The sequence below is a fragment of the Zea mays genome, chromosome 2 (genome assembly GCF_902167145.1).
Source record: "Zea mays cultivar B73 chromosome 2, Zm-B73-REFERENCE-NAM-5.0, whole genome shotgun sequence".
Taxonomy (NCBI): domain Eukaryota; kingdom Viridiplantae; phylum Streptophyta; class Magnoliopsida; order Poales; family Poaceae; genus Zea; species Zea mays.
In genome coordinates, this window is record NC_050097.1 from 156,621,292 (window position 1) to 156,692,202 (window position 70,911).

General features: G+C 49.4%; 3 protein-coding genes across 4 annotated transcripts; all 3 read left to right on the plus strand.

Annotated features, from left to right (window-relative positions):
* Positions 1-19,286: 19,286 nt before the first annotated feature.
* LOC100193091 (uncharacterized) lies at positions 19,287-52,743 on the plus strand. 2 transcript variants are annotated; one of them, NM_001358633.1, is made up of 23 exons: positions 19,333-19,787; positions 26,893-26,995; positions 27,765-27,847; positions 27,936-28,094; positions 28,189-28,305; positions 28,415-28,572; positions 28,671-28,825; positions 28,944-29,088; positions 29,161-29,239; positions 29,335-29,436; positions 30,045-30,128; positions 30,236-30,346; positions 30,435-30,785; positions 30,862-31,033; positions 31,151-31,738; positions 31,851-32,171; positions 32,277-32,397; positions 32,486-32,610; positions 32,686-32,825; positions 32,916-33,017; positions 50,896-50,981; positions 51,350-51,434; positions 51,745-52,743. In NM_001358633.1, the coding sequence occupies exons 1-23, from the start codon at positions 19,470-19,472 to the stop codon at positions 52,078-52,080; spliced, it is 4,041 nt and encodes a 1,346-aa protein (NP_001345562.1). In that variant the 5' UTR covers positions 19,333-19,469; the 3' UTR covers positions 52,081-52,743. The 2 variants fall into 2 exon arrangements, with proteins under 2 accessions (XP_035820398.1, NP_001345562.1); XM_035964505.1 differs by lacking the exons at positions 51,350-51,434; positions 51,745-52,743 and having other exon boundaries at positions 19,287-19,787; positions 50,831-50,912.
* On the plus strand, positions 39,071-40,324 carry LOC109944031 (adagio-like protein 1). Its single transcript, XM_020548426.2, has one exon. The coding sequence runs from the start codon at positions 39,770-39,772 to the stop codon at positions 40,130-40,132; it is 363 nt and encodes a 120-aa protein (XP_020404015.1). The 5' UTR covers positions 39,071-39,769; the 3' UTR covers positions 40,133-40,324.
* A 1,777-nt stretch (positions 52,744-54,520) lies between the features above and the next one.
* Positions 54,521-57,220, plus strand: LOC100284085 (uncharacterized). The gene is made up of 4 exons (NM_001156983.2): positions 54,521-54,651; positions 54,877-55,142; positions 55,881-56,094; positions 56,208-57,220. Exons 1-4 carry the CDS (start codon positions 54,561-54,563, stop codon positions 56,939-56,941), a joined length of 1,305 nt encoding a protein of 434 aa, NP_001150455.2. The 5' UTR covers positions 54,521-54,560; the 3' UTR covers positions 56,942-57,220.
* Positions 57,221-70,911: the final 13,691 nt, after the last annotated feature.

The following is a 70,911-nucleotide window of genomic DNA, read 5'->3' on the forward strand; positions in this document are numbered from 1 at the left end:
CGGGAATTCCTGGGACCTCCGAAGCTGCCGGCAACAGCCGGGAGAGTCTCTCCGGGACTACATCCGGTGATTCTTGAAGCAGCGCACCGAGCTGCCCAACATCACCGACTCGGATGTCATCGGCGCGTTCCTTGCCGGCACCACCTGCCGCGACCTGGTGAGTAAGTTGGGTCGCAAGACCCCCACCAGGGCGAGCGAGCTGATGGACATCGCCACCAAGTTCGCCTCTGGCCAGGAGGCGGTCGAGGCTATCTTCCGAAAGGATAAGCAGTCCCAGGGCCGCCCATCGGAAGATGCTCCCGAGGCGTCAACTCTGCGCGGCGCCAAGAAGAAAGGCAGGAAGAAGTCGCAAGCGAAACGTGACGCCGCCGACGCGGACCTTGTCGCCGCCGCCGAGTACAAGAACCCTCGGAAGCCCCCGGAGGTGCTAACCTCTTCGACAAGATGCTTAAGGACCTGTGCCCCTATCATCAGGGGCCCGTCAAGCACACCCTCGAGGAGTGCGTCATGCTTCAGCGCCACTTCCACAGGGCCGGGCCACCCGCAGAGGGTGGCAGGGCCCGCGACGACGACAAGAAGGAAGATCACCAAGCAGGAGAGTTCCCCGAGGTCCGCGACTGCTTCATGATCTACGGTGGGCATGTGGCGAATGCCTCGGCTCGGCATCGCAAGCAAGAGCGTCGGGAGGTCTGCTCGGTGAAGGTGGCGGCGCCAGTCTACCTAGACTGGTCCGACAAGCCCATCACCTTCGACCAAGCCGACCACCCCGACCACGTGCCAAGCCCGGGGAAATACCCGCTCGTCGTCGACCCCATCGTCGGCGACGTCAGGCTCACCAAGGTCCTGATGGACGGGGGCAGCTGCCTCAACATCATCTACGCCGAGACCCTCAGGCTCCTGCGCGTTGATCTGTCCTCCGTCCGAGCAGGCGCTGCGCCCTTCCACAGGATCATCCCTGGGAAGCGCGTCCAGCCCCTCGGACGACTCGACCTTCCCGTCTGCTTCGGAACACCCTCCAACTTCCGAAGGGAGACCTTGACGTTCGAGGTGGTCGGGTTCCGAGGAACCTACCACGCGGTACTGGGGAGGCCATGCTACGCGAAGTTCATGGCCGTCCCCAACTACACCTACCTGAAGCTCAAGATGCCGGGCCCCAACGGGGTCATCACCGTCGGCCCCACGTACAAACACGCGTTCGAATGTGACGTGGAGTGCGTGGAGTACGCCGAGGCCCTCATCGCCGACCTGGAGAGCCTCTCCAAAGAGGTGCCAGATGTGAAACGTCATGCCGGCAACTTCGAGCCAGCGGAGACGGTTAAGGCCGTCCCTCTCGACCCCAGTGGCGACACCTCCAAGCAGATCCGGATCGGTTCCGGGCTCGACCCCAAATAGGAAGCAGTGCTCGTCGACTTTCTCCGCGCAAACGCCGACGTCTTTGCGTGGAGTCCCTCGGACATGCCCGGCATACCGAGGGATGTCGCCGAGCACTCGCTGGATATTCGGGCCGGAGCCCGACCTGTCAGGCAGCCTCTGCGCCGATTCGACGAGGAGAAGCGCAGAGTGATAGGCGAGGAGATCCACAAGCTAATGGCAGCAGGGTTCATCAAAGAGGTATTCCATCCCGAATGGCTTGCCAACCCTGTGCTTGTGAGAAAGAAAGGGGGAAATGGCGGATGTGTGTGGACTACACTGGTCTCAACAAAGCATGTCCGAAGGTTCCCTACCCTCTGCCTCGCATCGATCAAATCGTGGATTCCACTACTGGGTGCGAAACCCTGTCCTTCCTCGATGCCTACTCAGGGTATCACCAAATCCGGATGAAAGAGTCCGACCAGCTCGCGACTTCTTTCATCACGCCCTTCGGCATGCACTGCTATGTCACCATGTCGTTCGGTTTGAGGAATGCGGGCGCGACGTACCAGCGGTGCATGAACCATGTGTTCGGCGAACACATCGGTCGCACAGTCGAGGCTTACGTCGATGACATCGTAGTCAAGACAAGGAAGGCTTCCGACCTCCTCTCCGACCTTGAAGTGACATTCCGATGTCTCAAAGCGAAAGGCGTCAAGCTCAATCCCGAGAAGTGTGTCTTCGGGGTGCCCCGGGGCATGCTCTTGGGGTTCATCGTCTCCGAGCGAGGCATCGAAGCCAACCCGGAGAAGATCGCAGCTATCACCAGCATGGGGCCCATCAAGGACTTAAAAGGCGTACAGAGGGTCATGGGATGTCTCGCGGCCCTGAGCCGTTTCATCTCACGCCTCGGCGAAAGAGGTCTGCCTCTGTACCGCCTCTTGAGGAAGGCCGAGTGTTTCGCTTGGACCCCAGAGACCGAGGAAGCTCTCGGGAACCTGAAGGCGTTCCTCACAAAGGCGCCTATCTTGGTGCCCCCAGCTGATGGAGAAGCCCTCTTGGTCTACGTCGTCGCGACCACTCAGGTGGTTAGCGCCGCGATTGTGGTCGAGAGGCAAGAAGAGGGGCATGCATTGCCCGTTTAGAGGCCAGTTTACTTCGTCAGCGAGGTACTGTCCGAGACCAAGATCCGCTACCCACAAGTTTAGAAGCTGTTGTATGCAGTGATCCTGACGAGGCGAAAGTTGCGACATTACTTCGAGTCTCATCCGGTAACTGTGGTGTCATCCTTCCCCCTGGGGGAGATCATCCAGTGCCGAGAGGCCTCGGGCAGGATCGCAAAGTGGGCGGTGGAAATCATGGGCGAGACAATCTCGTTCGCCCCTCGGAAGGCCATCAAGTCCCAGGTATTGGCGGACTTCGTAGCCGAATGGGTCGACACCCAGCTGCCGACGGCTCCGATCCAACCGGAGCTCTGGACCATGTTTTTCGACGGGTCGCTGATGAAGACGGGAGCCGGCGCGGGCCTGCTCTTCATCTCGCCCCTCGGGAAACACCTACGCTACGTGCTACGCCTCCATTTCCCGGCGTCCAACAATGTGGCTGAGTACGAGGCTCTGGTCAACGGGTTGCGGATCGCCATCGAGCTAGGGGTCAGACGCCTCGACGCCCGCGGTGACTCGCAGCTCGTCATCGACCAAGTCATGAAGAACTCCCACTACCGCGACCCGAAGATGGAGGCCTACTGCGATGAGGTTCGGCGCCTGGAAAACAAGTTCTACGGGCTCGAGCTTAACCACATCGCTCGGCGCTACAACGAGACTGCGGACGAGCTGGCAAAAATAGCCTTGGGGCGAACGACGGTTCCCCGGGACGTCTTCTCCCAGGATCTGCATCAACCCTCCGTCAAGATCGACGACACGCCCGAGCCCGAGGCACCCTCGGTCCAGGCCGAGGTACCCTCGGCCCAGCCCGAGGCACCCTCAGTTCGGCCCGAGGCGCCCTCGGTTCAGCCCGAGGTACCCTCGGCCCCCGAGGGCGAGACACTGCACGTCGAGGAGGAGCAGAGCGGGGCCACGCCTGATCGAAATTGGCAGACCCCGTACCTGCAATATCTCCGCCAAGGAGAGCTACCCCTCGACCAAGCCGAGGCTCGGCGGGTAGCGCGACGCGCCAAGTCGTTCGTCTTGCTGGGCGATGAGAAGGAGCTCTACCACCGCAGCCCCTCGGGCATCCTCCAGCGATGCATCTCCATCGCCGAAGGTTAGGAACTCCTGCAAGAGATACACTCGGGGGCTTGCGGCCATCATGCAGCGCCTCGAGCCCTTGTCGGGAATGCTTTCCGGCAAGGCTTCTACTGGCCAACGGCGGTGGCTGACGCCACTAGAATTGTCCGCACCTGCGAAGGGTGCCAATTCTATGCGAAGCAGACCCACCTGCCCGCCCAGGCTCTGCAGACGATGCCCATCACCTGGCCCTTTGCTGTGTGGGGTCTGGACCTCGTCGGTCCCTTGCAGAAGGCGCCCGGGGGCTACACGCACCTGCTGGTCGCCATCGACAAATTCTCCAAGTGGATCGAGGTCCGACCTCTGAACAGCATCAGGTCCGAGCAGGCGGTGGCGTTCTTCACCAACGTCATCCATCGCTTCAGGGTCCCAAACTCCATCATCACCGACAACGGCACCCAGTTCACTGGCAGAAAATTCTTGGACTTCTGCGAGGATCACCACATTTGGGTGGACTGGGCCGCCGTGGCTCATCCCATGTCGAATGGGCAAGTAGAGCGTGCCAACGACATGATTCTACAAGGGCTCAAGCCTCGGATTTACAACGACCTCAGCAAGTTCGGCAAGCGATGAATGAAGGAACTCCCCTCGGTGGTCTGGAACCTGAGGACAACGCCGAGCCGAGCCACGGGTTTCACGCCGTTCTTCCTGGTCTATGGGGCCGAGGCCGTCTTGCCCACTGACCTGGAATACGGCTCCCCGAGGACGAGGGCCTACAGCGATCAAAGCAACCAAGTTAGCCGAGAAGACTCGCTGGACCAGCTGGAAGAGGCTCGGGACAAGGCCTTACTACACTCGGCGCGGTACCAGCAGTCCCTGCGACGCTACCACGCCCGAGGGGTCCGGTCCCGAGACCTCCAGGTGGGCGACCTGGTGCTTCGGCTACGGCAAGACGCCCGAGGGAGGCACAAGCTCACGCCTCCCTGGGAGGGGCCATTCGTCATCGCCAAAGTTCTGAAGCCCGGAACGTACAAGCTGGCCAACAGTCAAGGCGAGGTCTACGGCAACGCTTGGAACATCCAACAGCTACGTCGCTTCTACCCTTAAGATGTTTTCAAGTTGTTCATATACCTCGCACCCATGCAAAGTTTAGTCATCAAGGAAGGGTCGGCCTCGCCTCGGCAAAGCCCGACCCTCCCTCGGGGGCTAAAAGGGGGGGACCCCCTCTGCGTCGAAATTTTCCTCGAAAAAAGATCTCTTTTAGCAGAATATCTTTCGTGCTTTTTGACTACTTCGAAAAGCGGATCCTGAAAACGACGGAGTACACGTAAGCAGCCAAGGCTGACCAAGCCGAGGGACTCCTACGCCTCCGGGATACGGATACCTCACTCATCACCTTCTGCGATAAGTAACTCGCGTTCGGATAAAGTGATCCCGCGGACTGAACAAGTCTTTACGTTCGGAAGCTCTTCTGCCGAAGCGATCCTTCGAGCCTTCTCGACTGAGTCGGTGACAGGGCCTCATGGACGGGTGAAAGTACGCGTAAGCGGCAAGGCCGACCGAGCCGAGGGACTCCCACGCCTCCGGGATACGGATACCTCACTCATCACCTTCCGCGAGAAGCAACTCTCGCTCGCACAAACATCCCTGTTACCGACAAAAAAGTCTAGATACTCGAAATAAGAGGAAAAGAGACACAGCTTTACAACGCAGCGAGGGTGTGTGTTCTGGCCTCAGCAGCCGCAGAAGGCACACGCTACAAGACAATCTGATCCTGCAGGCTCGGGTCTTCACGCTGGAAGGGGGCTGTAGCACCCTCGGCATCGACGACACCTTCAGCGAGGTCCGACCCAGCCTCGGACGGCGACGCGGTCCAGGGACTTCTCCGGGAATCTGGCCCGAGCAGGCGGCTCGGCCGGTTACCCCTAGGGCCTCGGCCAACCATCTTCCAAGGGCGCCAGCCCGATCCGAGGCCTCGGCTGATCAACTCCGGCATCGGCCCCGCTGACGGACAACCCGGTTAGGCTTCGGCCAACCAGGTTTTCATTTTCGAGCCAACTCCGCCTCTGTTCGTGCTGATATCGCTACCCCTGGCCTCGGCTCGTCGAAGAGCGGCCAAGGGGTCTCTTTAACTAAGCTAGAGGAGCCTCAGACAACAAGGTCGATCGAGCCGAGGGATTCCTACGCCTCCGGGATACGGATACCTCACTCGTCACCTTGACACGGGGCGACTCATGCTTGGTGAAGCGGTTCAGATAATCGACAGGCGAGTCTTAGTGCTCGAAAATGAGGAAAAAACACGGCTCCGTGCCAAAATTACATACATGTTCAGGCCTCGACAGCCATAATGAACAAAAAACCCTGGCATTCAAAGTGCCATTACAAACGGAACTCCGGTTCCCCCTCCACGGGTACGAACAACCCCACTCCATGAGGGAAGGCCTGCGGAGCAACGGAAGACCGACGAACGGCGCGCCGTCACCTGCTCCAGCAGCGGCGACGACGACGACTTCTGCTCCGGGGGGCCGAACAGCGGCAGCACTGACCTCAGGGCGGATGCTGCTGCCAGGAGGCCCCCGCCCATGCCAAAACTCGTAAGGCAAGGACGGGTAGAAGGCCGTAGAGTTGGAGGTCGGTCCGTGGCCTGCCTTGGCTATCGCGCCGGCGGAAGAACCTCTTCCAGCTGCCGTGGCAGACGCCGGTGCCGCGAGCGGCTCCGAAGCCACTCGCGTCCGAAAGCCGGGCACGCTGCAGCTGCCAGCGCCACGGACGACAACCGCCCCTCCCCCCCATCACTGAGTGAAGGAGCGGGCCACCGCCCACGCAGGGGCCGACCCCAACTCGGCACACTCTCCTCCCCTGCCTTGGTGATGAAAATCCTTGAGGCTGAGGGAGGGGGAGAGGCCGCAGCCCGGCTCGCTTTCCCCCACCATCAAGCTGGAGGTCACCATCTTGGGTGACCGCCGGTGGAGGGGTGCAGCCGGGCTGCATGATGAAAATCCTTGAAGCCGAACGATGGCTGAAAGGTACCAACTCCCACAGAGTTGCGTTCCTCCAACGATGAGGCGAAAAGACGGCGGGTTCCCCCCATCCGGGGGCTTGGAAGGTGAAAAGACGCGATGCATAAGGAAGGGAGAAGACATGGTCGCCTCCCGAAAGGGGTCGCCCTCCTTTTAAAGGCAACTCTCCCTACGTGCGCCCCCAAACGTCACAGGCTGAGTCTTCTCCAACACGCTCCAAGGCCCTCCCCTGCGGCGCGGGGGCTGGGTCCCGCATGTCATGCAAACCGACTTAGAGCAGAAGAAGCCAAACCGTCGCTCGTGGTGCACACAACTGCCCAGCGGTTACAAGAGACCCCCCACTTCTGCCCAGACCAACGGGCGGAAGGGGCGGGCAGCCATGCAGGCGGCATGCAACCGCGCCAGGTGGACGCGCTTCCCCGACTCCCAACACGCCAGCATGGAGGCCCAGGCCCACGCGTCACGCAACCAGCGCGCCGGATGCTGCATGCAAGCAACTGCACCGCCACTTGCGCCACCACCGCGCCTCTTCGGTTGCGGAACCAATACCGCGACTCGAGGCGGCCCAGCGCACGACCCAGCAGCGCCAGCCTGGCGCGACGGTCAATGCAGCCGAAAGTGGGCCGGCAGTAATGACGGTGGCAGGCGGGCGGGAGCAGCGGTCACGTCGTCGGCCAGGCTCACGTCCCATCCGGGGGCGGCAAGAGAACCCCCTCTCACGGCGTGAAGACAGGGCGCCCGTGATCCGTTCCTCGAACGGCTCGCGCACGCGCAACAGCCGCCCTGCCAACCACTCGCCCCATCGCATTAACTCCGCGGCGGGACAGGCGGCGCTTCTGGCAGGAGAAGCGGGCGACGCTTCGCCTTCGCCGTAATAACCGCGCCAAAAAAGGTACGCCACGTCGTTCGATTTCGTATCCTTTTCCTTTTTTCCTCTTTCTCTATCTCCTGCAATAGGGACCGGGAAAGGGGGATACCCCGAAAAGGATCCTTCCCTGTGAAGGAACTGGGCTCCGAGCCCCCCCTACTGATCAGAGGTTCGAAGGCTGGCCCCCCGAGGGGTTCAACAGCCGCCTCAGATCGCGTGGGCCCTACACCCACTACTGGTCAGAGGTTCGAAGGCCGGCCCCCCGAAGGGCTCCACGGCCGCCTCAGGCTACTCGGGCTCCGCGCCCATTACTGATCAGGGGTTCGAAGACTGGCCCCCGAAGGGTTCACAGTCGCCTCAGACGCCGAGCGAGGGATGACCAGGGGTACGTTCGATACATACCCAAGGCTCGGGTTGCGCTCCCGAGGTACCCTAGGACATTTCCGAGACCAGCGGGAGCGATCTTGTAACGTAATCCCATCGGAGGGAGGCATCGAGCCCTCGGACCCCGTCGCCAGGGGACCGGGTCCGGCAGATCACCCGCAGGTACTTTTGGGCGTGCCTCTGGGCCCCTAGCCGACCCCCAACGAATGGGGCACAGACGTCTACTCGGATTACCCGCTTGCAGCTCACCGGAGACACCATGTTCGGTGCCCATCGAGGGTAACATGGCGCTCTCCCCCCTCCTCCTTGCGGAAAGGCGACGTAGGGGCGTATGTAAAAAAGCCGAGTCTGTCCCTGATCGCCCTCTCGCCCTGTGCGGAGGCTCGGGGACTGCTCTCGCAAAACCGGCTCCGGCCGAACCGTTGACAGCGTCAACATACCAGCCCGAGAACTTGGGCCCCGACCGTGCACCCGGGCTACGGCCAGTTCGCATGAGGGAACAACCAGACCAGCCGAAGCATTACACAAGGCATTAAGACCTCGGAGGAGTGAAACCACTCCTCCGAGGCCTCGGGGGCTACACCCGGCGGGTGCGCTCGCGCGCACCCACTGGAACAAAATGCAACCGAGAAAGGCTGGTCCCCTTGCAAAAAAGTGCGACGAAAGCCTCCAAGCGAGTGCTAACACTCCCTTCGAGGCTCGGGGGCTACTGTCGGGGACCATAATTAGGGGTACCCTCAAGACGCCTAATTCTCAGCTGGTAACCCCCATCAGCATAAAGCTGCAGAGGCCTGATGGGTGCGATTAAGTCAGGGATCAGTCCATACGAGCGACTCGATCACGCCTCGCCCGAGCCTAGCCTCGGACAAGGGCAGTCGACACCGAGGGATTTCCGTCTCGCCCGAGGCCCCCCTCCAACGGCGGACACGTCTCCGGCTCGCCCGAGGCCTTGCCTTCGCTAAGAAGCAACCCTGACTAAATCGCCGCGCCGACCGACCGAGTCGCAGGAGCATTTAACACAAAGGTGGCCTGACACCTTTATCCTGACGCGCGCCCCCGGCAGAGCCGAAGTGACCGCCGTCACTTCGTCGCTCCACTGACCGGTCTGACAGAAGGACAGCGCCGCCTGCGCCACTCCGACTGCAGTGCCACTTGACAGAGTGAGACTGACAGGCAGTCAGGCCTTGCCAAAGGCACCATAGGAAACTCCGCTCCGCCCGACCCAGGGCTCGGACTCGGGCTAAGCCCCGGAAGACGGCGAACTCCGCTCCGCCCGACCTAGGGCTCGGACTCGGGCTAAGCCCCGGAAGACGACGAACTCCGCTCCGCCCGACCCAGGGCTCGGACTCGGGCTAAGCCCCGGAAGACGGCGAACTCCGCTCCGCCCGACCCAGGGCTCGGACTAGGGCTAAGCCCCGGAAGACGGTGAACTCCGCTCCGCCCGACCCAGGGCTCGGACTCGGGCTAAGCCCCGGAAGACGGCGAACTCCGCTCCGCCCGACCCAGGGCTCGGACTCGGGCTAGGCCCCGGAAGACGGCGAACTCCGCTCCGCCCGACCTAGGGCTCGGACTCGGGCTAGGCCCCGGAAGACGGCGAACTCCGCTCCGCCCGACCCAGGGCTCGGACTCGGGCTAGGCCCCGGAAGACGGCGAACTCCACTCCACCCGACCCAGGGCTCGGACTCGGGCTCAGCCCCAGAAGACGACGAACTCCGCCTCGCCCGACCCAGGGGCTCGGGCTCGGCCTCGGCCATGGAAGACAGACTCGACCTCGGCTTCGGAGGAGCCTCCACGTCGCCCGACCTAGGGCGCAGGCCAGCCACGTCAACAGGAAGCGCCATCATCACCCTACCCCGAGCCGACTCGGGCCGCAGAGAACAAGACCGGTGTCCCATCTGGCTAGCTCCGCCAGATAGGCAATGATGGCGCCCCGCAAGCCCTGTGACGACGGCGACTCTCAGCTCTCTTATGGAAGCAGGAGGACGTCAGCAGGGACTCAACCGCTCCGATAGCTGTCCCTCCGCCAGGCTCCGTTGCTCCTCCGACAGCCACGACATCACACCAGCTGGGTGCCAAGATCTCTCCGGCTGCCACATTGGCATGTACTTAGGGCGCTAGCTCTCCCCCGCTAGACACGTAGCACTCTGCTACACCCCCATTGTACATCTGGATCCTCTCCTTACGCCTATAAAAGGAAGGACCAGGGCCCTCTTAGAGAGGGTTGGCCGCGCGGGGACGAGGACGAGACAGGCGCTCTCTTGGGGCCGCTCGCTTCCCTCACCCACGTGGACGCTTGTAACCCCCTACTGCAAGCGCACCCGACCTGGGCGCGGGACGAACACAAAGGCCGCGGGATTTCCACCTCTCTCACGCCCGTCTCCGGCCACCTCGCTTCCCCCCTTCGCGCTCGCCCACGCGCTCGACCCATCTGGGCTGGGGCATGCGGCACATTCACTCGTCGGCTTAGGGACCCCCCAGTCTCGAAACGCCGACACTATCTTTTTCTCTAAATTTGGATCCCACTCAAACCCACCAAATGGATTCAACCCTAAGGCTCAATTGTCACCAAGAGAAATGTGGGGAGTGTCTCAAAGATTTTCAAATGTATAAGGGAAACACTAGAACTAGCAACAACCAAAGGTGGAGATTTGGAGGTATAAATATCTCTCTCTTGAACTAGCCATTGGGGCTCAACTGGTACATATCGGGCCAGTTTGGTGTGAACTGCCAACATTGTTCTAATAGAACCACCTCATAATTTTTGGGCACAAGTCCCAAAATTTTAGGCTTAACTAACCAACCCAATAGAGCACCCTTATTCGGAAATTCCCTAGAGAAACCCTAAAAAATTTCAACTAAAACTAAGCTTTGGGATCATACCTAAAAGGACCTAGATGGATAGATGGGGTGATAGCTTATAACTTTTTTCTAACAGCGTAACTAGAGATAATACAAAAAATATGCGGAAGCAATCACTTGCTCTAGTTTTGTTATAGACTATTTTTCTAAATGAGCTAATGGCTTGTTGTATGAACATATCAAGCTATGGGTTAAGCATGAGAAAGATAACCAACAATAGATATACAAAAGGTCGATGAATTAGTAGCAAGTATACATAATTGTTAGGATAGTTCAGAGAGCAAACCATATGGGGCAAGAGATAACATGATATCAATCCTCGAGGTTTAGTTGCTTGCTAGAAACTTACATACTCGTTATGGCGAGTCTGAACTAGGTGATTCACGTGCTAATTAGTATAACAAGCCAAGCCCATGATAATGACATCATAAGAATCACACTAGAGCGACTCTCGAACATGCCACTATCCCAATATAGTTTGTCTTCATGAATCCGTTGTGGGGAAGAGCATAAGAGCCCCTCACAAGAATGACCAGAGCTAGCAACAATCACTAATAGCCGCTAAAAAATCCCAGAATCACCAAACCATCCAGGTGATGACAATCACCAAGAGTAATAGGTGTAGAACCAGTCCAACTCACTCCACTAGTTCCACAAGATGCATGAACACTACACAACACACTAGGAGCTCTCCAATCTCACTCAAGTGACGATCTATGTGTTTGAAGTGAGTGAAGTGTTCACAATCCTCAAGATGTGTATGCAAGTGCTAGTGGTCCTGGGATAGAAGCTAAGGCCGATCGATGGGTGTAGTTATACCCCTTCAATAGAATTTAAGCAGTATAATCCCACTTAAAGATTTTAGGGGCACTAGATATGTCCGGTGCTCAGCCATGTGCTACACCAGACACGTTGATGCCCTTCCAACGACTATAAACCTCTGTTTACAAGTCGTCTGACTAATCACGATTAGTCGGGTTGGTCGCCTAAAAGTGGTCGATTAGCCGGATGACTCGATCAGACTTTCTTGACGTCTAGATCGTCTGATTAAGCGTCCATATCATTGATTAGGCATCCGATTTGAGGGTTTCTAGTCATCTAGTGGCGGCTAGGGTTTACTATTGGGCTTTATTGTTTTTTGGCCCATCTACAGTCACATAAACAGCTTGCCTCCCCTCACCGAAGTCTGCCCACGCCCCTCTCCAACCCGTTGTCTCCAACCTGTGGTGGCTAGGGTCTACTGCAGTCACCTGCAACCGTCCAGTGCAGTAACAGGCGGATGCTGCAGTCCACCCGCGCTGGCTCCGCACACACTTTCGGCTTCTCCAAGTCACCGGTGTTGGCTCCAGACCAGCACCAGTGACAACTTATGACGGACAAGATGAGCTCCTCTCCTCCCCCTTTTATATCTTATTACCATTATGTCTACAGTCTCTAGTTCTTGCCTTCTTGGTTCTTACCATCACATTCACAACACCAATGTTTTGTTCTATGACTTCTATCTGCTCTACAACTCTAGTCAATAGTCACAGGACCGATTAGGCGTCCTAATCATCGCCCTAATCGCGATTAGGCGCCTGGTCGGTCCACTGGATCGACCAGCTAGTCGCCCGACTTGAAAACAATGCTATAAACTAGTCGTTAATCTTGGCAATCTGATGTAAGCATCTGGGAAAGTCACTAGACATGTCTGATGAGTTATATACCCAACCGTGTAAATTTACAAGTTCTTTGAGTTTCCTATTTGGTATGGTATCTGGTGCCATATGGAACATGTCAAGTGAGCTTTAGAGGCAACTAGTTGGTTGCCCGTGTGTTGCGACGGCTTACAACAATACCCACGTAAACTATCCATCAAAAAAATCAAGATTTTTTATTGATTGTCTCCGCTCTCTGTATAATATATTTTTTGATTTGACTAACTGATGTTATTGTTTACTCCATACAAATATGTCTTGGTACAACATGGCCAATGAAGTGAGCGATTAGAAGAGAGTTCACAACGATTGACTGAATGAACAGAGATTATAAAATGACATAATTCCATCATACAGAGACCAAATAAGAGAAAGTTTGTGAGATCAAGTTTCTAAAATAAGTCCCATGAAGTCAAACTTATAAAAAAGATAGATCAAAATATGGAGTGATTGCTAAAGTCAGGCATCAATAAAAACTGGATGCGCTCCATATTAATTATGTTACTTCGTAGCAATTACTAACATTTAAAACCAACAAATAACCTTTCATTTTGCTGTTAGTGTGACAAATCATTGCTGTTCCATCCAATTCAGCAAACTCAAACACCACATAGTCCATTGCCAATGTGGTCTCAGAAACGACCTAATGCTTGCAAAAGCCAAGAACGTCGTGTCGTGCTTGGGCTGTAGCCTCGGCCCGTAGTGCTGGCCCGGCCCGACACGATTTTTTTTTATTTTACAAAAACAACGTATATACCTATATACAATTTATATTCAATATTAAAAAATCTTAGCGTGATGTTATGCTGGTTAGACAATTTCACCCAGTGTCTCTCGCCCTTCTTCCTTCAGAGCATGGGTTCGAACCCCACCTCCTTCACTATTTTTTAACATTTTACGCTGATTTAATTAAATGGCAGTCAGGTCTTGCCAAAGGCACCATAGGAAACTCCGCTCCGCCCGACCCAGGGCTCGGACTCGGGCTAAGCCCCGGAAGACGGCGAACTCCGCTCCGCCCGACCCAGGGCTCGGACTCGGGCTAAGCCCCGGAAGACAGCGAACTCCGCTCCGCCCGACCCAGGGCTCGGACTCGGGCTAGGCCCCGGAAGACGGCGAACTCCGCTCCGCCCGACCCAGGGCTCGGACTCGGGCTAGGCCCCGGAAGACGGCGAACTCCGCTCCGCCCGACCCAGGGCTCGGACTCGGGCTAGGCCCCGGAAGACGGCGAACTCCGCTCTGCCCGACCCAGGGCTCGGACTCGGGCTCAGCCCCAGAAGACGACGAACTCCGCTTCGCCCGACCCCAGGGCTCGGACTCCGCCCTGGCCTCTGCCGAACGACCTCCGCCTCGCCCGACCCAGGGGCTCGGGCTCGGCCTCGGCCATGGAAGACAGACTCGACCTCGGCTTCGGAGGAGCCTCCACGTCGCCCGACCTAGGGCGCAGGCCAGCCACGTCAACAGGAAGCGCCATCATCACCCTACCCCGAGCCGACTCGGGCCGCAGAGAACAAGACCGGTGTCCCATCTGGCTAGCTCCGCCAGATAGGCAATGATGGCGCCCCGCAAGCCCTGTGACGACGGCGACTCTCAGCTCTCTTACGGAAGCAGGAGGACGTCAACAGGGACTCAACCGCTCCGATAGCTGTCCCTCCGCCAGGCTCCGTTGCTCCTCCGACAGCCACGACATCACACCAGCTGGGTGCCAAGATCTCTCCGGCTGCCACATTGGCATGTACTTAGGGCGCTAGCTCTCCCCCGCTAGACACGTAGCACTCTGCTACACCCCCATTGTACACCTGGATCCTCTCCTTACGCCTATAAAAGGAAGGACCAGGGCCCTCTTAGAGAGGGTTGGCCGCGCGGGGACGAGGACGAGACAGGCGCTCTCTTGGGGCCGCTCACTTCCCTCACCCGCGTGGACGCTTGTAACCCCCTACTGCAAGCGCACCCGACCTGGGCGCGGGACGAACACGAAGGCCACGGGATTTCCACCTCTCTCACGCCCGTCTCCGGCCACCTCGCTTCCCCCCTTCGCGCTCGCCCACGCGCTCGACCCATCTGGGCTGGGGCATGCGGCACATTCACTCGTCGGCTTAGGGACCCCCCAGTCTCGAAACGCCGACACTATCTTTTTCTCTAAATTTGGATCCCACTCAAACCCACCAAATGGATTCAACCCTAAGGCTCAATTGTCACCAAGAGAAATGTGGGGAGTGTCTCAAAGATTTTCAAATGTATAAGGGAAACACTAGAACTAGCAACAACCAAAGGTGGAGATTTGGAGGTATAAATATCTCTCTCTTGAACTAGCCATTGGGGCTCAACTGGTACATATCGGGCCAGTTTGGTGTGAACTGCCAACATTGTTCTAATAGAACCACCTCATAATTTTTGGGCACAAGTCCCAAAATTTTAGGCTTAACTAACCAACCCAATAGAGCACCCTTATTCGGAAATTCCCTAGAGAAACCCTAAAAAATTTCAACTAAAACTAAGCTTTGGGATCATACCTAAAAGGACCTAGATGGATAGATGGGGTGATAGCTTATAACTTTTTTCTAACAGCGTAACTAGAGATAATACAAAAAATATGCGGAAGCAATCACTTGCTCTAGTTTTGTTATAGACTATTTTTCTAAATGAGCTAATGGCTTGTTGTATGAACATATCAAGCTATGGGTTAAGCATGAGAAAGATAACCAACAATAGATATACAAAAGGTCGATGAATTAGTAGCAAGTATACATAATTGTTAGGATAGTTCAGAGAGCAAACCATATGGGGCAAGAGATAACATGATATCAATCCTCGAGGTTTAGTTGCTTGCTAGAAACTTACATACTCGTTATGGCGAGTCTGAACTAGGTGATTCACGTGCTAATTAGTATAACAAGCCAAGCCCATGATAATGACATCATAAGAATCACACTAGAGCGACTCTCGAACATGCCACTATCCCAATATAGTTTGTCTTCATGAATCCGTTGTGGGGAAGAGCATAAGAGCCCCTCACAAGAATGACCAGAGCTAGCAACAATCACTAATAGCCGCTAAAAAATCCCAGAATCACCAAACCATCCAGGTGATGACAATCACCAAGAGTAATAGGTGTAGAACCAGTCCAACTCACTCCACTAGTTCCACAAGATGCATGAACACTACACAACACACTAGGAGCTCTCCAATCTCACTCAAGTGACGACCTATGTGTTTGAAGTGAGTGAAGTGTTCACAATCCTCAAGATGTGTATGCAAGTGCTAGTGGTCCTGGGATAGAAGCTAAGGCCGACCGATGGGTGTAGTTATACCCCTTCAATAGAATTTAAGCAGTATAATCCCACTTAAAGATTTTAGGGGCACTAGATATGTCCGGTGCTCAGCCATGTGCTACACCAGACACGTTGATGCCCTTCCAACGACTATAAACCTCTGTTTACAAGTCGTCTGACTAATCACGATTAGTCGGGTTGGTCGCCTAAAAGTGGTCGATTAGCCGGATGACTCGATCAGACTTTCTTGACGTCTAGATCGTCTGATTAAGCGTCCATATCATTGATTAGGCGTCCGATTTGAGGGTTTCTAGTCATCTAGTGGCGGCTAGGGTTTACTATTGGGCTTTATTGTTTTTTGGCCCATCTACAGTCACATAAACAGCTTGCCTCCCCTCACCGAAGTCTGCCCACGCCCCTCTCCAACCCGTTGTCTCCAACCTGTGGTGGCTAGGGTCTACTGCAGTCACCTGCAACCGTCCAGTGCAGTAACAGGCGGATGCTGCAGTCCACCCGCGCTGGCTCCGCACACACTTTCGGCTTCTCCAAGTCACCGGTGTTGGCTCCAGACCAGCACCAGTGACAACTTATGACGGACAAGATGAGCTCCCCTCCTCCCCCTTTTATATCTTATTACCATTATGTCTACAGTCTCTAGTTCTTGCCTTCTTGGTTCTTACCATCACATTCACAACACCAACGTTTTGTTCTATGACTTCTATCTGCTCTACAACTCTAGTCAATAGTCACAAGACCGATTAGGCGTCCTAATCATCGCCCTAATCGCGATTAGGCGCCTGGTCGGTCCACTGGATCGACCAGCTAGTCGCCCGACTTGAAAACAATGCTATAAACTAGTCGTTAATCTTGGCAATCTGATGTAAGCATCTGGGAAAGTCACTAGACATGTCTGATGAGTTATATACCCAACCGTGTAAATTTACAAGTTCTTTGAGTTTCCTATTTGGTATGGTATCTGGTGCCATATGGAACATGTCAAGTGAGCTTTAAAGGCAACTAGTTGGTTGCCCGTGCGTTGCGACGGCTTACAACAATACCCACGTAAACTATCCATCAAAAAAATCAAGATTTTTTATTGATTGTCTCCGCTCTCTGTATAATATATTTTTTGATTTGACTAACTGATGTTATTGTTTACTCCATACAAATATGTCTTGGTACAACATGGCCAATGAAGTAAGCGATTAGAAGAGAGTTCACAACGATTGACTGAATGAACAGAGATTATAAAATGACATAATTCCATCATACAGAGACCAAATAAGAGAAAGTTTGTGAGATCAAGTTTCTAAAATAAGTCCCATGAAGTCAAACTTATAAAAAAGATAGATCAAAATATGGAGTGATTGCTAAAGTCAGGCATCAATAAAAACTGGATGCGCTCCATATTAATTATGTTACTTCGTAGCAATTACTAACATTTAAAACCAACAAATAACCTTTCATTTTGCTGTTAGTGTGACAAATCATTGCTGTTCCATCCAATTCAGCAAACTCAAACACCACATAGTCCATTGCCAATGTGGTCTCAGAAACGACCTAATGCTTGCAAAAGCCAAGAACGTCGTGTCGTGCTTGGGCTGTAGCCTCGGCCCGTAGTGCTGGCCCGGCCCGACACAATTTTTTTTATTTTACAAAAACAACGTATATACCTATATACAATTTATATTCAATATTAAAAACATCTTAGCGTGATGTTATGCTGGTTAGACAGTTTCACCCAGTGTCTCTCGCCCTTCTTCCTTCAGAGCATGGGTTCGAACCCCACCTCCTTCACTATTTTTTAACATTTTACGCTGATTTAATTAAATGGATTGACGGGTTAACGGGCTGGCCCGACACACTTAGCAGACCGGTACGATGTGTCTGTGCCGTAGTTGTGGCCCGCGTGCATCTAGTCCGCGTCGGGCGTCGTTACGCTGATTTAATTAAATGGATCGACGGGCTAACGGGTTGGCTCGACACAGTTAGCAGGCCGACATGACGTGCCTGTGCCATAGTTGTGGCCCACGTGCATATAGCTCATGTCGGACGTCGTTTGACATCTATAGACGTGCATCAGATTAATTTGAAATAGATGCGAGGGGTTATTTGTAAAAAATGACGCATGACGACCGTTGAAACTGGTGCTTTAAGTATAGTATAGATATAGATATAGAAGTGCATAGTTTACATGCTCTGTGGCCCAAGCCCATATCTTGTTTCTTTTGTTGGCCCATGCTAGACCTAACCCTATGCCTATTTCCATCAAGCTCTTGTTGCATAATGCCTCTTATATTGAAATTAGACTTTGTATCATTAGATGGTGCTAACTTTGATGCTGGCCATTATGCACGCGTGTTCCTCTAGGCTCCCAGAAACATCGAAATATACTCTAAAAGTTCGTGTCACACATGACTACTTTTAATGCATATGATGGGTGCATTACTTGTTCTTATGCTCTTAAGTCCATAATTAGCCTTTCTTAATGAATTGAGTTAGTTGCCTTGCTCAACTTTGGTGTCTCGTCATTTCACTTAGCTTCTACTTGGACCTAACTTGCTAGCTCATCTAAAGTATTGTTAGCCCATATTGCATGTAGCAATCATAATTTGAAAAGATTTCTAGTGAAAAGGAGAAAAAATCCCTTAAACCCTAGCTCCTACTCGGTTGCCGGTTAATCAGTCATATACATCGATTTATCGGCTTTGGGGAGCGGTTAATCGGTAATACTAGCAGATATATCAGGTTTTTTCTTTTTTTGTATTTTTCTGAAACTTCTATGATTTTTAGTTTGAAATCCATTACGTATTTTGAAATTTAGTTTCAGTAGTAAGTCTTTAAATAATCCATATTATTTATACAAAAAATGGCATCAAAAGTTTTCAAATTTTGCATTTTTTTTTTCAAAATCAAAATCCATAACCGGGTATCGGCCTTACCTGCCAGCACCGATAACAGACTAACCAACCGGTTAGCATGATTAGTCGAGCAGTTTGTGGACCCTTACGCATGCCTACCAAGTACCAACTCTACCAAGACCAGAGTTGTCCATTTGCATTGGCAAACTAAATAATCAATTTTTCTAACAATTTTTTTTTACTATTTTTCATATTAAGAAAGAAACTTCACATATCGAAAAAGATGAACACGAAGTCCATGAAGATTAAAAATGCTTTTGACATGCTGTTTTTGGATGGTCTTCAAGACCAGACTTTATTTTGGTGCATACAAAAACTCTGTTGATTTATAGACTCAACCACAAACATTGTAATATAATTCCCCAAGTGCTCATGGTACTGCATCTCAAAACTATAAAATCTCATTGCTACAAATATACGTTCCATATATAATATTGTCACAACTATGCGATATGCTTCTATATATATATACAATAATATCTTTTTATTATTGTATACATAGCTCAGCTTAGTTTAAGCTGTTCGTTCCGAATTAAAGTCGGCTGTTTAGATTGCTGTAACTATAATTTATAAATACAAAACTCTATAGAAATAATATCAGTCGATACGGATTAAAATTAAACTAATATGTTGACTGTTTAGGAAAAAAATTCGAATAAGGCGCGAGTAAGCTACTAGTTTTAGTTTTATAGCAGTTTTATTTTACTTTCTCGTCGTCAATCGCTCTCCTTGCTCGGCGTCGCCTGCTTCCTCCCGCACCGAGAGTCCGAGACGCCGCTTCTCCTCCCACCTACCTACACCCCCCCTCTCTCCATCCTCCCAGCCGCATCTAAACCCTAACCCTAAACCCCTCCCCCACCAACCCAGCAAACGTCGATGGCATTGGGAGATCTCATGGCGTCCAGGTTCGGCCACTCCTCGTCCTCGCCGTCGCCGTCATTGGCCCCGGTGCCGCCGCTACCCCATCACCACCACAACCACCACCAGAACCACGTCGCGGATGACCTCCCCGTCGCCAGCGGGCCGGAGCCCAAGAACGGGTTGGAGGTCCCCGAGGTGGAGAAGCCGGCGTCCGAGGCGTACCTGCCCCAGGTGGTCGTGCTGTGCGACTATCGCCACGAGGGGATCGACGAAGCTACCACCGCCGCGCTCTCTACCAGCGGCCTCGTCTCCAACTGGCGACCCAAGGACCGGGTAATGGACGTGATGCAGTTTGCAGATGCTGTACCTAGTGCTTGAACTGATGTTATACTAGACTTCGCTGGATTTGGCGCGTCGTGTAGGAATGGGGTGAGACATTCTTAGGATATCAGTTAGCTGACCGAGCTTAAAAATGTCAAATTGGGTGCAGCTGCTGGTCGTGTGAATTGGGTGGGACATTCTTAGGATATGAGTTAGCTGACCGAGCTTAAAAATGGCAAATTGGGTGCAGCTGCTGGTCGTGTGAATTGGGTGGGACATTCTTAGGATATCAGTTAGCCGACCAAACTAAAAAACGGCAAATTGGGTGCAGCTGCTGGTCGTGTGAATTGATTATGGTACCTGGAAACTGAACACTATCTATCAACTCTTACTGAATACGTTAGCTAGAAGTTAGCTAATAGGCCCCGGAAGTCATGGCACATGTAACGTTCTGCTCGCTACTCTTGCGAGCAGGACAATAATGAAATGATGAAATTAGTTATTGCTTGCCACAACCTAGTATCTTCTCCTGCATAAGTGTTTGGACATGTTGCCAGGGTGTATAAATTGCATGTGGCATTACTCTTTTACTCTATGACACTGATTATTTCTGTATTAATAATAAAATCCATACAAAACGAAAATATTGTACCCAACTGTGTTGCTGTAGGCTGTAGCATTAGTCAAATTCTTAATTTCATTTTCATCAACCACTTAAATGTGGCATGGTGATCACTGGTCTTTCAACTAGTAAGTTTTGATAAAAAGTAAACAATATTATTCTGGATACCTAACTGGTCCTGTAAATATTTCGACGATCATGGTGGCGAATGTATACCTACATATAGAACAAAAAAAAATGCAAACTTCAACATCTGTGATTTTTTTGGTATCGAATAGGTACTATCACATTCATAATGAATGCTACAGTGCTACACCCATCAAAGTTCTTAGTGATACTACTACTACTATCAGTGACTTGTTGGCATCACATCTAGTCTTACCGTGTTGCTATAAGTTACAGGCAGATTTGCCTCAATAGCACTATTCTCTAAGAACCGTTTTGCTAATATTCCATTTTCAATTTTGCCTAAGTTCAAACATAGACAAAGCCTGGATCATGTCAATTAGTAGCCACTGGTCAAGATAAAGTTGACCGACCCCAATCTTTTGATGTCATCGTAGGCTTAAGGCTTTCCAGTAGCAAAGTTGTTTCAGGGTCACCACTCGCCGCATTGTACATGTTGCAATGACATGAAGCGGGTGTTTCAGTTAACGACACCAGACATATGTGGTTGCTAGATAAAGTTGGCTACTGGTCAAGATAAAGTTGGCCGACCCCAATCTTTTGATGTCATTGGAGGCTTAAGGCTTTCCAGTAGCAAAGTTGGCATGGAAGCGCATGGTTGTTTCAGGGTCGCCACTCGCCGCATTGTACATGTTGCAATGACATGAAGCACCAGATGAAATAGGGTGTTTCAGTTAACGGCACCAGACATGTGGTTGCTAGATAGGAGGTTTTGACGATAAAGATGAGGATGAACATTGTGAGGCACTGAGGCTGCCTTGAAGTTCCCCTGTGATAAAACATTAGAGATTATTGGTGCTCTTGGTCCAAAAAAAAGTCTGTCCGTACATACAGATGTTCTGTTTTTCTTAGATCTTTTTTGAAGTTTTGCATTGTTGCTTAGAGTTTCTAAACATTAGATCCTTTTTGGATTTTCTATGCATCATGTAAATTAAGTTGTCCTTTCACCCTTGAGACAAAGTCATTTCGGTTTGCAGCTTATGTTCACTTGTCTGAGACTTTGAACAACCCACATGCAAGCTTATTTCTTCTATTTACTATTCTAATTCCCTGTGTGTTCTTTTTGGTGTCTTGATTTGCACCATACTTTACTGATTTAGTAATTATGGAATTTATAACCTGTTATGTGGTCGGCAGTAGGGGGGAAGTGGCAAGGGCGCAAGCGCCGGCCCCTGACTCCGCAGGTGGCGTGGACGATCGGTTGGGTGCCGATCTATGTTGGGCAACAAGGAGGGAGACCGAATTAGCAGGGACGAAAGACAGTTTGGAGATAATTCATTGCCTGCTTTATTTCATAACTTTCCATTACATATATAGGCCAGCTGCCTGGCCGCAGCCTCCTAACTGCTTGACTCTATCTCCATAAACTTCTCCTAAAAAATCTCAACAACTTCTAATCTGCTATTACCCCTGGATATTCTCAACTAATATCTCTAGATAAACTCAACTAGGCCTCTTATCCTTAGGCCCGCGCCTGTAAGTGGCGCCCCACATAACATCTCTCCCCCCATCGAGTATCAGCTCGTCCTCGAGCTGAAAATGAGGATATTGCCTCCTGAAGTCGTCCAGGTCTTCCCAAGTTGCTGCTGAGCTAGGCAGTGAATCCCACTGAATAAGGATCTGGCGAAGTCCTCTGGCTTGACGAACCTTCAGAGCCTGTGCTGGTTGCAGCCGTGCAACACCGTGATGAATTGGCGGGAGTGGTGGTGGAGAATCTGGAGGAGTGCCCAGAAATTTCTTTAGTAACCCAACGTGGAACACGTTGTGAATCTGAGCCGTGGATGGCAGTTCGAGGCGATAAGCCACCTCATTGATCATGGCTGCCACTTTGTATGGCCCGAAGTAGCGCGGCCTCAGCTTGCCGCGCATCGCCGCTGAGAGCGTTGCTGGAGAGCGATGACGAACTCACAGCCATACCCAATCACCTGGAGAGAAGCTCACTGCTCTGTGACCACGGTCGTAGGCACGTTTGGCTACGACCTCTGCCTGCTCCAGTCGGGCGCGTACATCACTCAAGAATTCTTCTCTTTCTGTCATGGACTGGGTAACTGCTGGTACTCGGCACTCTTCTAGGTCATACTCTCGTAATGCTGGTGGATCCCTACCATATATGATGCGGAAGGGAGTCTCCTTGAGGGCAGTGTGGAAGGAGGTGTTATAGACATACTCTGCCCAAGGGAGCCATCGCAGCCATTGTCGGGGACGGTCACCTGTCAAACACCGGAGGTACATGCCAATGGTCTTGTTGACTGCTTCTGTTTGACCATCCGACTGGGGATGGAATGCGGAACTCATGTGTAGCTTGGTGCCCATCAACTTGAAGAATGTTGTCCAAAATGTGGATGTGAACACTGGATCACGATCTGACACTATGGTTGATGGAAGGCCATGGAGTCTGACTACCTCCGAGAAGAAGACTGATGCTACTGTTTCTGCTGAATATGGATGTCGAAGAGCGATGAAGTGCACGTACTTGGAGAAGCGGTCCACAACTAACAGGATGACAGACTTGCCCCCAACCTTGGGAAGGCCTTCGATGATGTCCATTGATATATCTGACCAGACTGACGTTGGTACTGGTAGAGGGGCGAGGAGGCCTGCTGGATGAAGATGTTCAGTCTTGTTTCGCTGGCAGGTGATGCAGTGCCGAACCAGGTCCTGAATGATAGCCCTTGCCCTTGGAGTGTGAAAATCCCGTCGAAACCGATGCAGTGTCTTCTCCGCGCCTTCATGCCCCACGTCGTGAGTCGACACGAGTATGTCTTGGAGGATGCTGGACTTGGGAGGGAGATAGGCACGACCTTTGAACAGCACGAGTCCATCGACAAACGCCCAAGGTGTTTTGCGTGTGCCGACCAGGATCTTGTCGCGCAATGCGACAAGGGCCGGCTGAGATGCTGCTGCCTGGCGGAGTTGATCAAACACCTGGAATGCTGGTCCTGACAGGGAGAATATTGCAGCGTCGTCCATGTCGCGGCGCGACAGGGCGTCTGCAACAATGTTGTTGCGCCCTGGTCGGTATTCCACCCTGAAATCAAACCCAAGTAGTTTGCTTACCCAGTGGTGCTGGGGGATGGTTGACAATCGCTGATCCAGCAGGTACTTCAAACTGTAGTGGTCCGTTCGGATGGAGAATGGCCGACCCCAAAGGTATGGGCGCCAGTGTCGTACCGCCTGTACCAACCCAATGAGCTCCCGCTCATAGGCAGCGAGGCTGCGGTACTGAGGTGCTAGTGCTCAGCTGAAGAAGGCAACCGGTCCTGCTCCCTGGTGCAGCACAACGCCACATACGGCTCTAGAGGCATCACACTCTGATGAAATCCTGTCCAAAGTCTGGAAGGGTGAGCACAAGAGCTGTGGTGAGTGCCTTCTTCAGGTGGAGGAATGCTGTTGTGGCCTGATCGGTCCAGGAGAAGCCATTCTTCTTGAGTAGCGCGGTGAGGGGTGGTGCTATTTCACCATATGACTTTATTAACTTGCGGTAGTAGCCCGCAAGTCCCAGGTACCCGCGTAGTGCAAGGACCGATCGTGGTGGCGGCCAATCGACCACTACTTGAACTTTGGCAGCGTCCATGGCCACGCCTTCCGTCGAGATGATGTGGCCAAGGTAGGAGACCGACGCTGCGTCGAAGGAGCACTTGGATCTTTTGAGCACCAAGGAGTGGTCCTTGAGCGCGGTGAAGACAACCCTCAGGTGATGCAGTTGTTCGGACCAGGTGCTGCTGTAGATGAGGATGTCGTCGAAGAAGACCAAGACGAAGCGTCGAAGGAACGAATGAAGGACCGTGTTCATGAGCGCCTGGAATGTCGCTGACGCGTTGGAGAGGCCGAACGACATCACCAGGAACTTGTACATGCCTTCGTGTGTTCGGAACGCCGTCTTGTGGATGTCGTTGGTGGCCATGCACACTTGGTGATAGCCGGAGCGGAGGTTGAGCTTGGTGAAGAACAATGCGCCGCGAAGTTCATCAAGCAACTCGTCGACGACTGGAATGGGGAAGGAGTCCTTGATGGTGCGTTCGTTGAGGGCTCTGTAGTCGACGCAGGAACGCCAGGTCCCGTCCGATTTCTTGACCAAGAGAACCAGAGACGAGAAAGCCGAGGTGCTATGGCGGATCTGTCCTTGCTGCTGCATGTCGTGGCACTGGCGCTCCAATTCATCCTTTTGCAGTGCTGGGTACCGGTACGGCCGGACGACAATGGGCGCCGTGTTCGGTAGTAGATGGATCCGGTGGTCGCAGGGTCGCTGCGGCGGTAGGCCACGGGTCTCGCGGAACAGGTCGTCGAAGGAGGTGAGCATATTGTCGAGGACGTCCTGGCCTGTTGTTGCGAGCAGGCGCGGTCGTGGTGTCTCCGCGAATCCTCGCTACTCCATCTGTCGTCCTTCACGCCAGAACGCCATGGACAACTTGGCGAAGTCCTAGAGGATTGGCCCCAGCGTGGCGAGCCACTGGGTACCGAGTACCATGTCGAACCCGGCCAGGGGCAGGACGATGAGATCAGCCGAGAAGGTGGTGTTGTGGATGACGAAGGGCGTTGATATGAAGACTCCCAGGCATGGTAGCTTCTCGCCGTTAGCCACGGTGACGCACATGTTCCCCCGTTGCGCGACCGGGAGACCTGTTCGTCCAGCGGTGGCTTCGGAGATGAAGTTGTGTAGATCCGGAGTCGATGAGGGCGACGATGCTGACTGTGCCCAGGCTGACCGGAACCTGCATGGTCTTGCTGGTCGTGACCCCGGCGATGGCGTGGAGGGAGATGACGCGGTTGTCGGTGGCCGGTTCTTCTGTGTTGCCGTCGTCGCTCTCGCCGTCGTGGAGTTCGAGGAAGAAGAGATGTTTGTAGACGCGGCTGTGGCCTCTGGCAAATTTCTCATCACAGTTAAAGCAAAGTCTCAGACGCCGGTGTTCGTCCATCTCCTCCCGGTGGATGGCCCGCCCACTGCTGCTGGAAGGCCGGGCGCACAATGCTGATGACGAGTCCGAGCCAGCGGGTGGTGTCAGCTGGGGTGTCGACGGCGTTGGAAGCAAACCGCGACTAGATCAGGGCGACCTGCTGGCCGACGCCTATGCTGCTGCAACTGCCTGTTCCCGGCGTTCGTAGGCTTTGGCGACGCTCATGGCCACCTCCAGTGTGACCGGGTGTTGGAGTTGGACGTCGATGGAGAGTGGTTCCTGTAATCCCAGGGTGTACAACTGGATCTTTTGATCCGTGCTCAACGGCCCAGCCCTGGGTAGCAGCTCCAGAAAGCGCTCGGTGTAGGCGTCCACCGTTCCTGTGCGCCGGCAACTCGCTAGTTCGCCGAGGGACAGGCTCGGATGGGGGCCCCGAACCTGAGGTTCAGCAGCTCGACAAAGCGTCGCCAAGGGGGCGTCCCTTCTTCCTGGTGCAATTGCATGTACCACTGTTGTGCAGCGTTTTCCAGGTGGTATGATGCCATCCATACCTGTTCCTCTGGAACGATTCGCTGCTGGAAGAAGGACTCGCATTTGTTGGTGAAGAGTAGCGGATCCGTCTTCCCGTCGTATCGTGGGAAATTCAGATGATGGAATCTGGTTGGGTGGTCTTCATGGTTGGCATTGGGCCCGCCTCATGGACGCTGGTTCCCGTGAGGGATGATCTCCTGCTGGCGCTGATCAAGGCGATCAATGGCAGCATGGCTTTCCTGCTGCTGCCGTTCTAGGCGCTGTATAGTGGTGTCCAGGGTGTCCAGGGTTGCCAGCCTTTGGTTGATGGCGTCCAAGGCCTGAGTCACTGGATCACTTGGATGGAGGACATGGTGGTGGGTGGGATGCGTGGCTGGTCTCCTGATACCAAGATGTTATGCGGCCGGCTGTAGGGGGGAAGTGGCAAGGGCGCAGGCGTCGGCCCCTGACTCCGCAGGTGGCGTGGGCGATCGGCTGGGTGCCGATCTATGTTGGGCAGCAAGGAGGGAGACCGGATTAGCAGGGAAGAAAGACAATTTGGAGATAATTCATTGCCTGCTTTGTTTCATAACTTTCCATTACATATATAGGCCAGCTGCCTGGCCGCAGCCTCCTAACTGCTTGACTCTATCTCCTTAAACTTCTCCTAAAAAATCTCAACAACTTCTAATCTGCTATTACCCCTAGATATTCTCAACTAATATCTCTAGATAAACTCAACTAGGCCTCTTATCCTTAGGCCTGCGCCTGTAAGTGGCGCCCCACATAACATAACCATTCTATTGTTTTCTTTTGTTTGGCCATGGGATGGTTTGCCAGTTCTTTTTATAAGTTTTCCTCATCTTTTACATGATATTTACTAATGATGGATTTTGTAGTGCAGACGAAGACTGGATGTGGTGCACTTGTATTATGTTTGAACATAAGTGTTGATCCACCTGATGTAATTAAAATTTCCCCTTGTGCAAGAATGGAGTGCTGGATAGGTAAACTTTTAATTGACTATATATTTCCAAATTTCAAATTAGTTGAAAATACAGTAAAATAACTGTTTTTAACCATTTGAGTGAAATTGTGTCTTTCTTTTTTATGAATTGCATTTCTGAATGCCAGATGAGAGCATATTGTTAATTAGAAGTACATAACGAAGTTTTTTAGTCCCAAGTATGTTGGTGGTAGGCTGGAGATGGAACCCAACATGAACACTATCAAGAAGGGAAAAACTTATACAAATGTATAATTTAATAATTATATACACAAGACATCAACAGTATAGTAATATTATTAAAGGATCTAGAGTCTTTTTCTGGTCCATTCTTGTAGATAGCTGGTTTCCATGTGCTTCCATAGTTCCATCTAAGGATATTTTTTGCGAGTTTGCTCGTATTCAGTCTTCCCAATAACTTTTTCTTTCAGTATATTTCTAATCTGAAGTAAATCACAGCAAGGAAGCTATCTGGCACCTCTTTTCTCAAAAGACACTGTTAAAATTTATATTCTGAAAATGATATTGTTTTGCTCCATAGTTTTTAGATGAATCTATCCACCTTTTAAATTTAAAGTTGAGAAATGGCAAAAGGAAGTGAAATTTTCTAATATAAGATACTGCACCTATTGGTTGTGGTAAACTTATTTATTAGTCCTTGGGCAACGGTGGTAATTTATATTTGTTGATAGGTTTGTACTCTATTACTGTTATTGCACTCAGTGCAGTTGCTTTGTGATATTTTCATAAATCTGTTTCTTTCTTTACAGATCCTTTCTCTATGGCACCTCCTAAAGCCCTTGAAAGTATTGGAAAAACATTGCATTCCCAGTATGAGCGCTTGCAACCTAAGGTAAAGAACTTCTTCCCTGTTTAACTTCAATGTTATTTTGGTGAGGATTATTTGCATCTTCATGTTTTATACCTAATGACACTTGAAGGCTCGATACAAGCTTCAGCTGGATCCAACAGTGGAGGAAGTTAAGAAGCTTTCTAATACTTGCCGCAAATATGCCAGAGAAGAGAGAGTCCTTTTCCATTATAATGGCCATGGTGTACCAAAGCCTACATCAAATGGTGAGATTTGGGTGTTTAACAAGGTAACATTATGAAGACACTGTAATACTTGCCGCATGCATTATTTATGATAGTTGTCTCTGATAAAATGGTTGTTTTTTTTGCATTTTGTTGCAGAGTTACACACAGTATATCCCACTTTCAATTACTGATCTTGATTCATGGCTGAAGACACCTTCCATTTATGTTTTTGATTGCTCAGCTGCTGGAATTATTGTGAAAGCCTTTCTAGAGGTATGATACATGTTTCAAATGAACATTTGTTTCTCTTGTGCTTGAAGTTGAAGGTCATATGATTTTGTTCTTGGACTGTGTAGTATTCATAGTGACTTGTTTATTTCAGCGCCTAGACTGGAGTTCTACCTCCTCGGCATCTTCGCAGAAGGATTTCATTCTTCTTGCTGCCTGTGAAGCACATCAGACGCTTCCCCAGAGTGCAGAATTTCCTGCTGATGTGTTTACGGCTTGCCTCACAACGCCCATCAAAATGGCTTTGCACTGGTTCTTTCTCCCCCCTTCTTTTTTGTGTGTGTACTGTTCCTTCTCTCCTTTTCTTAGCATGTTGTGCTTACACTAGTACATGCCTATAAACCATGCAGGTTTTGTAAGCGAACATCACTCCATGGTCCTCTGGATCGTTCTCTTATTGACCAAATTCCTGGAAGGCAAAATGACCGTAAAACACTTCTTGGAGAGCTCAATTGGATTTTTACTGCTATAACAGATACTATCGCATGGAATGTTCTTCCACGTGGTACATTGTTTATGAGAGAAATAATGTTTTTGGGGAACAAGAAAACTAGAGAAGATTATTAAATTTCAAAATAAATGTTAGCCTATATTTGGTTTATGATACATGTTTCACTGTGCAGATCTGTTCCAAAGGCTTTTCAGGCAGGACCTTCTTGTTGCCGGTCTCTTCCGTAACTTCTTGCTTGCTGAGAGAATCATGCGATCTGCAAACTGTTCTCCAGTTTCTTATCCGTTGTTACCCCCAACACATCAACACCATATGTGGTAACTAACCTGACTCGTCCTTCTTTTTGCTTCAACTACTTTTTGTACATTTTGTAACTTGCTAAATCCCAGGGATGCATGGGACATGGCTGCTGAGATTTGCCTTTCCAAGCTTCCTCAGTTAATTGCTGATCCAAACACAGAGTTTCAGGTTTTCTACTCATCAATCATCATTGAGCATTTCAAGAAATATCAATAGTTTTTCTTTGTATTGTTTTGCTAATTTCTTTATCTCCTTCAAACCAGCCAAGTCCTTTTTTTATGGAACAATTGATGGCTTTCGAAGTTTGGCTTGATCATGGCTCTAAGGACAAGAAACCTCCTGAATTGTTACCCATAGTTCTTCAGGTAAGACATTTTGGTTTTACACTTACATAAAAGCCAATATTATTTGTAAAACCCAGTTTAACTTTGTAACCTCGTTACCTTTCTCTTTGCTGCTATAGTTCTAATTTTGTAGTTTTTTATATTCATATTCCTTTATTTACTTTATCTGCTATTCCCTCCAATCACAAAAAGACTCCTTTTGGGTTGTGTTCAATCAGCTTATCAAAAATTTGATTTTTATTTGTTCTGGTGTACATCGAGATTGGACATTTGAAAATCTTTTGGGTAGATTTGTCCCAAGACATACCCATAAGCATACAATTTTTCTACTCCCTCTGTCCCAAAATAAAATTCGTTTTAGCCTTTTACAGGATTCATACAATAATTGATGTATGTGTTTTGTATATGTGTCTAGATTCATCATCATCTAGTTGAATATAGACATAAAAAAGAGCTAAAACGAATACTAATTTGGGAGAGAGGGAGTATTTCTTATAAATTACTGTAGTACAAATTACTTGGCAAAGTTATATTTTTTTGTGGATTGTGTGAATACCCAAAATTTTATGGCTGGAGGAATTATATTACTTTTATTGTTTTACTTTCCTTCTTACATCTCTTTTTTGCAGGTCCTGCTTAGTCAACCACACAGATCTAGAGTGCTTGTTCTGCTTGGAAGATTTCTTGATATGGGACCATGGGCAGTTGATTTGGTGTGTAGTGATTTACTGATTTATTATGCATGTACTTCTTTATGAAATGCTTCTTGTTTTTTTTTCTCTTTATTTAATCTTCAACCTCTGGCACTTCATTGTTGTAGGCCCTGTCTGTTGGAATATTTCCTTGTGTGCTCAAACTGCTTCAATCAAGTGCTATGGATATACGTCAAAATCTAGTGTTTATATGGACAAAAATTCTCTCCCTTGATAAGGTATGCACTCTTCATTGTAATCTTTTATGTTCTTTTCGTTTTAGATTATATTCTGGTGTTTAACCTGTAACATTTTCCCAAACGACAGTCATGTCAGGTTGAATTGGTTAAAGATGGAGGACATGCATATTTTATTAAGTTTCTTGACAGTTTGGATGCTTTCCCAGAACAGCGTGCAATGGCCGCTTTTGTTATAGCAGTCATTGTGGATGGGTATAGGATGGGTCAAGAGGCTTGTATGAATGCTGGGCTTATGGATGTTTGCCTGAGACATCTGCAACCTGAGAATTCTCATGCACAAACAGAACCTTTGCTTTTGCAGTGGCTTTGTTTATGCCTTGGGAAACTATGGGAAGATTTCCCTGAGGCTCAGTTACTTGGTCTGCAAACAAATGGACCAGAAATTGTAATATGCTTATTGTCGGAGCCTCAACCTGAGGTATGATGCCTTCATATTCTGTGTACTCTCTTTTTCCTGCTTCACAAGATACATATTAAACTTTTGGTCTTGCCAGGTCAGAGCTGCTGCTGTTTTTGCACTTGGGAATCTCCTTGATACTACATCAAATAGTCATGATGATGGTTCCGATGATGATGAAAAGGTGAAAGCTGAAATAAATGTAGTTCGAAGCCTTCTGCAGATCTCTTCAGATGGCAGTCCCCTTGTTAGATCTGAGGTTGCTATAGGTACATGCATTGGAAAACTAGAATTTTTTAATTGAACACTTGTTTTAGTGTCTTGAATATAGGAGATTTCTTTTAACCTTATGGCATTGGTTTTGGGTTGAACTGATGTTTTTCCAGCGCTTACTCGCTTTGCGTTGGGTCACAACAAACATCTCAAATCTGTTGCTTCCGAGTATTGGAAACCTCAACCCAATTCATTGCTGAAATCACTACCATCGTTGGCAAATATAAGTAATCCAAGCAATGTTTACAGTCCCAACAATATTCTACAAGGCAGGATTGGTCCTGTGTTGAGGGTTGCCAGTGATAGCGGTGCCGCTGGTCGTGATGGAAGAATTTCTACAAGCAACCCAATTGCAACAAGTAGTATCATGCATGGCTCTCCTGAGTCAGATGATTCTTCCCAACACTCAGATTCAGGCATATTACTGAGGGGGAATGCAAGTAATGGTGGTTTCAGCTACACTAGATCGAGGCCTGTTGATAATGTCATTTATTCTCAATTTATATCAACTATGTATTCTGTTTCTAAAGATCCTGACCCAACAATTGCAACTATTGGTCGGAGAGCACTGTCCCTTATTGGTGTTGAACAAGTGGTTATGAAAAATACTAGGTTTAACAGTGGCGGTTCACATCGAGGAGAGACATCTGCGTCAAATTTTGGAATGGCACGATCTTCTTCCTGGCGTGATATGAAGTCTGGTAAGTTATAACCGCTTTACTTACGATGTGCTTGGATGCTGGAACACTTAGCTTCATTGGGTGTTTAGGGAAAGACAAGGATTTTTTAATCGAGTTTTCCTGTATTTTTCAGGAAGCATCTTGATGAAATTTATGACCCCTCCTGTTAGCCCCCCTCAGCATGATTATCTTCCAGGATTACGCCGAGTGTGTTCTATGGAGTTTGGACAACATCCTATAAATCCCCCCAATGGCTTAGCTGATCGCCTTTTAAGCTCTGCTGCAGGTCCCAGTAATGCAGAACCACTTCCCCAATCAACAATTTACAACTGGAGTTGTGTTCAATTCTCTAGGCCAGTTTTAACTGTCTCTGATGATAATGAAGAAACCAATGCTAGAAGAGAAGAGAGAGAACAAATCGCACTAGATTACATCACTAAGTGTCAGCGCTCCTGTATGTGGATGTACATTTGTATCATTGTATGCATTACACTATTGTTGTTGGTTTTCTTGATTATTGACCTGTTGTTTTTCTTGGTGGTTCACCCTGGAATGGCAGCTTGCAAGATGACAAGCCAGATTGCTAGTTGGGATACAAAGTTTGAGTTGGGAACAAAAGCAGCTTTATTGTTGCCATTTTCTCCGATTGTCGTCGCAGCTGATGAAAATGAACAAATAAGGTGAAATCATTATTGCAATAAAAAACCCTAGTGCCTGAATGCTTAATATGCACTGCCACAATTGTGCTGAAATTCTGTCTCATGCCAGAGTGTGGAACTACGACGATGCACTACCAGTGAACTCTTTTCAAAACCATAAGTTATCTGGCAGAGGGCTATCTAAACTTTTGCTTATAAATGAGCTTGATGAGAGCTTGCTTTTGGCTGCCTCAAGTATGCCTCTCTTCTGTATGCTTTTCCTTCTATACTTAACTTCTGTTATTGCACTGTCTAATTTTTATATTGCAGGTGATGGAAATGTACGTATATGGAAAAATTTTGCTCAAAAGGGTGGAGAGAAACTTGTAACTGCTTTGTCATCAGTTCAGGGACATCGAGCTGCTGGTCGCAGTATTGTGATTGACTGGCAGCAGCAATCTGGTTATCTGGTAACATCCTATTTTTTCCCCTGTAGTTGAACTATTTTATTTTACGCATTGTGTGTTCTAATACAACTTACTCTCCTTGTTGTCTAATAGTATGCATCTGGTGACATGTCTTCCATCTTGGTATGGGATCTTGACAAGGAACAACTTCTCAGCACCATTCAGTCAACTGCTGATACTGCCATTTCTTCCCTGGTGAGTTTCTGTTGCCATGCGCTATCTGAGAATTGAAATATTCGTACAAGTAACTTGTTTTTGTTATTTGACTAGGCTATTTATTGCACTTTGTCATTGAAGAAATAACCATAGATATGTGATTCTGTGTTCTCTGTTATGCGGTTCCTGCTGTATACTTGGTCGTTTTTGTCCTATTAATCAATAACTAGGAACAACATCATGTAATTGCATTTTGTTGGAATCAAGGGTTTTGTGAGTACACATGGTAGAAATGAGTCGAGGTACATTTGCATGTGAGTTGCTAGTAGAGGTAAAATGGACTCACAATATTCTTTCATGATGATGATTATGATGGAATAAGTCTTGAGCATCTAGAGGACAACAGTCGCTTTTGACTGTCCTCTGTAGTCCTTTAGCATCTAGAGGACAGCTTGACTGTCCTCTGTAGTCTCTTTAGCATCTAGAGGACAACAGTCGCTTTTGACTGTCCTCTGTAGTCGCTTTAGCATCTAGAGGACAACAGTCGCTTTTGACTGTCCTCTGTAGTCTCTTTAGCATCTAGAGGACAATCCTGTTGTGTAGTGTGTGTGAGAAGGTGTGGTAGTGCAGCCTCTAGGGCTATAAATATGGGTCTCCAACCCTTAGATGGGTATGGCATTGTGTAGTGTTTGAAGAAATAAACAGAAAATTGCCCCAACTCATAGTGTCATCCTCTTGATGAGAGTTAGAGTCCCTTTACTTACAATTGGTATCAGAGCCTAACTATCCTGCAGCCTAAACATCTCGTGCTCATCTCCTTCCCGCGCCTCTCCCCACACTCAGTCGGCAGCAAGAGCTCCAACTGTTCCTTCCTCCCCTGCTCAGACGAGCAGCCTTTCGTCTGAGACAGCCTTTTCCACACGCAGCGACCCCTCACTAGCCCACCATGTCCCTACGCTCGGCCACTTCGAGTGCGCGGCGCCAGCAGGAGGCCGAGGTCGCCGCGGCACAAGGACGCGAGCGAGCAGCAGCAGCGGCTGCAGCGACAGCGGCGAGGGCAGCACGGTTGGCGGCGGCGGAACTGGCAGCGGCGAGAGCGGAAGTAGAAGCAGCGGAGGCGGCGGATGCTGCACGTGCGGCGGCAACAGAGCTCGAGGTTCTGCGCGGCAGTAGAGCTGGCAGCTCTGCTTCTGTCGACGACAACACCGATGAAGAGCTCAGGCTGGCGAGGGAAGCAGCGCGAGAGCAGGCGGCACAGTGGGCAGCCGCGCATCCCCATGGGGGCGCGCGTGGCGGCAGCCCGGATAGGCGTCGACGCGCTGACGGCGCTCCAGGCGGGGGCGCACGCGGCGGTAGCCCAGACGGGCGTAGACGCGGCGGCGACCGAGTCGACGGAGATCGCGGCCTCTACAGGCGGCGCGGTTCTCCCACCCCGGATCGGTACCATGGTCGCCGCATGGCCCAGGCCATTGTCAGGGACATCGGTCCCGGCGGTGGGTGGCCTACCCTCACCAAGACCAACTACGTTGAGTGGGCCGCGGTGATGAGGGTACGGCTCCAGGTTCGCCACATGTGGGAAGCAGTTCGTTACGACGACGTCGACTACCACGAGGATCGGCGGGCGCTGGATGCCCTCATTGCTGCAGTCCCGCCCGAGATGCAGTTTTCGCTTTCCCAGAAGCGGACTGCCAAGGAGGCCTGGGACGCCATCGCTGCGACCCGCATCGGCAGCGATCGTGCCCGCAAGACCACACTGCAGGCACTTCGCAAGGAGTGGGAGAACCTGACCTTCAAGCCAGGTGAGGATGTTGATGACTTTGCTCTCCACCTCAACACTCTGTTGCAGAAGATGGTGCAGTTCGGCGACGACACCTACGATGAGGAGAGAGATGTTGAGAAGCTCTTCCGTTGCATCCCCGAGAAGTACAGGCAGATTGCTCGCTCGATCGAGTCTCTGCTAGACCTCTCCACGATGACGATCGAAGAGGCGATTGGTCGCCTCAAGGTGGTCGACGGCGACGAACCACAGGCTCTCTCTGAGCCTATCACTATCGGCGGGAAGCTACATCTCACTCGGGAGCAGTGGGAGGCCTGCCAGGGTGACAAGAAGAAGGGGGAGTCCTCCTCGACACGAGGCCGCAAACGCGGCAAGTCGCGCAAGGCACGTGGAGGCGCCCAGGCCGGGGCGCGAGGACATGCTGAGGGTGGTGCACGTGGAGGTGCCCAAGGCGGCGTCGTCGGCAACAAGAAGCCGGCACGAGACGACGGCTGCCACAACTGCGGCAAGCTTGGCCACTGGACCAGGGATTGTCGGCAGCCACGACGTGGCCAGGCCAACGTCGCACAGGCGGAGGCGGAGGAGGAGGCCCTGCTCCTGGCACATGCAAGCATCGAGCCATCTCCAGCGGCACCGGCCGCATCGGCACTCCTCCACCTTGATGAGTCGAAAGCACGCGCTTTCCTCGGCGACGGCTCCAACAAGGACATGATCGAAGGATGGTGCCTCGACACCGGCGCCACTCATCACATGACTGGCCGACGGGAGTTCTTCACCGAGCTTGACTCTAGCGTCCGAGGCTCCGTCAAGTTTGGGGACGCCTCCGGCGTAGAGATCAAGGGCGCCGGCTCAGTCGTCTTCACCGCCGCGTCTGGTGAGCACAGGCTGCTCACCGGAGTCTACTACATCCCCGCGTTGAGGAACTCTATCATCAGCTTGGGACAGCTGGATGAGAACGGTTCGCGAGTGGAGGTCGAGCACGGAGTCATAAGGATTTGGGATCCCTCTCGTCGCCTTCTTGCCGAGGTACGCAGGAGTCCAAATCGGCTATACATCCTCAATGTGAAGGTGGCACAACCTTGCTGTCTTGCTGCTCGTCGAGACGACGGGGCATGGCAGTGGCACGAGCGCTTCGGGCACCTTAACTTCGAGGCCCTGAAGCGGCTCAGTGCCAAGGAGATGGTACGAGGCCTGCCGTGCCTTGACCATGTGGAGCAATTCTGCGATGTCTGCGTGTTGACAAAGCAGAGACGGCTCCCCTTTCCCCAGCAGTCGAGCTTCCGAGCCAAGGAGAGGCTTGAGCTCGTGCATGGGGACTTGTGTGGCCCGGTGACACCAGCCACACCAGGAGGACGACGCTACTTCTTGCTGCTCGTCGACGATCTCTCCCGCTACATGTGGGTGATGATCCTTGGCAGCAAGGGAGAGGCTGCGAACGCCATCAGGCGTGTGCAGGTCGCTGCGGAGGCGGAGTGCGGCCGCAAGCTGCGTGTGCTGCGCACCGACAACGGCGGCGAATTCACGGCGGCTGAGTTCGCGTCGTACTGCGCGGATGAGGGCGTTCAGCGCCACTACTCCGCGCCGTACAACCCGCAGCAGAACGGCGTCGTCGAGCGGCGCAACCAGACGGTTGTGGGGATGGCTCGGGCTCTCCTCAAGCAGAGAGGAATGCCAGCTGTCTTCTGGGGAGAGGCGGTGGTGACAGCGGTTTACATCCTCAACCGCTCGCCCACCAAGGCTCTCAACGGGATGACACCGTACGAGGCTTGGCATGGGCGCAAGCCGGCGGTCTCTCACCTACGGGTCTTCGGCTGCCTCGCGTTCACCAAGGAGCTTGGCCACATCAGCAAGCTCGACGATAGGAGCACCCCAGGGGTGTTCATTGGCTACGCGGAGGGCTCGAAGGCCTACCGCATCCTTGACCCAAGAACACAGCGTGTGCGCACGGCGCGCGACGTAGTGTTCGACGAAGGGCGAGGATGGGCGTGGAACAAGGCGGTGGACGACGACACGACTCCGACGTACGACTTCACCATCGAGTACGTCCACTTTGAGGGAGCTGGGGGAGTAGGCAACTCTTCTCCGAGCAGGTCTACCCCAACCCCCAAGTCTCCACCGACTCCAGCGCCACACTCTCCAGCTCCTGCTACAACGAGCTCTTCACCACCACGCACTCCAGCCACGACTCCGGCTACAGCGAGCTCTTCGCCACCACGTACTCCAGCACCGACGGTACCCTCTCCGGGAACGTCCTCTCCGACACCAGCTCGTGTCGAGTACGACCCAGTGGAGCTCGTGACCCCTCTGTCCCGCGACGAGGAGCGCGTCGACGCGTGCTATGACGGCGAGCCGTTGCGGTATCGAAGGGTGGAGGGCCTTCTCATCGGCCCGTCGGTGCCAGGCCCTGCATCTCGCATTCTGGCAGGAGAGTTGCATCTTGCATGCGACGATGGTGAGCCTCGGTCTTTCGCGGCGGCCGAGAAACATGCGGCTTGGCGTGCCGCGATGCAGTCGGAGATGGACGCGGTTGAGACGAACCGCACTTGGGAGCTCGCTGATCTCCCTCATGGTCATCGCGCGATCACCCTTAAGTGGGTGTTCAAACTGAAGAGGGATGAAGCCGGCGCCATCGTCAAGCATAAGGCTCGCTTGGTGGCACGCGGTTTCTTGCAGCAGGAGGGGATCGACTTTGACGATGCCTTCGCCCCTGTAGCACGGATGGAATCCGTGCGACTCCTCGCGCTGGCAGCCCTGGAGGGCTGGCATGTTCATCACATGGATGTCAAGTCGGCGTTTCTTAACGGCGACTTAAAGGAGGAGGTCTACGTACACCAGCCGCCAGGTTTTGCGATCCCTGGCAAGGAAGGCAAGGTGTTGCGCCTGCGCAAGGCCCTCTACGACTTGCGACAGGCACCAAGGGCGTGGAATGCCAAGCTGGATTCCACGCTCAAGAGGATGAGCTTCATGCCAAGCCCGCACGAGGCGGCCATCTATCGGCGGGGCAATGGAGAAAATGCCCTACTGGTGGGTGTCTACGTCGACGACTTGGTGATCACCGGCGCCAAGGATGCAGAGGTGGCGGCGTTCAAGGAAGAGATGAAGGCCACCTTCCAAATGAGTGACCTGGGGCATCTCTCCTTTTACCTGGGGATTGAGGTGCACCAGGGCGACTCCGGGATCACACTTCGCCAGACCGCCTACGCCAAGCGCATTGTTGAGCTGGCTGGGCTCACCGACTGCAACCCAGCTCTCACTCCGATGGAGGAGAGGCTGAAGCTGAGTCGCGACAGCACGACGGAGGAGGTGGATGCTACACAGTACCGACGTCTTGTGGGGAGCCTTCGCTACCTCGTCCACACACGACCTGACTTGGCATACTCCGTCGGCTACGTTAGTCGGTTTCTGCAGCGACCGACGACGGAGCATGAGCAGGCTGTGAAGAGGATCATCCGCTATGTTGCGGGGACTCTCGACCACGGTCTCTACTACCCGAGGTGCCCTGGGGAGGCACACCTTGTCGGGTACAGCGATAGCGACCACGCCGGCGACATCGACACCAGCAAAAGCACAAGCGGGATCCTCTTCTTTCTCGGCAAGTGCCTCATTAGCTGGCAGTCGGTCAAGCAGCAGGTGGTGGCCATGTCCAGCTGCGAGGCCGAGTACATAGCGGCGTCCACTGCTTCGACTCAGGCGCTCTGGCTAGCTCGACTGCTCGGTGATCTGCTCGGGAGAGACACTGGAGCTGTGGAACTCAGGGTGGATAGCCAGTCCGCTCTGGCATTGGCCAAGAACCCCGTGTTCCATGAACGGAGCAAGCACATCCGGCTGAGATACCACTTCATCCGAGACTGCTTGGTAGAAGGGAGCATCAAGGCGCGCTACATCAACACCAAGGATCAGCTTGCATACCTGCTCACCAAGCCCCTTGGGAAGATCAAGTTTGTTGAGCTTTGCTCCAGGTCCGGGATGGCCCAACTTTCTCACAAGACGACGCCCAATACTTAGGGGGAGAATGATGGAATAAGTCTTGAGCATCTAGAGGACAACAGTCGCTTTTGACTATCCTCTATAGTCCTTTAGCATCTAGAGGACAGCTTGACTGTCCTCTGTAGTCTCTTTAGCATCTAGAGGACAACAGTCGCTTTTGACTATCCTCTGTAGTCGCTTTAGCATCTAGAGGACAACAGTCGCTTTTGACTGTCCTCTGTAGTCTCTTTAGCATCTAGAGGACAATCCTGTTGTGTAGTGTGTGTGAGAAGGTGTGGTAGTGCAGCCTCTAGGGCTATAAATATGGGTCTCCAACCCTTAGATGGGTATGGCATTGTGTAGTGTTTGAGGAAATAAACAGAAAATTGCCCCAACTCATAGTGTCATCCTCTTGATGAGAGTTAGAGTCCCTTTACTTACAGATTATTGTATACATGCATCCTCCTAGACTTCTTTATGTGCAATCCGTATGGTCAAGATTTTATGCATGGAAGCAATGATTTCAAGTCGTATGGTCTAGTCGTCCTCACCAGTCGACCAGGCGATTAGTCGCGATTAGGGCGACGACCTGGACTAGTCGGACCTGGTCACCCCTAATCGTCCGTCTAGCTGTCTTGTGTATATTCAGGGCGTATATCTATACTACTATATTAAGGCTGTAAGGGGGTAGCCTGCCAGCTCTGGTTCTGCCTCGTGTAAATCTCGACCGTCCATCTATACCAAACAAATCCCGCACCGTTCGTAAATCGCGTAAATCTGAGGCGGTTGATGGGCACTGTTCACATGTCTTTGCCGAAACAGCGAGGCTTCCTCCCAATTCCAATACTAGCCCCAACCAACGACCTCCGTCCATTCCGCTCGCGGTTGCCTCCTCTCCTCCTCTGCCTCCGCCCTAACCCAATCCAGAGCCAGGGCAGGGCAGGGCAACCAAACCCTAGGCCCTCGTGCTCGTGGTATCCATGGGCTGACCGCGTCCCGGTGGGGAGCCCGGATCCAGAGCTAGGGTTCCGTCCTCGGCGGCAACACCATGGAGTGGGACAGCGAGTCCGACGGCGCCGGCAGCGTCGGCGTCGACGAGCAGGAAGAGGAGCAGGAGGAGGAGCGGGGAGGCGAGGGAGGAGGTGTTGACGCCGGTGGGATGTTCACGCTCGCGATTGAAGGCATGCTGCGCGCGTCTGGTCCGTGCGGGCTCGTCGTCACCAACGCGCTCGAGCCCGACTGTCCCATCATCTACGCTAACCGCGGCTTCGAGGAGGCTACGGGCTACCGCGTCGAGGAGTTTCTTGGCAGGAACTGGTCTGTACCACCTTATATTCCATATATGCTTCCATTTCACATTCGTCATGCAGCCAGTTTCATCTGGTTGCAAGGACTGCTCTGTGCCACTTAGAATCGTACAAATATTACCGTTACTTCTTTTGTTAGCTATATGTTGTAAGCATCCACGGTCATGATTTTGTTTCTTACAGTAACGAGCTTAGACTGGTAGGTGCTAATTTTAGCTGTTAGAGTACACTTCCTTTCTGTGAAATAGCAAGTGGCATCCTCTTGCTATTGTTAGGTGCAAGGGTTGCTACCACACAGAATAGTACAAAACGCAGTGTTACTTTTTTGTTTGTGTTGTCATGGTTCCCGTTTTGGTGATTGGGTACTAGAAATGTGGTTAGAATAATAGGTATTTAGCAGGAGAGTTGGCATTGCTACCTCATCTCGTGCTCTTTGCTCTCAATTTGTTACACATCAATTGGATTTGGCTGCAAGGTGGGTATGTGCCACTTAGAGCAGAGCTTACAGTTATTTCTTTTGTTAGCTACACTGCAAGCATCCTTTGTCGTGATTTTGAGTATTAGAGGTGAGCTTAGAATGGGAGGTGCTCAGCTGAGGTGTTGAGGTATTCTTCCTTTCAGCAAAATAGCAAGTGGCATCTTTTTGCTACTTTTAGGTGCAACGATTGCTGCCACATAGAATCGAGCAAAACATAGTATTACTTTTCTGTTTGTTTTGTCATGGGTTTCTGTTTTCGTAATTTTAAGTATGGGAAGGTGTTCGGTTTGCTATTGGAACACTCCACTTTGAGTGAACTACTGAACTGGAAAGTAGTAACTGGAATGTTCTTAATTTAGACGTTATAATTCTTTTTGTGTATTAGAAGGGAGCTTATACTGGAAGGTTTTTGATTTAGTTTTTATAAGGCTCTTCCTTCCAGCGAAATAGTTAGTTGATTCCATTTGTTACTATTAGGTGCAGTGGCATCCATTTCAGCAAAACTATAGTATTGATTTTTTTCCTGTTTTGTCATGGGTTCCTGTTTTGGCGATTTTGACTATTAGAAATGTGGTTAGAATGCGTAAATCTTGACCGTCGTTGCTGTCATGTATGGGAACTTATGGTTTAGAAGCAGCTAAGTTTTCAACATGTTACATGGTAAAATTTCTGGGATGTCCAATATGTCTTCTCCCCCTGACCCAACCCCTCCCCCCGACCCCAACCCATCCCCTTCCTCCACCAGCCACCACAGCCCCTCGACGGTTGCCACTCCGGCGCCGGCGACCACACCACTGCCCTGTCCTCTTGGCTTCTGCGCCTCTCAGGTGGGGCGGTCCAAATTCCAGCGATGGGATGACAACGCTTCGGGTTCCTCCTCTGGTGGAACAGTGCACTCCTATAAGGAGGCCCTTCTTTCCTCATCTGGCGCCACCTCCCAGGAGTTGGACGTAAACACTTCTACTGTAGCGAGGCCGAAGCTCTGTGACAAGGAGAGGAGGCTGCGTCGGCGTGAGGTCCTGGTGCCGGTCGACAAGGAGGATGGCTGGCAGGTGGTGAAGAGCAGAAAGCAGTTTCGTTGTGCTTCTGCGCGGAGAGGGACCATTGTGAACCTCCGCGGAAGATGCTTCAACTGTTTCTCTCCAAACCATCTCGTGGCTTCGTGCCGGTGCCCCCCTCGCTGTTTTAGGTGTTTCAAGCTCGGACATCAAGCTTCATGTTGCCCTTCCATACAGGCCGGCCCTCAGAAGCTGAAGACCCCAGGCCGCTTGCGCGACCTCCTGGACATTGTCAGTTCATATCCGGTGGGAAAGGAGTCAGTTTGACAACGTCTGGAAGAGCCCGGTGAACGCCTCTCGGTGTTCAAGAGACTATCTTCTCAGAAGGTCTCACCCCTGCAGCGCGGAACTGGGAGTGCTGCTCCTCCAAAGAAGAGGTCGGTTTGGGTGCGTATCTCTCCTGCACCCCACACATTCGACCGGAAGACTGATCAGCCATCTCCAATGTTGAACAACTGTGCCCCGGCTGTTGATCAACGTTCCTTTCGCAACAAGAGGAAAAGAAGGTCCAAGAGTAAAAGAGGAAAAGGTCCTGCTGAAGCTGCGGGAACTGGTGCGTGTGTGGATTCCCCTCCCTCATCTTCTGAAGCTCATTACACTCAGTCGAGGATGGAATGCCACAACACATCTCCCCCAACTGTTGTAGGTTCACGTGTTCTTACGTTCACTGATGAGATGGCAAGGGAAGAGATCAATTTACGCAAAGCCATGTTCGTCACCATCGCAGGTACCAGACCTGTAGTGCAGGGATCAGAGGTGTTGGATGAGGTGGCTCGCAGCTTTGGAGTATGCATTGATAAAATGTCCATCCACCATTCCTCACCGGAGGATTTCCTACTTTTCCTGCCGGATGAGGAAACTGCCTCCAGGATTTTCAATGGGGGCAGATTGTTCACTGGACCTCGTTTCTGCTTATTGTTCAAAAGATGGTCTCGTTTCTCGCATGTTTCTCTGTCTCGCATGTCTCACTTAGTGGATGTGCAGACTAGTGGAATCCCTGAACATGCATGGTCTTGCTCCACTGTGGAAGCTATTCTTGAGGACTCATGTCATATTGTTGAGGTCCATTCTGATACCCTGCTGAAGAAAGACCTCTCATCCTTTACAGTGCGAGCATGGTGTTTTGATTTTAAAAAGTTACAACGACAGATGACGCTACACATTATTTGTAAGTAGAGGGACTCTAACTCTAATCAAGAGGATGACACTATGAGTTGGGACAATTTTCTGTTTATTTCCTCAAACACTACACAATGCCATACCCTTAGAAGGGTTGGAGACACATATTTATAGCCCTCGGGGCTGCACTAGAATACACTACACACTACACCACACACTGCAGCACATATGTGCTGTCCTTTAGATGCTAAAGTGCAGTCAAAAGACTGCACTGAACTGCCTGCCTGCTGCTGCCACAGTTCAGTCAAAAGACTGCACTGTTGCTGTTGTGCACTGCACTGCCTGCTGCTGCCATAGTGCAGTCAAAAAGGACTGCACTGCTGTTGTGCACTGCACTGTTGCAGTGCGTGCTGCTGCCCCACTACAGCAAAAGACTGCTGCTTTTGACCGCTGTAGAGATGCTGTCCTCCACCATGTTATCCTACACATGCTGTTGCAGAATTGTTGTCCTCCACACAAAGACCACATGACTTATTCCATCATTCTCCCCCTAAGACTTGTGCGTCGTCTTGTGGGAAAGTTTAGCCATCCCAGACCGGGAACAAAGCTCAAGGAACTTGATCCTCCCAAGGGGCTTAGTGAGCAAGTCCGCAAGTTGATCCTTGGTGTTGATGTAGCGTGCATGGATGCTCCCTTCTGCCAAAAACAGTCACGGATGAAGTGGTATCTCACCCGGATGTGCTTGCTCCGTTCAATGAACACGGGGTTCTTGGCCAACGCCAGGGCGGACTGGCTGTCCACCCGGAGTTCCACTGCTCCAACGTCTCTCCCGAGGAGATCACCGAGCAGGCGAGTAAGCCAGAGCGCCTGAGTTGAAGCGGTGGAGGCCGCTATGTACTCGGCCTCGCAGCTGGACATGGCCACCACTTGCTGCTTGACCGACTGCCAGCTGATGGGGCACTTGCCGAGGAAGAAGAGGATCCTGCTTGTGCTCTTGCTGGTGTCGATGTCGCCGGCGTGGTCGCTGTCGCTGTACCCGACAAGGCGTGCCTCCCCAGGGCACCTCGGGTAGTAGAGACCGTGGTCGAGAGTCCCCGCAACATAGCGGATGATCCTCTTCACAGCCTGCTCATGCTCTGTCGTCGGTCACTGCAGAAACCGACTAACGTAGCCGACGGAGTATGCCAAGTCAGTCCGTGTGTGGACGAGGTAGCGAAGGCTCCCCACAAGACGCCGGTACTGTGTAGCGTCCACCTCCTCCGTCGTGCTGTCGCGACTCAGCTTCAACCTCTCCTCCATCGGAGTGAGAGCTGGGTTGCAGTCGGTGAGCCCAGCCAGCTCAACAATGCGCTTGGCGTAGGCGGTCTGGCGAAGTGTGATCCCGGAGTCTCCCTGGTGCACCTCAATCCCCAGGTAGGAGAGATGCCCCAGGTCACTCATTTGGAAGGTGGCCTTCATCTCTTCCTTGAACGCTGCCACCTCTGCATCCTTGGCGCCGGTGATCACCAAATCGTCGACATAGACACCCACCAGCAGGGCATTTTCTCCATTGCCCCGCCGATAGATGGCCGCCTCGTGCGGGCTTGGCATGAATCCCATCCTCTTGAGCGTGGAATCCAGCTTGGCATTCCACGCCCTCGGTGCTTGTCGCAAGCTGTAGAGGGCCTTGCGCAGGCGCAACGCCTTGCCTTCCTTACCAGGGATCGCAAAACCTGGTGGCTGGTGTACGTAGACTTCTTCCTTTAAGTCGCCGTTAAGAAACGCTGACTTGACGTCCATGTGATGAACGTGCCAGCCCTGCTGGGCTGACAGCGCAAGGAGGAGTCGCACGGATTCCATCCGTGCCACGGGGGCGAAAGCATCGTCGAAGTCGATCCCCTCCTGCTGTAGGAAACCGCGTGCCACCAAGCGAGCCTTGTGCTTGACGATGGCGCCGTCTTCATCCCTCTTCAGTTTGAACACCCATTTAAGGGTGATCGCGCGATGACCATGACGGAGATCAGCGAGCTCCCAGGTGCGGTTCGTCTCAACCGCGTCTATCTCCGACTGCATCGCGGCACGCCAAGACGCATGTTTCTCGGCCTCCGCGAAAGACCGAGGCTCACCATCGTCGCATGCAAGATGCAACTCTCCTACCAGAATGCGAGACGCCGGGCCCGACACCGATGGGTCGATGAGAAGGCCCTCCACCCTTCGATACTGCAACGGCTCGCCGTCGTAGCACGCGTCGACGCGCTCCTCGTCGTGGGAGAGCGGGGTCACGAGCTCCATTGGGTCGTGCTCGACACGAGCTGGTGTCGGAGAGGACGTTCCTGGAGAGGGTACCGTCGGTGCTGGAGTACGTGGTGGCGAAGAGCTCGTTGTAGCCGGAGTCGTGGCTGGAGTGCGTGGTGGTGAAGAGCTCGTTGTCGCCGGAGCTGGAGAGCGTGGCACTGGAGTCGGTGGAGACTTGGGGGTTGGGGTAGACCTGCTCGGAGAAGAGTTGCCTACTCCCCCAGCTCCCTCAAAGTGGACGTACTCGATGGTGAAGTCGTCGTACGTCAGAGTCGTGCCGTCGTCCACTGCCTTGTCCCACGCCCATCCTCGCCCTTCGTCGAACACTACGTCGCGCGCCGTGCGCACACGCTGTGTTCCTAGGTCAAGGATGCGATAGGCCTTCGAGCCCTCCGCGTAGCCAATAAACGCCCCCGGGGTGCTCCTATCGTCGAGCTTGCTGATGTGGGCAAGCTCCTTGGTGAACGCGAGGTAGCCGAAGACCCGTAGATGAGAGATCGCCGGCTTGCGCCCATGCCAAGCCTTGTACGGTGTCATCCCGTGGAGAGCCTTGGTGGGCGAGCGGTTGAGGATGTAAACCACTGTCACCACCGCCTCTCCCCAGAAGACAGCCGACATTCCTCTCTGCTTGAGGAGAGCCCGAGCCATCCCCATAACCGTCTGGTTGCGCCGCTCGACGACGTCGTTCTGCTGCGGGCTGTAAGACGCGGAGTAGTGGTGCTGAACGCCCTCATCCGCGCAGTACGACGCGAATTCAGCCGCCGTGAATTTGCCGCCGTTGTCGGTGCGCAGCACGCGCAGCTTGCGACCGCACTCCGCCTCCGCAGCGACCTGCACACGCCTGATGGCGTTCGCAGCCTCTCCCTTGCTGCCAAGGATCATCACCCACATGTAGCGGGAGATATCGTCGACGAGCAGCAATAAGTAGCGTCGTCCTCCTGATGTGGCTGGTGTCACCGGGCCACACAAGTCCCCATGCACGAGCTCAAGGTGTTATGGCGTGGGTGGGTGTCTAGGGCTGGTAGCGGTGGCGGCGCGCCGAAGCTGCGTAGGGCGTAGCCGCTGGTAGAGCCGGAGTGAGGTTTTTCCCCTCGTCCTATGTTGCTGGTAGAGAAGAGGAATAGGAGATAGATGATTACTGTTTGATTCCGTTACTTGCGCCATGTGACTTATATAGTCCTTGATCTAACAAACTTTCTTAAAATCTCTCCTAAAAACTCTCCTTATCTTATTTGTTAACAATTCAATCCTTATCTATTTGCTAAAAACTCTCAACAAACTCTACTTGGCCGATTACATCTTGATCAACTCAGTCTGTGGGTGACCGCGCCCCCTATTTTGGCGGTTGTTTGGCCGGCGTCGTGCAAATGTCCGACCCTACATGACAGCCACCAGTTCAACATTGTGACCACCGAATTCACATGCTCCCTGGCACCACCCCACTGGCTGTACGGTCATACAGATACCCTCAGTTGCAGAAGAATGAACTTGAAAAACAATGCTCACAATGTTGTCTCAGGGCATAATTTGGCCAAGCACCTCGATTTTCTCAGCACCAGTTCTGTTAGTAAAGAAGTCGGACAGATCATGGTGTTTTTGCATTGACTATCGCGCACTAAATGACCAAACCTCCAAAGACAAGGACCCCATACCTGTGGTAGATGAATTACTAGATGAACTCCATGGGACACACTTCACCAAATTGGATCTCAGGTCCAGATATCATCGAGTATGTGTGCACCTTGTAGATTTTGAAAAGACTGCATTCCACACACATCATGGCCATTTTGAATTCCTAGTCATGCCATTTGGGTTAACAAACACACCGACAACCTTCCAGAGCATAATGAACTGGGTACTCAGACCCTTTCTCTGATGGTGTTTATTTGTTTTCTTTGACGACATACTCATTTACAGTCCTTTTTGGTCTGAGCACTAGCAACATGTCAAAGCAGTAATATAGGCACCTTATGAACTATCAAGCTATTTGTTAAGAGATCGAAGTGCACGTTTGGGTCAGACTCTATTGCATATTTGGGCCACCTCATCTCAACTCACGACGTCACAATGGACATCATTAAGGTGGATGCAGTTTCATCATTGCCAGTGCCCCGTTCAGCATGTGGGCTTCGCAGATTCCCGGGGTTAGCAGGATATTATCGCAAATTCATCAAAGACGTTACAACGTGTTCGAGTCGATTTCTTCATTCACATTCTCAGTGGTTGACCGATTTTCTAAATACGTGCATTTCATTGCGCTTGGACATCCATATACGACAACAACAATGGCTAGAACGTTCTTTGATGCCATTGTCAAGCTCCACGGTTTTCCATCCTCAATTACCAGTGATCGGGGCCCAGTTTTCACAGGCACTATATATCATGATTTATTCAAAATGGCAGGAGTCCAACACAAGATGAGCACCACTTTCCACCCACAAACCGATGGCCAATCTGAGGTTGTCAACAAGATTATTGCCATGTATTTGTGATGCATCACTGGAGATCGTCCTCGGGTATGGGTGGATTGGCTACCATGGGTAGAATATTGCTATAATACATCATTCCACTCGACGTTGCGCACCACTCCCTTCCAGGTAGTCTATGGAGGCCCACCACCAGCTTTGGCGCCATATTAGCCAGGCATAACCTCCACAAAGACAGTGGACGAGATGTTACAAGAACGGGACATTCTTCTTGTGGAAGTCTGTGACCGTTTACTCCAAGCTCAGAACACACACGCCACTTCTACAACAGAAAACATTAGGACCTGGAATTTGCAGTAGGCGATTGGGTGTGGCTTCGATTGCTCCATCACCAAGCCTTGTCCCTGATAGACAGACCAAAAGGAAAGTTGGGATCTTGGTATGCTGGACCATGTCAGGTGTTAGAACATGTGGGAACAATGGCTTATCGTCTGCAGCTTCCGCCAGGAGCCCGCATTCATGATGTGTTCCATGTGGGTCTTCTCAAGCCATTTCACGATAATCCACTAGAACAGGCTCCAAGTTTGCCAGCGTTAGAAAACGAGCATTTGCTCCTAGTTCCAGAGCATGTCTTGAAGTCAGACTTCACCGTGGTGTATGGTAGATCTTAGTCAAATGGGACAACTCACCAGAAGAGAAGGCTCCCTGGCAATCCCTACTTTACTTCAAAGAATCCTTTTCGACGTTCCAGCTCGAGGACAAGCTGTTTCCGAGGAGCAAAGAGATGTTATTGTTAGAGCTATCGTGCACCACTTAGTGTAATAGGTTGTGTTTATGTAATGGGCCTAGGCCCAACTACTACTATTATAAATACATCTCCTTTCCAATCTAACATGGTATCAAGCCTTCTCCCTTGATCCTAGCCGCTAGGGCACCTCCCACCAGCGGCCACCTTCGCCACTCTCCTCTGCTCCCACCGACGTCCTTCCTCCCTCCACGCGCTAGCTCCCAATCGCGCCATTGACGGTCCGCAGGGCTCGTAGCCACCGGTTTTCTTCCCCATCCCGAGTCCTATTGCACACGCTCGGCAAGCTTCTTCCGCGACCGGCTCCCAACAACATGGCTACAACCCCACGCCAGACCTCTCCCTGCGCGATCGGCCATCTTCTCCATGGCGTCGGACCTCTCCCTTGCGCCCGTGCTCCTCCGTGCCGAGCGCACCTCGATCTCCAGCGACGCCCTGCTCCCCTTCCCAGTCGCACCACCCCTTCCCGGCGTGCACCTGTCCATGGAGCAGTCCACGACCCTCTCCTTCCCTGGCTCTAGCACATAGCACTGGGCACCGCCCCTAGCAGCCTCTGCCTCGCCGAATGCGGGCTTCGACCTTCTCTACCCCCGCGTAGGGGACCTTCAGCGTGTAGCGCCCTCGGGCTTCTTCCCAGCGGTTGCCTCGGATGTCGGGTTCTCCCAGGCTGCATGTGGCCCCCTTGCTCTTTTGTCTTTTGCCACTCATGTTGCCATCTCCCTTGCCGCTGACGCGACCCGCAAGGCCGTCTCTGCCCCTCTTCTTCGTGTCAGCCTTGACCAGGGCTGGCACCTCCGGCATGCTTCCTATCCTCCTCGGTGGTGCAACCTTCCCTGTCAGCGCCACCCCTTCGCACTTCCAGCTTCGCTCCTCGGAACCCTTACCTCCGCCACGAGTGTGGTGCCTTCCTACCGTATGTGCGTCTCCCTTCACGACGGTCAGCTTCTCCAGGGCACATTTGTGGGCTTTGATTAGGTCTCGAACCCTGTCCTTCGTGACTGTGTCAAGATCTACCCTCAAGAGGACCGCCACGCTATCGGACCGTTTGTGTTCCCCAGCGCCACGGTTGTCTGCATGACGATCGGGGCCTTGTCTTCTCTCCCACCCATGATTACCGTCAGCATGCTCACTACTTTCGGCCCCAGCATTCCCTAGGTGGCTCTGTGGGGGTGCCCCCGATGGCTCTCTCATCCTTTCCCATATCATCGTCGCCCCCTCCTCCCACCACTGAATTGTCGACTCCAGCGCCTCGTTCCACACCACTCCCGACCCCAGAGTTGTCTCTATACCTCATCCTCTTAGCCCCACCTTCCCTTCCTCCATAACTGTCGGTAATGGGTTGACTCTGCCTGTCACCACATTAGGTGACATGGTTCTTCCTGGTCCTTTGTACCTCAACATCCTTGTTGCCCCCAACATCATCCATAACCTTCTCTCGGTCGGTCGCTTCACCACTGACAACCGTTGTTCTATGGAGTTCGTTCCCTAGGGGCTCACCATACGGGATCTTATTACTCGTGTTGTGGTTGCTCGATGCGACAGTTCTGTCCCCTTATCTTATTTGCTTCCTCGGCCCACCTTCCTCTGCCCATGCCACACCCTACGCCCTCATCTCCACTGCCTCTGCCTCCACTTGGCATCGTCGTCTCGGCCACCCTAGCCACTACGTCTCTCCAGACTATGCCACCTCAGCAATCCCTTGCCTTCGCGGCAACACTATCTCGCTTTGTCATGCCTGTCAGCTTGGGCATCACACTCGCTTACCCTTTTCTTCTTCCTTGTGCCACGCTACTCGCCCCTTCGACCTCATCCACTGTGACCTTGGACATTCCTTGTTCCAAGCATCTTCGATTACTGGTACTATCTGGCCATCCTGGATGATTTCTCTCACTACTTGTGGACCTTTCTCCTCTGATATAAGTCTGACACCTTGCCCAGTCTTTCTCACTTCTTTATGTGGGTGTCGACTCAGTTCAGTCGCACCATCCGGGCTGTTCAGTGTGATAATGGATGGGGGTTTGATAACTCCACATCTCGCACCTTCTTTCTCTCTAACGGCGTGCAGCTGCGTATGTCGTGCCTAGGGTCCAGCCAACCGAACCCAATATGGAATCGGTCTAGGCAAATTAGATTCAATCTAATAGATCAAAGCTGGAATAATAATAGATCCTGTTAAGGATCGTTTTAGGAATAGATTGGATAAGAGTTAGAGTAGAAATAGGAGATCCAGTTATGGACCGGGTTTAGCAGTAAAGGGCCATCTATATATACATGGCATAGTTTGTACTTAGGGAGGTAAACAATAAATCAATAAAGAGTTCTTGATCTCTGCTCTATCAGCCGTGCTGACGCACGGCTCCACGCTCTCGTTCGCTCAGACCACACCCGGCAATATCTGATACTTATTACCTTAGAAGAGGTGGCTCTACCATTCCGCCTTTTTGAGCACTGAAGCTATGACTTGTTTTACTCACCAAAAAATAAGTATTGTACTCCAGTAGTTCAGTTCAACGGTTTTGTTAGCTTAACTTGTTATTATCCTTTTATAACATTTTAAAAGCTTGTTTGTCAAGAACACATTTTCATTCCGTATTTGTGAAATTAGATGTTTGATTACCTTATGTATATGATTCTTGCTGCAGCAAGTTTTATGTTAATCTGGTTTGAGGTCGTCTTCTTGAGATGTTGCTTGTTGCTTCTGTTTCAGTCTACATCTCAGGTTCGCTCCGGACACTTTGCTGCTGGTTTTGCTGATGGTTCTGTCAGGATATATGATGTTCGCTCTCCTGATAGGTTAGTACAGTAGTGTCTACATCCTCTGGCCTTGCATTTCAAGCACATGTGCCCTATGAAATGACAAGCCTAAAGCCTCCAACAGGTCACAGGAACATAATATCTCACAAGAACGCACACGAGCACAAGTGTTTTGGTGGCTGGAATGACTTAGCCTTTTCTGGTTTTCTCTTCTAATATAGCCAATGTGAGCTACAAATCAGGCTGTGATAGCCCCTAAACCCTAAAGCCCCTAATAAACGCAAAATATTACCCAACTAATCAGCCTATAAATGCTATGAACCTAGACACAGGATTATTTCTAACATGAAATGCCCCGTTTTCTGCCAACTTAATTATTTTTACTCTGATTTTTTTGTACACCGTAGGTTCGTCTATGTGGCCAGGCCACATGCCCCAAGAACAGAAAAGGTTGTGAGCATAGGATTTCAACCTGGGTTTGATCCATACAAGGTAAATACTCGCACTTCTTTAGATTGCTATTTATTTTCATTGTTGAAACAACTAAGGGGGTGTTTGGTTTCTAGGGACTAATTTTTAGTCCCTCTATTTTATTCCATTTTAGTCCCTAAATTGCCAAATACGGAAACTAAAATAGAGTTTTAGTTTCCGTATTTGGCAATTTAGAGACTAAAATGGAATAAAATGGAGGGACTAAAAATTATTCACTAGAAACCAAACACCCCCTAAGCTATTCTATAGTTGTCTGGGCTTTCCTTTAGCTTGACAATGGTCCCCTTTTGTATTGTTTATGGAATCACAGATTGTAAGTGCATCTCAAGCTGGAGACATCCAGTTTCTTGATGTTAGAAGGGCAGCAGAACCCTACCTGACTATTGAGGCACACAGGGGTTCACTTACAGCATTAGTGGTTCATCGTTATGCCCCAGTTGTTGCTAGTGGCTCAGCCAAGCAAATGATTAAAGTGTTTAGTCTTGGTGGGGAGCAGTTGACGATAATTGGGTACCTGCCATCTTTTATGGGCCAAAGAATAGGCAGTGTAAATTGCCTTTCTTTTCACCCATACAAGTCACTCCTGGCTGCTGGTGCTGGTGACAATGCTCTGGTCTCTATCTATGCTGAGGAAAATTACAAGTAAGATGAGGCCTTATATCTCATGACAATGCAGCCACAGTGCAATCGGTAGGCCTTACATTTTTTCGGCCAAGTGATGCTCCACAGCATGGTTCAGCTTCAAGATCCAAGATGACGGTAAGCCTTGTCACGGAGATGTCGACGGTACCGTGGCTCTCGGTGCATATTGGCTGTTGGACGGCGTGTGCGGTTTGTAAGATACAGTCAAGATTCATTAGCCTCCTTGCAGAAGGTTTGTGAACCCTAACCTGATCCTGTCATTGAACTCGGAGGCTCCCCCCAGCCCACCCAAATAATTAGCCATACCTAGGCTATAACCAAAATGTAAATAGCCAGCGCATTCGGGTTGTACTTTGCCAGCATTCAAGTGTAAAAAGGTCTGAAGATGGTTGATGTGATAAACAGGGCTTGGTAGGGGCTGCTGCCTGGGCAAGTGGGGTTGTGCATATGGGCCCAGGTAGTAGAATGGTTGCAGAAGTCTGCCCACAGATGTTGAAGAGAAAAGTGTATTTGTCCAGCTAAAATATGGCGTTAGATGGGGGTAGTATTGGCCTGCATGAATGAATGAATGAATGTTGAGTCATTTGCATTGTAATTGTAACCCTTGGATAGATGACTGCCCGCTTGTATATATGAGTCGTGTTTGTACAGTTGTCTGCTTTCTGTCCCCAAGTTGTAATCCGTCCAATGATGTGTTTTATGCTGGTGCATTCCGGTAGAGATGAACCGGAGGTGCTGGAACATATAGGTGGTCTTGTGGTCTGTAACTGTAATGGATATGTGAATCTTAATATGAGTAATTGATTACCGCCGCGTCCTGGACATGGACAATACCTGCATGCAAATGATCAGTAGCTGATTTACGGCATACTGTATGCAGACATGCAGTAGCTGGTCTGGTGCATTATTTTACAGCGACGGTGTCTAGGGTGGTAAGGTATGCAATGGGCACATAAAGACATACTTATACCTACTAGAGAAAAAAATACTCTATACTCATACCCACTATTTATCATGGACATAAAATTAAGCTATAACTATACTCATCACGGATAGTCCCACTAACATTACAATAAACATGATTCAAGTAACATGATTCACTTGAATTGTAAAAGCAAGTATCAAATACAAAATGTTGAAGCCACTTACCTCATCAATATTGAAGGATATTAAAATAATATATTATTTTTATAAAAAAGTTGAAGCCACATACCTCATTAATATTGAAAAATATTGAAGGATGTTAAAATAATATATTACTTTTGTGCCCGCATGGTAAATCATGGAATCCAATGTAATTTTATCATAAGGTCAACAATATTTAATATTATCTGCAACACATACAAGCTCATGCATGAGAGAACAAGGTCTTTAATCCGAACTCACATGTTATATATTAGCAGGTTTCTCATCAGATAGCGGATATGGGACAAAAGAGAACATATCCATGCCCATAGGTAGCAAATTTCGTCATACCGGTGCTCTAATAGGGTTGTTCACCCATCGGGTATCGGGTTTTGGGAACCATTTGCACAATCTCTATGTGTGTCCTTGGTTGAGATGGCAACGAGGAATTCTCCGTCGGAGAATGGCTCCCCAAACCCGTCCCCACGGGGAGAATAATTACGCTTCCCTGTCCTGCGAACACTCATGGGGGAGCTTTTTCTCCCATTCTCGTCGCCGCAGGTCCCCGGTAGGAATTATAATATTTAGAGATAGATTTAAATTGATTATATCAAATTAATGCAAATTTAACAATCAAAATTTAAAATTACAAGGGACATCTACTTTAAGTTTACTTTGATATTTTATAATATATATTGAGTTTTTAGTATAATTTGAACAAGTAAATTGACTAATTTGGATAAAAAAAATTCGCGGTCGGGTACATGAGAACAGGGGATGGTTACCCATCGCCATCCTTGCGAACCCGACAGGATTGAATTTTCTCCATTTAGATCTCCGTGAGGATCAAATCATTCTCATACCCGTTCCCTAAGGGCTTGTTTGGTTCAAGTGTTGGGCAAGATTTAATTCCCTCCAATCCTTCTTAATTTATCTCTAACCGAATAAGCCTTAGGTCTAGTTTGGCAACTCTATTTTTCTAGAGATTCTCATTTTTCCAAGGAAAAATAAACTAATTTCTCTTGGAAAAATAAAAAACCCTTGAAAATATGGGGTTGCCAAAATAGAGGAATTTTCTTTGGGAAATCAAGGATCAGGTCCATATTGTCATCTCTAGTCCTTGCGAGAGGCCCTCACCGGCGGCGGCGAGTCACCGCCTTCTGAGGAAGAAGCCACTGTCAGGTGGGTCCACCAGTCGGTGGGACCCGCTTGGCATTCGGACAAAACGCTATAAGAAATGCTACAGACACAGGCGAGGGAGTAAGGATTCCCCAACCCCAACCCCAACCCCAACCCCCCAAGAAGCACCGCACAGAACCCTCTGCTCCTCTCACCCTCACGCTCCAAGGCGGCGGCGCCATGCACGGCGGAGGCGCGGCCTCGCCCGATGCCGCCATATGCATCTCCCCAGAAGCTGGGCCCATCGTCGGGGTCGCCCCCGCCGGGATCAGTAAGTTTGCGCCCCAACCGTTCCTCCCCCTCTCTCCAAACGCATCTCATTCTTTGCCGATTCGCGCAATTTCTGATACGATACTACTCCTACCAGTTGCTTATCTTTCCCTAGTGCAGCTTGTCAGTTCATCCTTCGTTAGCAGAGTGTCTGCAAATAGCTCGTTCCAAATTTCTCTTTGCTATGGTGCTGTTTCCTCATCCGTTCGTGTTTGATTTGGCACAGGGGTCGAAAACTGCTACGTGTTCAAGAGCCGGCTGCAGGAGTATGCTCAGAGGGTTGGCATTCCAACCCCGGAGTACCACACGCTGAAAGAAGGCCCATCTCATGAACCTGTCTTCAAGTCCACAGTGTTCGTTAATAATACCAAGTATGAGTCGCTGCCTGGGTTCTTCAGCCGGAAGGCTGCAGAACAGTCTGCCGCGGAAGTTGCGCTCATGGAGATAGCCATGTCCGCTCCGGTGACCGAAATTAGGAACATGCCAGCAGTTGTAAGTTACTCTTTTATGCACATCTAAAAAATTACTCTCTCTCTCTCTCTCTCTCTCTCTCTATTCAGATGCGTTGTCTAAAGATTCTAACTATATAAACTTTATCCTCCAGAAAGATATTTTTTGTTCTTTGAATTTTAAGGTGTATGCAAATGAGCGATGATCTAGAAAATCATAGCCTAAAGGGAAAAAAAGCAAGCTGCCTCATTCATAGTTATGGTGCTGCCTATAACATTGATGTTCTTTCTTTATTTCTTTTATTTTTATGGATGCGAGAGTGTCTGAAGTATTCTATACTAACTTGGCATTGCAAACATTCAATGAAATTTATTGCAAGTATGCTAATAGCACCTACCTCTTTTCAGTTAAGTAAATTTGTTTAACTGTGTTTGTCTAGCGGTACCTAAGTACTGTCGCGAAAATTTGTTTCTATGTTTCCTGGAATTTTCCCAATAATATTCTTTGGTCTTATCATTTATTTGTAATTATTAATGCTCTCAATCACAGCAATGTCCCCTCTAATTATTCTTTGGAGATAGTTATGAAAATGCTTGCAGACTTGTTCAGCTCAGTTTATGAACCATGAACTATGCATATCTCATAACATAGTGATTAAGTTACCACGAACCATTCATAGCTCAACTTATGAATTCGGATGATGAAATTAGCATATCATAGCATTGCAGGATGTCTTCTTGATTGACATGTTCCGTTGATACATCTTACTACGTGTTGCAGCAAGAAACTGGCCTGTGCAAGAATCTCCTTCAGGAGTATGCTCAGAAGATGAATTACGCCATTCCATCTTATATTTGCACTAAACAAGCTTCGGGTGTAGCTCCTTTCGTATGCAGTGTTGAGATTGGTGGCATCCTATACATTGGTGCTGCAGCTAGGACAAAGAAGGAGGCAGAGATAAAAGCTGCCCGAACTGCTCTTCTTGCAATCCAAAGTAATTTTCTTAGCATTCAATCCAAGAATATCTTTTGTGCAAACATTATCACTCCCTTTTAGCAAAGAAACTGGCCTAAATTTTGGGTCATAAATGGGCAATGTTTGTTGCAGGTCAATCAGAAGGTGGTGCAAATGGTGCCAAAAAGTACATTGTTGTTCCTGGGCAAAGGCCAGATAAGGAGACGAATAAAAATCCAACTGAAACCCCCATACCACTTAGAGTCAAGAAGCGTGGTTCCAGGAAGAAATGGAACAAGAGGAAATTCAGGAGGATGGCTGACCGAATTGTTGATGCTGGAAAGGATGCAGAGGGGCTTGGAACGCTTCTACATGATGACTATGAGGAAGCTAGAAGAATAGGATATGAGTTACCTACAGATACTGCTATGGTTCAATTTAACAAGGAAGTTGTAATGACACAACCTGGTGAAGGAGATAGGATAGTACAATTGGAGCCACCCAGAGATCCTGCAGAGGTCCAATATAACAAGGAAGCTAGAAGTGTTGAACAGGACCCACCCAGAGATCCTGCAGAGGTCCAACATAACAAGGAAGCTAGAAGTGTTGAACAGGACCCACCCAGAGATCCTGCAGAGGTCCAACATAACAAGGAAGCTAGAACTGTCGAACAGGACCCACCCAGCAACACAGAAGTGTGGAAGCCTGACAATAAGGCTACAACTACAGAGCAGGAGTCGGTGAGCGCTTTCATAGCATTGAGATCTAATGGGGATTCTACAGATGTGGAGGCGGCACCAGGCGATACCTTGATGATGCAGGGCCAGGAGTCGGAAGCCACAATGCAAGAAGCATCTCACGCTGGTGAACAGGCCCAGCCTAACTAGGAACCTGAAAGCAAAAAAAACTTCCTGAACAGGAAGACCGAAATGTAGGTCGAATGCATGCATTGCTGTAGGAGAATAAGTCCACTGGAGGTACATGAGCCTAAAATAATTTGTGGAGTGGTGGTTGACTCCAGTGGTAAGTGCCTTCCAGAGTGTACCGGCATGCCCAAAACTGAAATTTCCGGTTTAGATAGAATTGGGGGCGCGGAAGAGGGTGCCATGTGTGTGTTTGTGTGTGTTGCCTGTGGATGGAGGAATTGATGGGAGTATGTGAACTGATGTAGCTAGTCTATGTTTGTTACCATTGAGGGCTTGTTCGGTTAGCTCTCAATCCATGTGGATTGAGCGGGATTGGATGGGTTTGAATCCCAAACAGCTCAAACTTCTTCACAATTTTTTCCAATCCCATCCAATCCATGTGTATTGGGAATAACCGAACAAGCCCTGATGATGATTGTGTTTGGCCATGTTTTCACTGTCATATTGGTTGGCGACCGCTACTTGCATGCACAATGCATTCGAGGTAGCCGGTCCAAGCCTCCATTTGGTCACTGGATGATTGCTTAAATGATGTTTGAGTTCTCTTGTGTTAAATTATTAATGCACAAGGAAAATAAAAACAATTGCAAACTGGAGAACTCTTGATCTGCATGTGATTGAGGGAATTTGAAATGGACTCAATAAGCGCAAACAAGGATCGGATCGAAGGACTAAAATGAAGCTCATCCGGTTATCGGTTATGTGCCTGTTCCATTGCACCCGTAGTAGTCTAAACAATCGGCTTTAATTCGAATTGCACCCGTAGTAGTTTAAACAATCGGCTTTAATTCGAAACGAACATCTCATATATTTTGTGCCAGTGCCTGCACAAACCACCGGTGGAACCCTAGGCCAATCACTACAACTGTCCAACACCATCTTAGAGCCCGTTCGGTTGTACCGGAATAAGCCAGGATTCATTCTAGCTCATCAAAATCTATATAAATTAGAGAACCAATACAATTAGGAATTAATCCGGGGCTCCAATCCCAAACAACCGATCAGGGCCTTAAGCAACCTCCAATGCGCTAGGAAACAGAGTTCATCATACAGAAGCAAAGCAAGGGAATCGAGACTGGAGATACATCAGGAGAGATGCCTGAGGTAGTGTGAGACGGTGCGAGGGAGAGTCGGATGATGCTACTATTTTCAGTTAGCCCACTTTTCAATAAACGCCAAGTTCTGGTATTTCTTCACGAGAAATATTCACCTTTTCCCCGACCCTTCATAATTTATATCATGTTCATCATCTCACTCATCTTCAACGATCATATTGGGCATAATAATACAAGCTATCATGATTTTTCTAAGGGTCTCTTCATCACAAAATCGAGCTAGACCTTTAACGATAGCGAATCGAGATTGTAGAACTCCAAACGCTCATTCCACTTCCTTTCTACAAACTTCTTGTGCAGCAGTGAAGTATTTTTTTATTACCTTGTGGTTCAGGACAAAAGTGGTCCATGAGGGATATATGCCATTGGCAAGATAGTAACCCATGGTATAATTGTGGTTATTAGTTGTATAATTTACCTTTGGAGCTTAACCATCTGCTAGCCGTGCAAATAAAGGGGATCCAAAACATTGATGTTATTGTGGAAACCAGGCATCCTAAAGAAAGCATGCTAAATCTAAAGATATTTATCTGTAACAGCTTTAAGTATAATTGTAGGCTCACATGCATACCTGGAATACATACATTGCCAAGATGAAGGACATTTTTTCACATCTAATGCATACAATCAATCAAACTTCGAAAACCTCTACTTTCTCCAAATGCCATGAATCTTGCAGTATCATCTTTGTTAGTTGATCTCAAATACTCGTCTCCAAAAACCTCGACAACAACACTAACAAAACTTTGTAGACTCCCAATTGTAGCACTCTCACCAATACAAACATAATCATCATTAGCATGAGCTGCTACTCCACAAGATAACATACAAAATGTTGTAGTAATTTTCTACATATTAGAAAGGTTAAGAATAACATCAACGTTCCTTTTCTGAACAAAATAATGGTCTTGTTCTACAATGTAAGGAAAATGGACCCCGAGCCATTTAGCTCAATATGTTTTGGTGTTTGATGATCAACATAACCTATGGACTAATGTATTTCCCAGATGTTTGTGAAAGAGAATTAGGCTTACACCTATTTTCTAAATGATTTTGGTGGTTGAATTGCCCAACATAAATTATTGGACTAACTAGATTACTCTAGTGTATAAGTTATACAGGTGCCAAAGGTTCACACTTAGCCAATAAAAAGACCAAGAAATGGGTTCAACAAAGGGAGCAAGGGATAACCGAAGGCAGCCCTGGTCTGGCGCACCAGACAGTGTCCAGTGCACCAGGGGACTTCACGCTGAACTCCTCACCTTCGGGAAAACTCAGAGGCGCTCCGCTATAATTCACCGGACTGTCCGGTGTACACCGGACAGTGTCCAGTGCTCCAGGAATGAAGCGACTCAGAACTCGCCAGCTTTGGGAATTCGCTCCGCTATAATTCACTGAACTGTCCGGTGTACACCGGACTGTCCGGTGAGCCAGTGGAGCAACGACTACTTCGCGCCAACGGTCACCTGCAGAAGCATTAAATACGCGCCAGAGCGCGCAGAAGTCAGGCACGCGCAAAGTGGCGCACCAGACACTCTACAGTACATGTCCGGTGTGCCACCGGACATCCAGGCGGGCCCAGCAGTCAGAACTCCAACGGTCGGAACCCAACGGCCTGGTGACGTGGCTGGCGCACCGGACACTGTCCGGTGCACCATGCGACAGACAGCCTCCACCAAACGGCTAGTTTGGTGGTTGGGGTTATAAATACCCCCAACCACCCCACATTCAAGTCATCCAAGTTTTCCACCTTCCAACTACTTACAAGAGCTAGGCATTCAATACAAGACACACCCAAGTGATCAAATCCTCTCCCAATTCCACAAAAGCTTTAGTGTTAAGTGAGAGTGATTTGTTGTGTTCCTTTGAGCTCTTGCGCTTGGATCGCTTTCTTCTTTCTCATTCTTTCTTGTGATCAATACTCAATTGTAACCAAGGCAAGAGACACCAATTGTGAGGTGGCCCTTGCGGGGAAGTTTTGTTCCCGGTTGATTTGAGAAGAGAAAGCTCACTCGGTCCGAGGGACCGTTTGAGAGAGGGAAGGGGTTGAAAAAGACCCGACCTTTGTGGCCTCCTCAACAGGGAGTAGGTTTGCAAGAACCAAATCTCGGTAAAACAAATCCTTGTGTCTTACTTCTTTATTCGCTTGCGATTTGTTTTGCAACCTCTCTCGCGGACTTGATTATATTTCTAACGCTAATCCGGCTTGTAGTTGCGATTAAGTTTATAAATTTCAGATTCGCCCTATTCACCCCCCTCTAGGCGACTTTCAATTGGTATCAAAGCCCGGTGCTTCATTAGAGCCTAACCGCTCGAAGTGATGTCGGGAGAACATGCCAAGAAGGAGATGGAGACCGGCGACAAGCCCACTACAAGCCACGGGAAAGCTTCATCGGAAGAGTCCCGCAACAAAGGGAAGGGGAAGGAGAAGAAAGCCTCTTCCCACAAATCGCATCAGAGCGGCGATAAGAAAAAGAAGATGAGGAAGGTGGTCTACTACGAGACCGACACTTCATCACCTTCCACCTCCGGCTCCGACGCGCCATCCATAACTTCTAAGCGCCATGAGCGCAAGAAGTTTAGTAAGATTCCCCTACGCTACCCTCACATTCCTAAACATACACCTTTACTTTCCGTCCCATTAGGTAAACCACCAACTTTTGATGGTGAAGATTATGCTAGGTGGAGTGATTTAATGCGATTTCATCTAACCTCACTCCACAAAAGTATATGGGAAGTTGTTGAGTTTGGTGTACAGGTACCATCCGTAGGGGATGAAGATTATGATGTGGATGAAGTGGCCCAAATCGAGCACTTCAACTCCCAAGCCACAACTATACTCCTCGCCTCTCTAAGTCGAGAGGAGTATAACAAGGTGCAAGGATTAAAGAGCGCCAAGGAAGTTTGAGACTTGCTCAAAACCGCACACGAAGGAGATGAGCTAACCAAGATCACCAAGAGGGAGACGATCGAGGGGGAGCTCGGTCGCTTCCGTCTCCGCCAAGGGGAGGAGCCTCAAGACATGTACAACCGGCTCAAAACCTTGGTGAATCAAGTGCGCAACCTCGAGAGCAAGAAATAGGATGACCACGAGATGGTTAAGGTTATTCTAAGATCACTTATTTTCCTTAACCCTACTCAAGTCCAATTAATTCGTGGCAATCCTAGATACACACTAATGACTCCCAAGGAAGTAATCGGGAATTCTGTGAGCTTTGAGTTTATGATCAAAGGCTCAAGGAAGATCAACGAGCTTGACGGCCCCTCCACGTCCGAAACACAACCGGTCGCATTTAAGGCGACGGAGGAGAAGAAAGAGGAGTCTACACCGAGTAGACAACCAATCGACGCCTCAAAGCTCAACAACGAGGAAATGGCGCTCGTCATCAAGAGCTTCCGCCAAATCCTCAAACAAAGGAGGGGGAAGGACTACAAACCCCGCTCCAAGAAAGTATGCTACAAATGTGGTAAGCCCGGCCATTTTATTGCAAAATGTCCACTATCTAGTGACAGTGACAGGGGCGACGACAAGAAGGGGAGAAGAAAGGAGAAGAAAAGGTACTACAAGAAGAAAGGCGGCGATGCCCATGTTTGTCGTGAGTGGGACTCCGACGAAAGCTCTAGCGACTCCTCCTCTGACGAGGACGCCGCCAACATCGCCGTCACCAAGGGACTTCTCTTCCCCAACGTCGACCACAAGTGCCTCATGGCAAAGGACGACAAAAAGAAAAAGGTTAAATCTAAATCCTCCACTAGATATGAATCCTCTAGCGATGATAATGCTAGTGATGAGGAAGATAATTTGCGTACTCTTTTTGCCAACTTAAACATGAAACAAAAAGAAAAATTAAATGAATTAATTAGTGCCATCCATGAGAAGGATGTTCTCTTGGACTCCCAAGAGGACTTCCTAATCAAGAAAAACAAAAAGCATGTTAAAGTTAAAAATGCTTATGCTCTAGAAGTTGAAAAATGTGAAAAATTATCTAGTGAGCTAAGCACTTGCCATGAGACTATAGACAACCTTAGAAATGAGAATGCTAATTTGTTAGCTAAGGTTGATTCTATTGCTTGTAATGTTTCAATTCCCAATCTTAGAAATGATAATGATGATTTGCTTGCTAAGATTGAAGAATTAAACATTTCTCTTGCTAGCCTTAGAGATGAAAATGAAAATTGCTTGTTAAGGCTAAAGATTTTGATGTTTGCAATGCTATTATTTCTGACCTTAGAAGTAAAAATGATATATTGCATGCTAAGGTTGTAGAATTAAAATCTTGCAAACCATCTACATCTACCGTTGAGCACACTACTATTTGCACTAGATGTAGAGATGTTAACATTGATGCTATTCATGATCACATGGCTTTAATTAAAAAACAAAATGATCATATAGCAAAATTAGATGCTAAAATTGCCGAGCATGAACTTGAAAATGAAAAATTTAAATTTGCTCGTAGTATGCTTTATAGTGGGAGACGCCCGAGCATTAAGGATGACATTGGCTTCCAAAAGGGGGACAATGTCAAACTTAATGCCCCTCCTAAGAAATTGTCCAACTTTGTCAAGGGCAAGGCTCCCATGCCTCAGGATAACGAGAGTTACATTTTGTACCCTGCCGGTTACCCTGAGAGCAAAATTAGGAGAATTCATTCTAGGAAGTCTCACTCTGGCCCTAACCATGCATTTATGTATAAGGGTGAGACATCTAGTTCTAGGCAACCAACCCGTGCTAAGTTGCCTAAGAAGAAAACTCCTAGTGTATCAAATGATCATGACATTTCATTTAAAACTTTTGATGCCTCTTATGTTTTAACTAACAAATCCGGCAAAGTAGTTGTCAAATACGTTGGGGGCAAGCACAAGGGGTCAAAAACTTGTGTTTGGGTACCCAAAGTTCTTGTGTCTAATGCCAAAGGACCCAAAACCATTTGGGTACCTAAAGTCAAGAACTAAAATTGTTTTGTAGGTTTATGCATCCGGGGGCTCAAGTTGGATCATCGACAGCGTGTGCACAAACCACATGACAGGGGAGAAGAAGATGTTCTCCTCCTACGAGAAAAACCAAGATCCCCAACGAGCTATTACATTCGGGGATGGAAATCAAGGTTTGGTCAAAGGACTGGGTAAAATTGCTATATCACCTGACCATTCCATTTCCAATGTTTTTCTTGTAGATTCTTTAGATTACAATTTGCTTTCCGTATCGCAATTATGTCAAATGGGCTACAACTGTCTTTTTACTGATGTAGGTGTCACTGTCTTTAGAAGAAGTGATGATTCAATAGCATTTAAGGGAGTGTTAGAGGGTCAGCTATACTTGGTAGATTTTGATAGAGCTGAACTCGACACTTGCTTAATTGCTAAGACTAACATGGGTTGGCTCTGGCACCGCCGACTAGCCCATGTTGGGATGAAGAATCTTCATAAGCTTCTAAAGGGAGAGCACATTTTAGGATTAACAAATGTTCATTTTGAGAAAGACAGGATTTGTAGCGCATGCCAAGCAGGGAAGCAAGTTGGTGTTCATCATCCATACAAGAACATCATGACGACTGACAGGCCACTGGAGCTCCTACACATGGACTTATTTGGCCCGATAGCTTACATAAGCATCGACGGGAGCAAGTACTGTCTAGTTATTGTGGATGATTATTCTCGCTTCACTTGGGTATTCTTTTTGCAGGAAAAATCTCAAACCCAAGAGACCTTAAAGGGATTCTTGAGACGGGCTCAAAAATGAGTTCGGCTTGAGGATCAAAAAGATTAGAAGCGACAACGGGACGGAGTTCAAGAACTCTCAAATTGAAGGCTTCCTTGAGGAGGAGGGCATCAAGCATGAGTTTTCTTCTCCCTACACGCCTCAACAAAATGGTGTGGTGGAGAGGAAGAATATAACTCTATTGGATATGGCAAGAACCATGCTTGATGAGTACAAGACATCAGATCGGTTTTGGGCCGAGGTGGTCAACACCGCCTGCTACGCCATCAACCGGTTGTATCTACACCGAATCCTCAAGAAGACATCATACGAACTCCTAACCGGTAAAAAGCCCAATATTTCATATTTTAGAGTCTTTGGTAGCAAATGCTTTATACTTGTTAAAAAGGGAAGAAAATCTAAATTTGCTCCTAAGACTGTAGAAGGCTTTTTACTAGGATATGATTCGAACACAAGGGCATATAGAGTCTTTAACAAGTCCTCTGGACAAGTTGAAGTTTCTTGTGACGTTGTGTTTGATGAGACTAACGGCTCTCAAGTAGAGCAAGTTGATCTTGATGAGATAGGTGATGAAGAGGCTCCATGCATTGCGCTAAGGAACATGTCCATTGGGGATGTGTGTCCTAAGGAATCCGAAGAGCCTCCAAATGCACAAGATCAACCATCCTCCTCCACGCAAGCATCTCCACCAACTCAAAATGAGGATGAGGCTCAAGTTGATGAAGGAGAAGATCAAGCAAATGAGCCACCTCAAGATGACGACAATGATCAAGGGGGAGATGCAAATGATCAGGACAAGGAGGATGAAGAACCAAGACTGCCACACCCAAGAGTCCACCAAGCAATCCAACGAGATCACCCCGTCGACACCATCCTCGGCGACATCCATAAGGGGGTAACCACTAGATCTCATGTTGCACATTTTTGTGAGCATTACTCTTTTGTTTTCTCTATTGAGCCACACAGGGTAGAGGAAGCACTTCAAGATTCGGATTGGGTGGTGGCGATGCAAGAAGAGCTCAACAACTTCACTAGGAATGAGGTATGGCACTTAGTTCCACGTCCTAATCAAAATGTTGTAGGAACCAAATGGGTCTTCCGCAACAAGCAAGACGAGCATGGTGTGGTGACAAGGAACAAAGCTCGACTTGTGGCCAAGGGATACTCTCAAGTCGAAGAGTGCCTTCCTCAATGGACCAATTAAAGAAGAGGTCTATGTTGAGCAACCTCCCGGCTTTGAAGATAGTGAGTACCCTAATCATGTGTATAAACTCTCTAAGGCGCTTTATGGGCTCAAGCAAGCCCCAAGAGCATGGTATGAATGCCTTAGAGATTTCCTTATCACTAATGGATTCAAAGTCGGAAAAGCCGATCCTACACTCTTCACTAAAACTCTTGAAAATGACTTTTTTGTATGCCAAATTTATGTTGATGATATTATATTTGGGTCTACTAACGAGTCTACATGTGAAGAATTTAGTAGGATCATGACACAAAAATTCGAGATGTCTATGATGGGGGAGTTGAAGTATTTCTTAGGATTTCAAGTAAAGCAACTCCAAGAGGGCACCTTCATTAGCCAAACGAAGTATACTCAAGACATTCTCAACAAGTTTGGAATGAAGGACGCTAAACCCATCAAGACACCCATGGGAACCAATGGGCATCTCGACCTCGACACGGAAGGTAAGTCCGTGGATCAAAAAGTATACCGGTCGATGATAGGTTCATTACTTTATTTATGTGCATCTCTACCGGATATTATGCTTTCCGTATGCATGTGTGCAAGATTCCAAGCCGACCCTAAGGAAGCTCACCTTACGGCCGTAAAACGAATCTTGAGATATTTAGTTTATACTCCTAAGTTTGGGCTTTGGTATCCTAGGGGATCCACTTTTGATTTAATTGGTTATTCGGATGCCAATTGGGCAGGGTGTAAAATCAATAGAAAGAGCACATTGGGGACTTGCCAGTTCTTGGGAAGATCCTTGGTGTCTTGGGCTTCAAAGAAGCAAAATTCCGTAGCTCTTTCTACCGCCGAAGCCGAGTATATTGCCGCAGGTCATTGTTGCGCGCAACTACTTTGGATGAGGCAAACCCTTAGGGACTATGGTTACAAATTAACCAAAGTTCCTCTTCTATGTGATAATGAGAGTGCAATCCGCATGGCGGATAATCCCGTTGAGCATAGCCGCACTAAACACATAGCCATTCGGTATCACTTTTTAAGGGATCACCAACAAAAGGGAGATATCGAGATTTCATATATTAATACTAAAGATCAATTAGCCGATATCTTTACCAAACCACTAGATGAACAAACCTTTAACAAACTTAGGCGTGAGCTAAATATTCTTGATTCTAGAAACTTCTTTTGTTGATTTGCACACATAGCTCATTAATATACCTTTGATCATGTCTCTTTCATATGCTATGACTAATGTGTTTTCAAGTCTATTTCAAACCAAGTCATAGGTGTATTGAAAGGGAATTGGAGTCTTCAGCAAAGACAAAGGCTTCCACTCCGTAACTCATCCTTCACCGTCACTCCGGGCAACTCTCCATCTTTGGGGGAGAGAGCCTGAGTCCAAAGCAAAAGGACTCCATCTTTGGTATAATCTTCACTCGTATTTTATTTGCCAAAGGGGAGAAAGTAGTTGTAAAGGGCTCTAGTGAATCCGTTTTTGGCGATTTATGCCAAAGGGGGAGAGAGCATGAGCCCAAAGCAAAAGGACCGCACCACCACCAATTTAAAATCTTGGTCTTTCAATTGGTACTAATTTTAGAAAGAGTTTTTCAATTGGTATGATTTTCAAATTTGGTATCTTCTTGTGTTGAAAAAGGGGAGAGAGTAGTAATTTCAAAATCAATATCTTAAAACCCTCTTGAACACTAAGAGGAGGAATTTATCAAGGGGGAGTTTTGTTTAAGTCAAAGGAAAAGCATTTGAACAGGGGGAGAAAATTTCAAATCTTGAAAATGCTTCTCAAAATCTTATTCATTTACCTTTGACTATATTGCAAAAGGACTTTGAAAAGGATTTACAAAAGAATTTGCAAAAACAAAACAAGTGGTGCAAGCGTGGTCCAAAATGTTAAAAAATGAAGAAACAATCCATGCATATCTTATAAGTATTTATATTGGCTCAATTCTGAGTAACCTTTGCACTTACATTATGCAAACTAGTTCAATTATGCACTTCTATGTTTGCTTTGGTTTGTGTTGGCATCAATCACCAAAAAGGGGGAGATTGAAAGGGAATTAGGCTTACACCAATTTCCTAAATGATTTTGGTGGTTGAATTGCCCAACACAAATTATTGGACTAACTAGATTACTCTAGTGTATAAGTTATACAGGTGCCAAAGGTTCACACTTAGCCAATAAAAAGACCAAGAAATGGGTTCAACAAAGAGAGCAAGGGATAACCGAAGGCAGCCCTGGTCTGGCGCACCGGACTGTCCGGTGTGCCACCGGACAGTGTCCGGTGCACCAGGGGACTTCACGCTGAACTCCTCACCTTCGGGAAAACTCAGAGGCGCTCTGCTATAATTCACCGGACTGTCCGGTGTACACCGGACAGTGTCCAGTGCTCCAGGAATGAAGCGTCTCTGAACTCGCCAGCTTTGGGAATTCGCTCCGCTATAATTCACCGGACTGTCCGGTGTACACCGGACTGTCCAGTGAGCCAGCAGAGCAACGACTACTTCGTGCCAACAGTCACCTGCAGAAGCATTAAATGCGCGCCAGAGCACGCAGAAGTCAGGCACGCGCGAAGTGGCGCACCGGACACTCTAAAGTACATGTCCGGTGTGCCACCGGACATCCAGGCGGGCCCAGCAGTCAGAACTCCAACGGTCGGAACCCAACGACCTGATGACGTGGCTGGCGCACCGGACACTGTCCGGTGTGCACCGGACTGTCCGGTGCACCATGCGACAGACAGCCTCCACCAAACGGCTAGTTTGGTGGTTGGGGTTATAAATACCCCCAACCACCCCACATTCAAGTCATCCAAGTTTTCCACCTTCCAACTACTTACAAGAGCCAGGCATTCAATACAAGACACACCCAAGTGATCAAATCCTCTCCCAATTCCACAAAAGCTTTAGTGTTAAGTGAGAGTGTTTTGTTGTGTTCCTTTGAGCTCTTGTGCTTGGATCGCTTTCTTCTTTCTCATTCTTTCTTGTGATCAATACTCAATTGTAACCAAGGCAAGAGACACCAATTGTGAGGTGGTCCTTGCAGGGAAGTTTTGTTCCCGGTTGATTTGAGAAGAGAAAGCTCACTCGGTCCGAGGGACCGTTTGAGAGAGGGAAGGGGTTGAAAAAGACCTGGCCTTTGTGGCCTCCTCAACGGGGAGTAGGTTTGCAAGAACCGAACCTCGGTAAAACAAATCCTTGTGTCTTACTTCTTTATTCGCTTGCGATTTGTTTTGCAACCTCTCTCGCGGATTTGATTATATTTCTAACGCTAACCCGGCTTGTAGTTGCGATTAAGTTTGTAAATTTCAGATTGGCCCTATTCACCCCCCTCTGGGCGACTTTCAGTTTGTGTGTTGTAGTTCATAGAATGCGAAGTGGAATGGACTAAGGCTCTAAGGATGCAACACCTCAAATAAGACATTATAGGACCCATAGAAGACATTACAAAGTCATATTGAAGACACTTTATACATGTTAATAGTCCAACACATCAAGAAGTAGAAGTGAGATACAAAGCTGCAAAACAAAAGTGAAGTTGACAAAGTTGATAGGAAGGGCTGACTGAATTGGAAGTGTTTCACAAAATCAAATCTATTCAAACTGACATGGCTTCAACTCTGAGATGTATATAATTTATATGCTTTTCAAAAAGTCCAAAATCATCAAAATCGGAGTTCGGAGCTAAACGTTATGCCCACAATACGAAGTCAGAATTGCTGAAAAAACTACAGTAGCATATGGGATGCCGGTGCACACCGGACTGTCCGGTGTGCCCAATTTGCTCAAACTGGTATGACTTCAACTCTGGGATGTAGATAATTTTATAAGCTTTCCAAAAAGTACAAGATCATCGAAATTGGAGTTCGGAGTTAAAAGTTATGGCCAAAATACGACAAGCGAGCAAGGGCTGTCCGGTGCACACCGGACTGTCCGGTGCGCCATCTTCGGAAGCTCCAACGGCTACCTTTAACGACTAGTACACGTGACATGTCCGGTGCACCACCGGACAGTCCGGTGCGCCGCAGAAAGCTGCAGAACTGCTTTCCAACAGCTATATTTGAGTTGGGGCCTATATATACTTCCCCAACCGGGCATTTGGAGGTGTGGGAGCCCAAACAACATTCCAAGTCATAACATAGACATTTCCAAGTGCTCATACACCCAAGTGCTTAATAGAATCACTCGGTGATTAGCGTAGGTGCTTTGCGAAGTGCTTTGGTTAGTTAGACCGCTTTAGCGCTTGCTCTAGGTGAATCCTAGTTAGTTGAGTGAGTTTAGATAAACCACCAACCCCTCGGCTCTTGCGTGAGCCGTTGTAATTGTACCGAGTGAGGCGAGAGTCTTGCGAGACCATGAAAACACGTTTGTGTCACAACCACCACTGTGTACCGGAGGGAAGGAGGCCCGCGGTATTTTTAGCCGGAAACTCGATAGTGGAGACAGCGGGAAGCGTCCGAGAGGAGCCGGAAGCGGAGCACCACTTGTGCGTGGAGAAGGACCGTGGCTCTCTATGGAGTTACTCGACCGAGGTTCTTGGTCCTCGCGTGGGCTTCCCTTTGCGTAGGGGCACCAACGAGGATTAGTCGGGACCTTGCGCGGTTCCGGATACCTCGGTAAAAATATCGGCGTCATCCATGAGAGTTTGCATCTCTACCTTACTCTTTAGCTCCCGCATTTACATTAAGCATTTAAGTTTCAATCTTGTCTTTCTAGCTAGTTTGTTTATATTGAAACTTAGCTTTCGCGGTAGAGATAGCAACACTTAGACAAAACCTAGTTTGCACATTCTAGTTTGATTATTTGCATAGGTTTTGCTCTAGGGATTTATTTGTGGCCTAGTTTAGAGAAAGTTTTAGAAGTCATAATTCACCCCCTCTTTGGCGTCACTCGTTTCCTACAATTAGTATCAAATAGGGATGGCAACGGGTTTAAAACCCGCGGGTACAGAGATTACAAACCCGTACCCGCGAGATTAATGTTAAACACGTACCCGCACCCGCTACCCGCGACGGGTAGCGTATGTTACCCAAACCCGCTACCCGCGGGTTTATGGCACCCGCGGGCGCAGTCATATAATAAATATTTATTAAACTGATAGCGCATAATAATAAATATTTATTAAACTGATAAAAACATGTACCGATCTTAGCCAAAAGTTCTACGAGTTCCCTGGCGCCTGTAGTCTTCTTTTATATCATCTGATTGGCTCCGCTCGCTCAAAGATTTTGGGGTGGCACTAAATTGAGATGCATGTGCTCTACAGTCTACACAGACACACACGCGTGTATGCGGGTTTGCAGGCACGGGTACAACATTTTCATACCCACGAGAAAAAACCTGTCGGGTTGAGAATCAAACCCGTACCCACGGGTACAAACTCACACCCAAACCCGCACCCTATAGGGTTTTTACCCGTGGGCACGCGGGTAAAATGTGCCCGTTGCCATCCCTAGTATCAAAGCCTGGTTTGGCTCATTTGAAACGCGTTAGCTTCACCGCTAAAAGAGCTGACGCTTTTTGAGAAAGGGGATGGACACCCATAGGCCACGACACTTCGACGACACTAACTTCCCATATTATAGTGCTAGAATGGCTTGTTACCTAGAGGCCGTTGATCTAGGTGTTTGGAGAGTCACTCGTGATGGGATGAAAGCACTCAAGAATCCTGAGAAACCCACCACGAGTGAGGAAAAAGAAATTCATTTGAATGCTAGATCCAAAACTTGCTTGTATTAATCTCTTAGCATGGATATTTTCAATCAAGTTTTTACAATAAAAACTGCTAATGAGATTTGACTAAAGTTGCATGAGCTCCATGATGGCACATCAAATGTCCATGAGCAAAAACATTGCCTAGTCTTAAATGAGTATAATTCTTTTGCTATGAGGG

What these genes read in the sequence shown, in the direction of transcription:
- LOC100193091 (NM_001358633.1), top strand. Translation starts at nt 19,470, where the DNA reads ATGGCATTGGGAGATCTCATGGCGTCCAGGTTCGGCCACTCCTCGTCC. An exon ending in ACACATCAACACCATATGTG is followed by an intron (nt 29,089 to 29,160) that starts GTAACTAACCTG and finishes GCTAAATCCCAG; the next exon opens with GGATGCATGGGACATGGCTG. An exon ending in TAGATCTGAGGTTGCTATAG is followed by an intron (nt 31,034 to 31,150) that starts GTACATGCATTG and finishes ATGTTTTTCCAG; the next exon opens with CGCTTACTCGCTTTGCGTTG.
- LOC109944031 (XM_020548426.2), top strand. Translation starts at nt 39,770, where the DNA reads ATGGAGTGGGACAGCGAGTCCGACGGCGCCGGCAGCGTCGGCGTCGAC.
- LOC100284085 (NM_001156983.2), top strand. Translation starts at nt 54,561, where the DNA reads ATGCACGGCGGAGGCGCGGCCTCGCCCGATGCCGCCATATGCATCTCC. An exon ending in GGTCGCCCCCGCCGGGATCA is followed by an intron (nt 54,652 to 54,876) that starts GTAAGTTTGCGC and finishes GATTTGGCACAG; the next exon opens with GGGTCGAAAACTGCTACGTG. An exon ending in TGCTCTTCTTGCAATCCAAA is followed by an intron (nt 56,095 to 56,207) that starts GTAATTTTCTTA and finishes TGTTTGTTGCAG; the next exon opens with GTCAATCAGAAGGTGGTGCA.